Source organism: Nicotiana sylvestris, chromosome 1 (genome assembly GCF_000393655.2).
Source record: "Nicotiana sylvestris chromosome 1, ASM39365v2, whole genome shotgun sequence".
In the NCBI taxonomy this organism is placed as follows: domain Eukaryota; kingdom Viridiplantae; phylum Streptophyta; class Magnoliopsida; order Solanales; family Solanaceae; genus Nicotiana; species Nicotiana sylvestris.
Window position 1 is genome coordinate 62,782,653 of NC_091057.1, and position 72,089 is coordinate 62,854,741.

General features: G+C 40.0%; 2 protein-coding genes and 1 pseudogene across 2 annotated transcripts; 1 reads left to right on the top strand and 2 right to left on the bottom strand.

Annotated features, from left to right (window-relative positions):
- Positions 1 to 1,290: 1,290 nt before the first annotated feature.
- LOC104250030 (uncharacterized) lies at positions 1,291 to 2,424 on the bottom strand. Its single transcript, XM_009806562.1, has one exon. It carries the CDS (start codon positions 2,422 to 2,424, stop codon positions 1,291 to 1,293), a length of 1,134 nt encoding a protein of 377 aa, XP_009804864.1.
- A 26,280-nt stretch (positions 2,425 to 28,704) lies between these two features.
- Positions 28,705 to 29,219, bottom strand: LOC104250031 (uncharacterized). The gene is made up of 2 exons (XM_009806563.1): positions 29,084 to 29,219; positions 28,705 to 28,928 (listed from the first exon to the last, which is right to left on the bottom strand). Exons 1-2 carry the CDS (start codon positions 29,217 to 29,219, stop codon positions 28,705 to 28,707), a joined length of 360 nt encoding a protein of 119 aa, XP_009804865.1.
- A 4,361-nt stretch (positions 29,220 to 33,580) lies between these two features.
- Positions 33,581 to 34,769, top strand: LOC138881361 (uncharacterized; annotated as a pseudogene).
- Positions 34,770 to 72,089: the final 37,320 nt, after the last annotated feature.

Below are 72,089 nucleotides of genomic sequence, written 5' to 3' on the forward strand. Positions count from 1 at the left end.
CTCTTTCAACCTTTTTGCAGAAAACTTCAAAATTTCTTAATGCTTCATCCTTATGAAATAAGAAAATTACCCAAGTGAAACATGAATAATCATCAACAATAATAAAAGCATACATTTTTCCTCCTATACTAGCAGTTCTAGTAGGCCCAAATAAATCCATATGAAGTAATTGCAAAGGTTTTGAAGTAGATACTATATCTTTGTTTTTGAAAGAGTTTCTGGTTTGCTTACCCATTTGACATGCATCACAAATATGAGTTCTAGAAAAATTCAGTTTGGGTAGACCAACGTCTAACTCATGTTTGGACAATTTTTCTATCTAATGCATGCTAGCATGACCAAGTTTCCTATGCCACAACCATGGATCATCAGACATAGAGGATAAGCAAATATGACCATCTATCTTTTCAAAACTGTCAATGATATAAACATTTTCATACCATTTTCCAGGAAGAACTATTTTACCTGATTCATCTTCAATATATACCACATCATGTTTTCTTAAAATTTACCTCATATCCTGAGTCGCAGAGTTGACTTATGCTCAAAAGATTGTAGTTGAGGCCATCGACAAGATAAACTTCAGTGATGTCACAATTGTTATTGAAGGGAATTGTTCCAGTACCAATTATTTTGCCTTTTGAATCATCCCCAAACTTAACACTTCCTCCATCAATTTTGGTAACTTCTTTGAACAGGTTTTTGTCACCTGTCATATGAATGAAACACGCACTGTCTAGGTACCATTTTCCTTTGCGGCTTATTCTGCGGTGTTCATACAAAACAAGATTATTACTTTCTTTTAGGTACCCAAGCTTGCCTAGGTCCTAGAGGGTTAGTGTTACCAGGTTCAGAATTTTTTGGTTTCCAAACCCATCCTGAAACGTTTATTTTACGAAAACGACAAAATAAATATTTGTGCCCATTTTTGTTACAATAATGACACATAACTTCTAACCTACTTTTAGGTCTTTCATTGGTGTTAGTACTAGTCGACTTGGTTCTGGCTGGTTCTTTTCCAGTTGACTTGTAAGTCGTCTGGTTTGACCTAACATAACTGTGACTGGTGGACTTGCGCATGCCATTGAGTTGCATTTGCAATTCCTCAAACTCTTCTTGAATTACTTCCTTTTCGATTTCCCATACTTCATGTTTGAGTTTCCGGTCTTTAACTTCCTTAGTGAGTCTCTTAAGCTCATTCATCATTTTTTGAGACTCTTTTAAAGTTAAATCAATAATATCCTGCAATTCATTGTATCTTTCACAGTTATAAGATCTCACCTTACTGGTTTAACCTCGTGCCATGAAACAATTTTCATTTTCATCATCTGAAATGTCTTCGTCTGTCCAGCATCCTGAGGATTTGTTCATTTCGTTTTCCAGAATTGTCATGAAGCAGAGATTTTCTATCTCTTCGTGGTCTGAATTATCCCCATCGCTCCAGCTTCCTAAGGATTTGTTCTTGTTGAAGCCTCTAGAGTTCTTCCTCTTCAGTTCTGGGCACTTAGCTTGAATATGCCCAAATCTTCCACATTCATAGCACTTTCCATCATTCTTATCATGTTCGTTGTATTGCCTGGACCGTCTTGGTGGAATTCTTCCTTTCTTTGTGTTTCTGTATCTTCTCATCAATCCATCCATATTTATTGATAGCATAGCAATCTCTTCTTGCAAAGCTTCAGGACCATCATCAATTTCAATTTTAACTATTTCAGTAGAGGTTTTGAATGAAACTATTTTCTTTTTCTCTTCTTGATTGGTCTTCTTGAGATGCGTCTTTTCAAAAGCAATGAGTTCTCCTAAGAGTTCATCATAGGATAATTTGTTTAGATCTTGAGATTCCAGTGTGACTACTTTGGTCTGCCAAGTGGTTTGCAAACTCCTAAGAATTTTTCTAACATGATCACCACTGGTGTAAGGCTTGCCAAATGCCTTTAGATCGCTAATTATTTTGCTAAACCTGGAAAACATATCTTCAATAGATTCTCCTTCTTTCATTGAGAAGAGTTCATAATCATGGACCAGCATGTTGATATATGTTTCCTTTACTTTGCTGGTTCCTTCATAAGTGACCTCAAGCTTGTCCCACATTTCTTTGGCTATATCACAGCTTGAGATTTTCTCATATTTTTCACCACTTATAGCGTTATGAAGCAGATTTCTCGTTTTGTTGTTAACTTGTACCACTTCCATTTGCTCTTTTGTATATGAATCTATATCTTTAGGATCAACTAGTGGTGGAGTGGCAGCTGGTAAGGGATAGTTTCCCTTTTTGATGACTCTCCAGACTTTGACGTCATAAGCTTTGGCAAAGATTTTCATTCGCACTTTCCAATGGGGGAAATGTTGTCCATTGAAGTATGGTGGTCTAACTTGTGAAGTTCCTTCCTGAAAGAGAGCTCCTATAATAACTTGATTTGCCATGATCTTTTCTCACAAGCTGTTAAGCAAAAGTAAAATGTGAGCCTTGCTCTGATACCAATTGAAAGTACAAGAGGGGGGTGAATTGTAAATATTTAAACTTAATCGCTTATTAGTTGACTAGTTAATCGAGTAGTCGACTAGATATAATAACTTAACAGTTATAATGACAGAAAGTAAGATGCAGAAAGTAAAAGCAGGAATTAAAGACACCAGGATTTTATACTGGTTCAGATTCAATGTGAATCCTAGTCCATTCCCCTTGGGTTGCAAGGGAGTTCTCTTTAGTAAATGTGTTTCTCCGAGTACAGTTGAAGTGAATTGACAACACAGTTTCTCTAGCACTCGTTTCTTTTTGATACAATGCCTCACCAATGTTATACTCTCTTTTTTTCTCTAACTTGTTACACAACAGATCTTAGTGAACTACAATGTTCGTTTGTAGTAGAACAAAGAGAGGGATTTTTGGTTCGATCAAAGTATGTCTAACTAAGGTTTAAGGCTGGGTATAAATACTTTGATGAAGGTCGAGGCTGAACCCAAGAGATTTGATCCTTGGAAAGATATTGATTATTTCCAAGAATAAGATAGCTAGCCGTTGATTTTCCTTGATTTCCTTCTTTTAGCAAAGTATGAAATGAAGACTTGCTCCTTGATTGATGGTTCTTCCGAAATTAGTCACGTATCAAACTTTACAGGATCTTCGATCTTCCAGAATGCTGGCCTTGATTCATGCCTAAAGTTTAGGCTTGTTTGATTCTCTCCATTGCAACTGGTCGTTACTCTTTACTGATTGATTTGCTGATTGAGTTCTTTCCTTAGTTATCCAGATTTGCGAGTTCTTTCGTTAGGCATCCAGATTTGCTGATTGGATTGTAATCTTTGTTGATTGATTTCTCTCCTTAGGCATCAAGTTTGACTCCAACAATCTTGTAGTATCTTCTTGAATCCTTGTGATTGATTTCCTGCATATGTATATTATTTACATCATTAAAACTGGATCTAACACCCTCATCATTGTCAGACCCACCTTAGCTTCCCTCATTATCATCATCGTCGGAGGAGGAGATGAGAAATCTGGCATCAACTTCGAGCACCTTTGCATGAGATATCTCTTTAAAAAGGTCGAAACCTCGAGCGTGGATTTCCTCGAGGGTCTCCCTCCCGGATTGGCACTTGGCCAAATCATTTCTCCGTCGCTCTTGGCCAGAGGCTTCCATTAGCTACGTTTGAATAGCCTAAGCATACCTTAAGTATACAGAAACGGTTTTGTCATCCTTGACCTTCGTATTCTCGACCTCAGCCCTAGCCTTAGCAAGCTTGACCTCGAGCCCGTCGATCCTTTTTGCATGGACCAAAATTTTCTCTTTAGCACCCCGGAGTTGGGCCTCAACCAATGCCATTTTAGCTAAAGCAGCCTCCTTCTCCGTAGCAAGGCAGAACATATTCTTCTTCCACCAATTGCAGTCGGCCTTAATTTGATTGACCTCGCTCGAAGCAGCTCAATCCTCTCCAACTTTTGCTGCAGCTGAGACACTAAAGTATTAGCCTCCACAATTGGGTCGAGTAGACCGTACTCTTTCAAAATGACAGTTACCTGCTTGTCTAGCTTGGCCTCATCCTTATGAGCCTTGGACAAGTCTGCTCGAAGGTCCCTAAGCTCCTCCTCCTTTTGACTGCAAAGGAGCTTCAAAGCGTTTTTTTTCATCCGAGATCTTGTAGAGCTCGTCCTCGCATTGGCTCAGGTTGTCCCTAAACTTGGTGAAAGCCTACATAGAAAGAAGGATACAAGTTAAGGTAAAGGGAGAAGAAGAAAAAGAAAAAATTCCAACGACAGGAATTAATGCTTACTCGAGAGAAAAGGTGTTGAGCCTCTTCAAAGAGGGTAGATGTGTTGTTCAGATCGGTGGTATCATCGATCCCGGTAAAGCAATCCAAGAAGGGATCCTCTTCGCTTGGGACTCCTCCCAAGTCAGGTGTCTATAGAGTCCGAGCCTCCCTTATGGCTTCTTTAGAATAAGCCGGTAAAGAGGGAGAGTGACCCATTGTCATGGCCCCGAGTGCATTACTCGGGGCGTTTTGTTCAGTACTGGGGATTTCGAAACCCGCCCACTCCGATGTGCTTGATTATGGTCGAGGAAAATCTTGACCTCGGTGAATCAGGGGCCTTACCTGCATCTTTCTTTGAAGCCTCTTCATCACGAGGCAAAGTTTTCGGTTCGAAGGTCTTGGAAACTTCAACCAGCTTCCTAGTTCAAACCACCAGTGCCGAGTCTTCACCCTCATCTTCTTCTTTATCATCCAGCTAGTTGACTAAGTCTATATCCACAGGAATGTGATTCCTCCTGCGTCTTTAAGCTAGAGCCCTTTTGTCTTGGGGTTCTTTGGGCTTCGAGACCCTTTTACTTTTATTATCTTTCCCCGATATTGGAATAGAGGACTCGGTTTCTTCCCCAGGCAGGGTCAGCCTCAATTTAATGACGTCTCTGATGCCTGCACGATAGAGAATTAGATATGATTTAAGAAACGTCTCTAATAATGAGGAAAGTATCAGAAGCTTAAAAGATGAACTTACCATGATGTTTGGATTCCCATTTGCCCCTTGCCAAGTCACGCCAACGACGTTCGTTATACGAGGAGACCGCGGTTACTTTTTGGACCTAATGTTCAAAGTCGGTGACCGCATAGGGAATGCAAGCAACAACTGCAAAAAAGATGAAGGCATCACACAATGTAAAAATGGAATACGAAAGTGCTATCGGAAAAAAACTTCACTTACGCTTGGGGTTCCACTTCTCCGAGAATGAAATTTTCTCCTATGGGATTATGTTGCAGGTCCTTACTCGAATGAACCAGATTATCCAACCCCGATCTTTGTCCTCATAGTTGCTATCAAAGAAGGCCTTGGTCGACCGGCATTGGAGCTTAATCAACCCTCGGAAAATCTGAGGCCGATACAATCATATAAAATGGTTAAGGGTGAACTCTAGCCCCTCGGCCTTGGTGGAGAAATAACAGATCATGCTCACTATGCGCTAGAAAAAAGGGTGGATCTGGCCAAGGGTGACTTGGTACCTCTTGCAGAAGTCGATGACGACTGGGTCGATGGGCCCAGTGTGAAGAGGTAAGTATAGACACTCAGGAATCCCTCCACATGAGTAGTGATATTCTTCTCGGGGGCGGGGATCTGTACCACGATGTTGTCCTCTCAGCTTCGAGCGCCTTTGCTTGAGCTATCTCTTCAGAAAGGTCAAAACCTCGAGCGTGGATTTCCTTGAGGGTCTCCCTCCGGGATTGACACTTGGACAAATCATTGCTTCGTCGCTCTTGGTCGAAGGCTTCCATTAGCTACGTTTGAGCAATCTCAGCATCCCTTAAGTATACAACAACGGTTTTTTCATCCTTGACCTTCGTCTTCTCGACCTCAGCCCTAGCCTCATCAAGCTTGACCTCGAGCTCATCGATCCTTTTGGCCTAGGCCGAACTTTTCTCTTTAGCACCCCGGAGTTGGGCCTCAGCCGATGCTAGTTTGGCTAGAGCAGCCTCCTTCTTCGCAGTAAGGTAGTCCATATTCTCCTTCCGTCAATTGCAGTAGGCCTTAATTTGATCGATGTCGCCTCGAAGTAGCTTAATATTCTCTAGCTTTTGCTCTAGTTGAGACACTGAAGTATTAGCCTCCACAGTTGGGTCAAGTAGATCGTACTCTTTCAAAATGACAGTTAACTACTTTTCTAGCTCGGCCTCATCCTTACGAGCTTTGGCAAAGTCTGCCCGAAAGTCCCTTAGCTCCTCCTTCTTTTGACTACAAAGGAACTTCAAAGGGTTACTTTCATCCGAGGTCTTTTGGAGCTCGGCCTCGCATTGGCTCAGGTTAGCCCTAAACTTGGTGAAAGCCTACACAAAAAGAAGGATACAAGCTAGGGTAAAGGGAGAAGAAGAAAAAGAAAAAGAAAAAATTAATGCTTACTAGAGAGAAAAGGCATTGAGCCGCTTCGAAGAGGGTAGATGCGTTGATGAGATCGGCGGCATCATCGATCCCGGTAAAGCAATCCTAGAAGGGATACTTTTCGTTGGGGACTTTACCCAAGTCAGGTGTCTACAAAGCCCGAGCCTCCCTTATGGCTTCTTCAAAATAAGCCGGTAGAGTGGGAGAGTGACCTATTGTCATGTCCCCAAGCATATCACTCGGGGAGTTCTGTTCAGTACTGGGGATTTCGGAACTCGCCCCCTCCGGTGTGCTTGTTGATGGCCGAGGAACAATCTCGACCTCGGCGAATTAGGTGTCTTTCCTGCATCTTTCTTCGAAGCCCCTTCATCACGAGGCAAAATATTTGGCTCGGAGGGCTTGGCAACTTCAACCGGCTTCCTGGTTCGAACCACCAGCTCCGAGTCTTCGCCCTCATCTTCTTCTTCATTATCCAGCTGGTGGACTGTGTCTATATCCATAGGAATGAGATTCCTCCTGCGTCTTCAAGCTGGAGCCCTTTTGTCTTGGGGTTATTTGGGATTTGAGACCCTTTTCCTTTTATTATCTTTCTTCGACTTAGTTTCTTCCCCAGGCAGAGCCGGCCTCATTTTAGAGATGTCTCCGATGCCTGCACGAAGGAGAATTATATATGAGTAAAGAAACGTATCTGATAAAGAGGAAAGTATCAGAAACTTACAAGATGAACTTACCATGATATTTGGCTTCCCATCTGCCCCTCGCCAAGTTACACCAATGGCGTTCGTTACAAGAGGAGGTCGCAGCTACTTTTCAGACCCAGTCGTCAAGGTCGGTGACCGCATGGGGCATCCAAGCGACAACTACAAAAAAGACGACGGCATCACGCAATGTAAAAATGGAATACGAAATGGCTACTGGAAAAGAACTTCACTTACATTTGGGGTTCCACTTCTCCGGGAACGACATTTTCTCCTTTGGGACTATGTCGCAGGTCCTCACTCGAATGAACCGGCTCATCTAATCCCGATCATTGTCCTCGTAGTTGCTAGCAAAGAAGGCCTTGGTCGACCGGCGTTGGAGCTTGATCAACCCTCAAAAAAGCTGAGGCCGATACAATCGTATGAGATAGTTAAGGGTGAACTCTAGCTCCTCGGCCTTAGTGGAGAAGTAACGGAGCATGATCACTATGCGTCAGAAAGAAGGGTGGATCTGGCCGAGGGTGACTTGGTACCTCTTGCAGAAGTTGATGACGACTGGGTCGATAGGACCCAATGTGAAGGGGTAAGTATAGACACTCAGGAATCCCTCCACATGAGTAGTGATAATCTCCTCGGGGGAAGGGATCTGTACCACTACCTCGTCCCCTCAGCTTCGAGCACCTTTGCTTGAGCTATCTCTTCAGAAAGGTCAAAACCTCGAGCGTGGATTTCCTCGAGGGTCTCCCTCTGGGATTGGCACTTGGCCGAATCATTTCTTCATCGCTCTTGGTCGGAGGCTTCCATTATCTGCGTTTGAGCAATCTTAGCATCCCTTAAGTATACAACAACAGTTTTGTCATCCTTGACCTTCGTCTTTTTGACCTCAGCCCTGGCCTCATCAAGCTTGACCTCGAGCTTGTCGATCCTTTTGTCCTAGGCCGAACTTTTCTCTTTAGCACCCCAGAGTTGGGCCTTAGCCGATTCCAATTTGGCTAGAGCAGCCTCCTTCTCCGCAATAAGGCAGTCCATATTCTCCTTCCACCAATTGCAGTCGGCCTTGATTTGATCGACCTCGCCTCGAAGCCGCTCAATCCTCTCTAGCTTTTGCTCCAGCTGAGACAGTGAAGTATTATCCTCCACAGTTGGGTCGAGTAGACCGTACTCTTTCAAAATAACAGTTACTTGCTTGTCTGGCTCGGCCTCATCCTTACGAGCCCTGGCCATGTCTGCCCGAAGATCTTTGAGCTCCTAATCCTTTTGACTGTAAAGGAGCTTCAAAGCGTTCCTTTCATCCGAGGTCTTTTGGAGCTCGGCCTTGCATTGGCTCAGGTTGGCCTTAAACTTGGTGAAATCCTAGACAGAAAGAAGGATACTAGTTAGGGTAAAGGGAGAAGAAGAAAAAGAAAAAATTACAACGATAAGAATTAATGCTTACTCGAGAGAAAAGGCGTTGAGCCGCTTCGAAGAGGGTAGATGCGTTGTTGAGATCGACGACATCATTGATCCCAGTAAAGCAATCCTAGAAGGGATCCTTTTCGTTGGGGACTCCACCTAAGTCAGGTATCTATAGAGCCCGAGCCTCCCTTATGGCTTCTTCAGAATAAGCCAGTAGAGAGGGAGAGTGACCCATTGTCATGGCCCCGAGCGCATCACTCGGGGAGTTCTGTTCAGTACTGGGGATTTAGGAACCCACCCCCTTTGGTGTGCTTGTTGATAGCTGAGGAACAATCTCGACCTCGACGAATCAGGGGTCTTACCCACATCTTTCTTCGAAGCCTCTTCATCACGAGGCAAAATTTTCGTCTCTGATGGCTTGGCAACTTTAACCGGCTTCCTTGTTCAAACCACCAGCGCCGAGTCTTTGCCCTCGTCTTCTTCTTCATCATCCAGCTGGTGGACTCAGTCTATATCCACAGGAATGAGATTCCTCCTGCGTCTTCGAGCTATGCCCTTTTGTCTTGGGGTTATTTGGGCTTCGAGACCCTTTTCCTTTTATTATCTTTCCCCGATATCGAAATCGGTGACTCGGTTTCTTCCCCAGGCAGGTCCGGCCTCACTTAAGAGATGTCTCTAATGCCTGCACGAAGGAGAATTGGATATGAGTAAAGAAACGTCTCCGATAAAGAGGAAAGTATCATAAGCTTACAAGATGAACTTACCATGATGTTTGGATTCCCATCTGCCCCTCGCCAAGTCACGCCAATGACGTTCGTTATAGAGGAGGTCGCGGCTAGTTTTCGGATCCATTCTTCAAGGTTGGTGACCGCATGAGGCATCCAGACGACAACTGGAAAAAAGACGAAAACATCACGATGTAAAAATGGAATACGAAAGGGATACCGGAAAAACAAATTCACTTACGCTTGGGAATTCACCTCTCCGGGAACGACATTTTCTCCTCTGGGATGATGTTACGGGTCCTCACTCGAATGAACTGTCTCATCTAACCCCGATCTTTGTCCTCGTCATTGCTAGCAAAAAATGCCTTGGTCGACCGACGTTGGAGCTTAATCAACCCACGAAAAAGCTGAGACTGATACAATCGGATAAGATGGTTAAGGGTGAACTCTAGCCCCTCGACCTTGGTGGAGAAGTAACGGAGCATGATCATTATGCGCCTGAAAGAAGGGTGGATCTGGCCGAGGGTGACCTGGTACCTCTTCCAGAAGTCGATGACAACTAGGTCGATGAGACCCAGTGTGAAGGGTAAGTATAAACACTCAGTAATCTATCCACATGAGTAGTGATACTCTTCTCAAGGGCGGGGATTTGTACCACGATCTCGTCCCCCCCAGCCACAATCTGTCTTCATGAACTCGAGGTGTTTCTCCATTTTCAAGCAAATATATATCGACACATGCTCACACCGGCTAGGAATTGCTGGGGGATTCTTGACTTTGAAGTCGTTCTTTGTGACACATGGGCCGGGGACAATCTCGTAAAGGGCTAGCGCTTTATCGCCGGCCAGCCGGGAAGAAGAAGAGGAATCTTTCTCCTTTTAAGGAATGGATTTGGAGGTTTTCACCATCGTTTCAGGTTAGAGGAAGCGAAAAGAGGTGGAGTTTGATCTCTTTTGGTGCTAAAAGGGTGGGAGCAGCAAGTAGTGAAAGAGAGAGGTGAAGAGAGGGAGAGATCAGGGAAGTTTGAGGTTGGGAGCAAAGTTCTTGATTTAAATAGAAGCCCTATATTTATAGGAACACGGTGACGGTTCGGCAGTGCTGGTGGCCGACTGCCATTGGCAAGCATTAAATGTTTTCGAAAAGCGAACCGACGGGACGTTTCGCTTACCTCGAGCGCTTACATCACGGGATGACATCATCATCAAGGACTCCGGAAAATCGAGGCTCAAGTTATTTCTTATCATTTTATTCTAAGAAAAGAGAGGACTATCTGTATATTGTGGAAATCGAGGCTACCCGATTTCGTTCTCCAATGGAAAAATGATACCATATGGAGAGGTCAGGACGTCGAGTTGGGGGTCAAGCCTCCTTTCCATTATCGAAGTTGAGGTCGATAACTTAAATTCGAGATCGGAAGAAGGCCCATTTCGAGATAACACCGTTATGGTTCAATAACAGAAAGAGCAAAATTCCCGCAACGATCCGAAGATCACAGCGTAAATTCTGGAATTGATTCGTCCTTGGCGGTTAGACAACTGTCCAATTAGATTCCATACTATAATTAGAAGTATATCTTATTTAGGATTCTCCTATTATATAAAGGGGAACTCATTCATTTGTAACGGACGATTCATTAACAAAAGAATATACATTCATCACTTTCTTACTTACTGTTCATTAGAGTTGCCTTATAATTTATTGTTCTTACTAGCCCACCCCGAGACTGTCATAGCTCGAGGTCGAGACTTGGCTCGCATACTGGTTTGACTTGCTTTATTCTTCAATTTATAAATTTAACTCCTTGTTTATCAATTGGTTTTGGATTAAATCACATATCTTTAAAACCGCAATATAAGTTTAATTGTTACTCGGATTTTAGAGTAAACAAGTATATTTCAAAAGACATGATATATCTATTTATATTAAATACATTTTTTTCCATAACTTTCATACCTTGTCAGACAACTCTATATAAAATGAGAGGCGGGTCTAGCATTTTGACACTGAGTTCAATTGAATTCATAATTTTTGATACGAGACATAAATTTATGTATAAAAATTCATTGAAATTGCAACAAATAGTGGATATAAACCCATAATTTTAGAAATACAATAAATTCAATAGTGAAAACCTTCAAAGCTAAATTCTAAATTTATAGAGTTTAAATCCTGTATCCGCCTCTGTATAAAATGATAGGAAGTACGGTAGCAATATTTTATCTAGGAACGAACAATGCAACGGGAAAAAAAAGGGTTGAGCGAGGTCATTATCCTTTAGTTTACAAATACAAAGTGCACCGTGGGTCTCGAGATTTTACGTTTTATACAGTTGATTTGACTTAAAGATTACTTTACGCTACCTTTTATTTAAATCATTTTTCAAAAGAAGTAAAATCCTGATTTTGTTAGTTGAATACGTAGCATTTTCTCGAATAGTTTAACGTTTCGAGTTTTGACGGACAGCATTCTAGTATATATAACAATACCAAGGTATTTAATACTGTTTGGAGAATATAAAAAATATTTTACAGTTAAAATATTTTCATGGGCAGTAATTTAATCAGCTTAATTAATACTATTGTAATTAGGACGCAATTCAAAAGATATTGCTGATCACTGAATAATCATAAACAAGTTAAATTGAAGCGGAAAAAAAAAAGAAACTCGAGGATATTAGGAACCAATTAAGAATCAAAAGCTACATGTATACAATGCTTCAAAATTACTATCTAGTTGGGACGTTTATATTTTTTTAATTTTTTGTTGATGTCAATGTTGTAAAACCATGGCTTTAGGAAATGATGAAGGTGACAATAAAGATTGGAGGAGGATGTTCCCATGAAACGACATTTTTTTCCCTTCCTTTTTTAAGTTAAATCTAGCTCATGGTGTAAGTTCCAATTATTGTCAAACCAATCTGTTGATCTTTAAGTAGAATTTGGACTAACTTTTAAATTAAAAGAACTGTTTATCGTGAAAATGATAATAACAATTAAATTTGATTTAAAGGTTCTAAAAATACGTGATCTATTTTTATGCTAGTTGTTAATCAAAGCGAATCGCTGTCTATCGGGGCCTCGAGCTTGCCTATCCGAGGGCCTCGAGGTGATTCTGAAGCTCGATTGGGAGCTATCGAAGGCAGTCGATCGCGAATAACAATTATAAATAGATCAAGGGCGGCTCTTTATGGCCAATAATAAGCAATAAATGACGAACAATGTGTAGAATCACAATAAATGTGAGCAATAAATGAAGTAAATGAAGTGATAAGATCAAGAGAATATGTTAGAGAGCAGAGAGAATTTTCTTGTATATTTAGTATGGAGCAACAAATGTTTACAAAATGATAAGGATCCCCTTTATATAAGAGGGAGAATCCCAACATAGTATAAGTGCATTTATTACAAAGATATAGAGATGGAACATCTAACTGATGCCAAGATACGAGCTCAGACTAGCCTGACAGATCTTGTCGGTTCCAGCCTCACGCCTTGGGAACTCCCCATTTTCTTCCCGTAACCGTCGGCCTCATACGGTCCCGAGGTCGAGCGTCGATGGCCCTCAAGGGACGAAACTCGACCGTGATTTCGAGCCTTCGGGGTGTCCTCACGATGGAAAATTGGACTCTCCGATTTTACTGTAAACAGATAGTCCCCGCGTTTCTTATAGTAGAACGACAAGAAACAACCTTGATAACCATCTTTCCGAATTTCCCATGATAATGTTATACTGATGACATTACACTCATGACATAGGCTTTTGTGGCAACCGAGGCGTTCCGCTGACTTGTCTTTTCAACGCCTTTCAATGTGCAGTCGATCCTCGTTCTTCTAGGCGATAATACCGCTTTCGATTCAGTTCCTAAAAATGCATTAATTGTGCCTGCCGATACGCCTTTCAAGGATGTTGATGGCGCCGTCAGTTGCGTTTTTCAAAAGAGTATTGATTGTGCCCGCCGGTTACTCTGCCCCTTTTCTATAAATGGGGACTTTCCCGAACCAATTCCTTACTCAAGTGTTCTTAAATCAGCCTTTCTCCCATTTCTTCCTTCCATCCCTATACACTATTGTTTCCCATGTCTGAGGCCCGCGACCTTAAAGTTGGCTGGTGGCGCTCTTAACAGTTGTACCGTGGCCTTTCCCCGGAGTCCCTCCTTGTGGAGCAAGATTACACCAACTTCTTGTTGTTGTTGATGTTGTTGTTGTTATTGCTGTCGCTGTTGGCTCAAGATGTGGAGATAGGGAGGCCGATCTCTTCCGTCTTGGGAAGGTATTTGGACTATACACCGCTGCTCACGAGGATGTTCGGACTATACACTACTACTCACCTTCCCTCCCCGGCCTGGTGTGGCAGTTCATCCCTTTTGCTCTCCGTGGGGTGAAGTGGTACCTTTGGCCGGTAGCTTGCACAACGCAATGTCCTAAGCAGTGGACTCAAAGTAGTCGTGCAAGTGAGGCCGACGCCCGCCAAGTCTTCTACTGGGTCGTGATCCTCCTGGCCTGGTGAAAGTCGTTGCTTTTTGGCGGGCTATGGTGTTTTTTCATCCCTTTCTGCCCCTTCACTTTCCTCTTCTTCATCTTTTCCTTTTCCTCTTCTTCGTCTTCTCCCTTGGAGATTCCCTTTTGGGGGATCGAGATGAGCCCCTCGAGGAGGTGGCGGTCGAAGATGTTGCCCCTGAGGATGCATACCCGAGGAAATGGCGCTCGAAGATACTATCGCAGAGGATGAACCTCCGAGCAGAGATTAGACTCTAGGATTTTCTTGCATATGTACCTTTTTTGCTTCTTTATTTCTGTGTAAGGACCCCTAGTGGGCTTTTGTAATCGAATGTTTGTGAATGAAAAATGTTCCTTTAGTTTGTCTCTGATACACACTATTTTCTCTTTATCTATGCTTGTGTATAATCCAAGTGCATGACCCCATCGGTCGATGCAAATATCGAGCCCGAGTTGGACTGATAAAATCGGGTCGTCGGAACCCTGACTTCAAGTTGAATGAGAGTAGGGCTTCGAACCCCTAAATCGAGATTTAGCCTTTAGACCCTGCAATAACCTTCAAGGGGGAATTTGCTCGGAAGCTCGAGGATGGAGACTACCTTCAGGCTTTCGAGAGCGGTCCCCGAGTGAGGATTAACTCGGACCATCTGGAAACTTATCTTGAACTTAGTGTTCATAACTTAAGGAATTGTAGATAGATCCCGGATGAGGGACTGCCCGGGTTTAGATGGTATCCTGAGGCCAAGCCCATACGAACAGAGTTTTAAGTTCTTGTTTTTCTCCTTGAGAGGAGCCTTCGAAACCGGGTACCATCTCGAGTCTTATAATGACATCGACTGCCCCTTAGAGAGATCCTTGAGATCGGGTACCACCTTGGGTTTGGCGGCGATGCTAAGAGGCTTCATGGAGTCTAGCCTCTTTTTGATGGATGTCCTCGAGATTGGGTACCATCTCGAGACTGGTGATGATATCAAAGGCTTCCTAGAGCCTAGCTTCTTTTTTATGGAGGTCCTCGAGGTCGGGTACGACCTTGGGATCGGCGATGATGCCAAAGGCTTTATGGAGCCTAACTTCTTTTTGATGGAGGTCCTCGAGGTCGGGTACCACCTCGGGACTAGCGATGATGCCAAAGGCTTCATGGAGCCTAACTTCTTTTTAATGGAGGTCCTTGAGGTCGGGTACCACCTCGGGAGCAATGATGATACCAAAGGCTTTATAGAGCCTAACTTCTTTTTGATGGAGGTCCTCGAGGTCGGGTACCACCTCGGGACTAGCGATGATGCCAAAGGCTTCATGGAGCCTAACTTCTTTTTGATGGAGGTCCTCGAGGTCGGGTACCACCTCGGGGCCGGCGATGATGCCAAAGGCTTCATGGAGCCTAACCTCTTTTTTATGGAGGTCCTCGAGGTCAGGTACCACCTCGGAACTTGTTTGGTGCGGGGGGTCTCCGACCATGAAACATCGTACGACGCTTGTCAAATTGGCGACATGGCTGTAAGGTGACCAAGGTGGTCCCGCCGGTGCATCTTCCCAAAGCGATTCCAGCCAGCATTTAAATATGCCTTTGGGGCAGGTGGATCGCTGTCATTTTTTCCATATATAGGGATACTTCCACCCTTTTGGAGATTCCCTCATTCTGACAAGTTACCCTTTTTTCCTACATTAGGATTTTCATTATTTCAGTATTGATGCTCTGGTCTAAATTCCTGCTCCAGCTCTCCAATTTAGTTGTAGTTATGACTGCTACAACAGGATCCATTTGGCAGGGAGGAGAGAGTTCCGCCCCCAGTCCTCTCGTTTTGGCTCGGAGCATTCTGGTTCGAGGAGGGACTTTTCACCAGAAAAGTACCCCGATTCTCGGGACCAACAGGAGCATATCTTGGAGTTTACTTCTTCGATAGGAGAGGAACACCTTGAGTCGATGAGGAAAGAATGTGGATGGGGGGAAGAGGTGGTACTGCAGGTACCTTCCCCGGATAAGAGTATTACGGACCGTGCCGAGGGATTTCTGAATGTGTTCACGTACCCCTTCACGTTGGGCCCCCTTGACAGGGTTGTGCTTGACTTCTGTCTAAAATATCGGGTTACCTTGGCCCAGATTCACCCGTCATTTTGGTAGATAGTGTTGATGGTGAAGTTCTTTGTGGAGAAGGCAAGGCTTGAATTTACGCTTAGCCATCTTATCAGACTATACCGACACTTTCATCATCGAGGTCTAATAACCTTACGATGCCGGTCGGCCAGGCCTTTCGTTGTCAATGATGAAGAAGACGGGGGTCGGGAGAGGATGAGTTGATTCATTCGAGTACGAACTGCAGATATTATCCCCGTGGAGTTTATGCCATTCCCTGAGGAATGGAATTATACACGTAAGTGGTACACTCATGCCTCCACAATTCTTCAATTATGGCGAAGGGGTGTGCCGTAAGTGTGCCTTCTTTTCTTTTTCTGCAATGATTTCTGGATGTCGGGCGAGGTTCCCGATATGCCGAATTGGGTTCGGAAGTTGGCGACCCACTTGTCTCACAACGAGCGTATGTGGTGAGCTTTATATATAGATAGGTGGGAGGCAACATACCCCAGTATGTGCCATGCGATCTGTTCCCTTCTTTTAGTTGAAAAAACACTTTCTCTTTCTGCGTGCTAACCCTGTTATTATAGGCATCAGGGAGCCTTCCGAGGCGAGGCCATGTCCCCTTGGGGGAGGAGGGAAGAAGGATCGCTAGCTTTTGGACTAGAGAATGATAACAATTAGGAAGGGATACCTTTGCACGACGATGTTGCTCGGGGAAAGGCGAACCTGGGTCAGGTGCCCGGAGTGGAAGTATTGATTGAGCCCACCGCGCCCGTGATTTCTGGTTTTTGAGAGGGGGTTTATCCTCTGTTGTCACCTTCTTTTTTCGTTAGGAGTACTTCGAGGGATACTCGAAACCCAGGATCATATGCACCGAGTGATATTGTCTCGGCCGGGGTTGACTTTTTTGGAGCTGAGGGAACTAGGTTAGGAGATGTGTACTCGACCTTCGAGGAAGCACAACGGCTTTACTATGTGGTGAGCTTTTGGCACATGCCTTTCGAGTTTTGCGCCTTCCATTCCTTACTGAATTTTCTTTTGCAGGCCTTCGACAAGCTTAAGTCCGAGCTGCTTCATCGTGAGGCCAGGCTGCGGAAAGCTCTGGATACGAAGAAATACCTGAGGCTCCTTTAGGATGAAAGGGAAGTCGAATTGTCATACTTACGGTATGAGGCGAGTTGGAGCTCGAATTATGAGAGCTACTTGAAGGAGCAGGTAGCTTTTGTCCCGAGCAAGCGGGCGTTCCTCCTTCTAGCTCCCGGAGCTAATGCTTTGTTTATTTCAGTTGCAGAAAAAGGTGGAGGGCTTGGAGCGCCTTCGAGACGAGGTTGGTCGAGCCAAGCGCAAGTATGATGAGTTAAAGGCTTTGGTGGATGCTTAGGCTTCGACGGAGGAGGGTGCTCTGGCTAAGGCTTCCGCCCTTGAGGTTCAACTTTGCTTAGCTCATGAGAATAGCATGGTTTGAAAAGATAGGATTGCAAATCTCGAGACCGAGCTCTCGAAGATAAGGGCCGAGATTGTGGATGCCTAAGCTAAAGCTGTAATGAGACGAACTAAGGCTGACTAGAAAGTGGTGGCCTATTTAAAGTACGCTGCCGATGCTCAAGCTAAGCTGATAAAGATCCTTGACTGCGAAGATAGGAGCAAAGAATATGCTCGGTGTAAGTTTCAGAGGAAAACCCTCAAGGAGATCCGTGTTAGGGGTTTTGATCTCTCGGAAGAGATGTCACAAGAGAGTTCGGACGAGCGTCATGCTTGGTTGCTTCTGTCTGACGCTGAGGATAGCAAAAATAGGCCGACGAGCCATAGCCCCTAGGGGGATGCAGATTTTGCTTTCTGATTCTGTACATAGTACTTTTGAAGTATGTTGTAAATGGAGCTTATATTTTTTCGCATGTATGTATAAAGAGGAAAACCTCGCGGTTTTGTTTCCCCTACATTTCTTTTTGTTTTGATTTTAGATAGATGAACTGGTCTTTGAATTGAAGGGAATCCTTAAATTCACAGTAGGGCTTTGAGGCTCATTGCGCTGGCCAGTAGGCTCTTACGCGCTTTTGCCTTAAGCATATTTAGTTAACTGTTTTGGGTTCAGTCTCCGAATCGGGTTACGACCCGAGCTCATTTGACCCTCAAGTTTTTAAATTGCAAGCCGGCCCTTAGGCTCTTACACGTTAGGTCGGTACGACCTTTTATATATGTGGGCTAGCGACAATGGCTCTTATGCTTTTGCCCTTAGGCATTTTTAGTTAACTGTTTTGGGTTCAGACTCCGAATGGGTTACGACTCGAGCTCATTCGACCCTCAAGTTTTTGCAAGTTGGCCCTTAGGCTTTTACGCGTTGGGTCGATACAACCTTTTATATATGTGGGTTATCGATAGTGTCTCTTACGTCTTGGGTCGATGCAACCTTTTATGTAGCCTTTATTTTTCACTTGATAAGGATTTTTGAAATAGTGTTTGCCTAACTCTTCAATGGTTTAATAAAAAACCCTTGATTGTGAGACGTTATATGGCGATGATCGAGCACCTTGGGAGGTTTGGCTCAGAGGCTGAGTATCTCACAGCTGGTGTTTAGGAGCAGACATGGTCAAAACGCTTTTGCCTGTATCGAGGGTAACTTGTTTAACTAGTTCTTTCCGAAGTATATTCGGAGTAGTTTAAGGCCTGTGATTTATATCGACAGTCGGGCGTCCCTGAATCGTGTTAGTTTGGCTGGTATAGCCTTATGACTGGAGTCATTTGTGTTTGGCCAGAGCCTTTTAAGTCCCAAGTGAAGTAGTTTCGGCATCTATATCGAGGGTATGCCTTTTTAGGTGTATTACAAGTTCGATATATAACCGAAACTTTGAGATCGGGTTTATGCCTTTAGTAAGGTCTTACAAGTTTTTCATGCCTTTGAGGTCTTACAGTTTTGGATACTTGGTACAAGTATGCTTCATGCATTGCTTGAGGTCTTACAGATATTGTTGTTGCCTTATATAGGTCTTACGAGACTGAGGCTGCCCGCATGTAGCCTTACGGCCTCGGGTTTAGATAAGTCGATCGAGATGGCTCTTGATTGTAGTCCTCGAGTAGTCGAAAGTTTCTTGACTCGGGAGCCATTACTTGTAAACATGGTATTGCCTTATTGAGGGCTTACAATTTCAGAATTTCTGACCCGGAGGTCATTTGAGTTTTTTACGCCAGTCCCCGAGTGTTTGGGTCGTCTTTCGGCTTTGGAGCCATTTTGTGATCTGTTGTTGCCTTATTGATGGCTTACGGGCTCGAAGCTCCGACTCGGGGGTCGTGTTGTTATGAGTTGTTGACGCCAATCCCCGAGTATTCGGGTTGTCTTTTGGCTTTGGAGCCGTTTTTTGCAAACAATGTCGAGCTTTCTTGACATGCAAAATGCTTTTGTGAATTATTTTTTGATTACTTGGTGTAAGTATACATATCTTTGCTATTTGAGGGCTCGGTTGTTCTATACGAACACGGTTCGTTTCACCGTTTGGCCCAGTACATTATATTCCCATCGAGACCCCACTTGATACGTCTTGGCTTTCTCCGTGGAGGTGACCTCCCGGGGAGATGCCACCCAGTATTCGAGGTTGATTGCAAAGGAAGACTTGAATACTTGTTGAGTCTTCCTTAGGTAGCATATAGATGTTTGTTAAAAATTGTGCCGGTAAAACCCTTTTTGGGATAAAAACCTGGTTGAAGGAAAAGAGTGCAACGCATGCTTTTGAAACCTAAGGCCTTCGAGTTAGAGAGTTCTTTGGCCGTTTTGATCGGGTACCTGCACTCGAGTCAATGTAGAATATAATTGAAAGAGGAAGGAAACGGTCATACCTTAGTGTACGATGCGCCGGCGATGTTTCGAGCCCTGATATGTTTTAGTTGCTTGTGACGAGGACGCGGTACAGTCCCCTACTTTGTTTAGTCAGGATAGCTGGTAGTGTAGTTCGTTATTGTTATTTTGTTGTTTGCTTATCCTTCGATTCCCTCGAAGGTGGAGGTGCCAGTGTCCGGGCCACATTGTGTACCGCAAATAGTTCTTTTGCCGCATACTGTTCCCCGTAGACGGTCTTAATCTCATCCTTTGTGAGGAATTTCATCATTTGATGGAGGGTGGAATGTACTGCTCTTATGTAGTGTATCTATGGACTTTCGAGCAAGGCGTTGTACCTCGTGTCTCCCTCGATGACATGGAATTTGGCATTTTGGATTGTGCCGGCCACGTTGACTGGAAGGGTGATTTCCTTTTTTGTTGTTTCACTTGCCATATTGAATCCTTTGAGGACTCGAAAGGCGGATACAATTTGGTCAAGCAGTCTGAGCTGCTTTACCACCCTCGACCTAATAATGTTGGCCGAGGTACATGGATTCACAAGTACACGTTTAATCTGAAATGTATTTACAAGAAAAGAGATTTCCAGTGCGTTATTGTGGGGCTGAGACAAGGTCTCGATGTCCTTGTCGCTGAATGTGAGGGCATCCTCAGGTATGTAATTCCGAGTTCGCTTTTCTCTGGTGATGGATATTTTTGTTCTTCTTATCATGGTCTCTTGTGGAGCATCGATGCCTCCCAAGATCATGTAGATGATGTGTTGTGTCTCATTCGCTTCATTCTTCTTGGCCGCTTCTCTTTCCCGGAACTAGTTTTTGGCCCAGTCGTTGAGGAATTCTCAGAGGTGACCTTTATTGAGTAGTCTGGCCACTTCCTCTCGAAGCCGGTGGCAGTCCTCGCTCATGTGGTCATGCGTGTTGTGAAACTTACAAACTATGTTATGATTTCTTTGCGAAGGATCTAATTGCCTAGGCTTGGGCCACCTGGCGTCTCTAATTTTACTGATGGCGAACACGATGTCTGATACATCTACATTGAAGTTGTATTCTGACAAGCGAGGTGCCTCCGTTGGCCCCGTGTTCCTGTCGAATCTGTCTTTATTGATGAATCCCCAAGGGTTTTGACCTTGGTCTATCATTCGGTCATTGCGAGGTATGTTATGCCTCTGGGCATTTCTCTTGTCTTCGGGGTATGGTTGGTACCTTTCTTTGTTTAGTTTTGGCTCCTTAGCCAAAAGCCTGTTTGGGTATACCGAGCCCGAGGGGGCTCCTAGTTGGTCGTCTTCGGCCCTAATTTTTGATTGGTATCGATTATGAACGTTCGACCAGGTCACGACGGGATATTCGACCAGGTTATGTTTTCGTTGCTTCGATGCCACCGAGCTTTGCTTATTCAGACCTTGAGTGAAAGCCTATACTGCCCAATCGTCGGAGACTGGCGGTAGTTCCATCCGTTCCATTTGAAAGCGATATACGAACTCTCGTAGCATTTCATTCTCCCTCTGCTTGATCTTGAAGATGTCAGATTTCCTTGTTGATACTTTGATGGCACCGGCATGTGCCTTTATGAAAGAATCTACCAGCATGGCAAATGAGTCTATGGATTTAGGAGCTAGGTTGTGATACCACATCATGGCCCCCTTTGAGAGTGTTTCCCCGAACTTCTTTTATAAGACAGACTCGATCTCGTCGTCCTTTATGTCGTTGCCCTTCACTACGCAAGTGTAAGCAGTAACATACTCATTGGGGTCTGAGGTCCCATTATATTTTGGAAGGTCTAGCATTCTGAACTTCTTTGTAATGGGTTTTGGAGCCGCTTCCTCTGGGAACGGCCTTTGTATGAACTTCTTCGAATCCACACCTTTCTGGATCGGGGGTGCGCGCGGGATTTGGTCGACCCTGGAGTTGTAGGTCTCGACCTTTTTGTCGTTGGCTTCTATCTTCTTCTCGCCTGATTTAATCCTCTTTGTGAGATCCTTGAGCATCTTTATGATTGGGGGGGGGCGGCTGCCGACCCTTTGATGCTTGACCTCCTCGGTACCTGTTCGGCCGAGGGAGCCGTCCCCGGAGGTACCATGCTGGGAGTTTTCTGGTGAATTTGCAGCTAAGAAATCGCTAGTTGTTCTGCCTGCAACATTTCAAAAATAACATGAAGGCTCACATCCCGTTCTTCCCTAGCCGGGGTATTCCGGGCTTCTTGTTGGTCTCCTTAGTGCACGCTTCTATCCGTGTAGGAGCTTACATCAACATGTTGAGCATCACATGAGACCGCGTCCACGGGGATCAGTTCTGGCGCGTTCTCAGGGTTTTGCAGCGGTACACCAGCACCTGGAACGTCTACGTCATTTCTCTGTGGTTCTCAAGATTATTGTTCATTGAGTCGAACGTTTTTTCCTGGAATCAAAGATCTTGGACAAGAAAAAGCATGAAAGATAACTTTCGTTATGTAGTTAAACCAGCAAGAAAATAATCCTATTATTTTTAGCCCCACGGTGGGCGCCAAACTATTTACCGTGAAAATGGTAATAACAATTAAATTTGATTTAGTGGTTCTAAAAATATGTGATCTATTTTTATGCTAGTTGTTAGGCAGTTGATGCTATGTAAAAGACTTATAAACGAAATAAGAACTTCAGAACGAGGTGTTAATTAAACTGAATCGCTATCTATCGGGGCCTCGAGCTTGCCTATCCGAGGACCTCGAGGTCGATTCTAAAGCTTGATTGGGAGTTATCGAAGGCGAGCGATGGCGAATAATAGTTATAAATAGATCAAGGGCGACTCTTTATGGCAAATAATAAGCAATGTATAACGAACAATGAGTAGAATCACAATAAATGCGAGCAATAAATGAAGTAAATGAAGTGATAAGATCAAGAGAATATGTTAGAGAGCAGAGAGAATGTTCTTGTATATTTAGTATGGAGCAACAAATGTTTACAAAATTATAAGGATCCCCTTTATATAAGAGGGGGAATCCCAACATAGTACAAATGCATTTATTACAAAGATATGGAGATGGGACATCTAACTGATGCCAAAATACGGGCTCAGACTAGCCTGATAGATCTTGTCGGTTCCAGCTTCACTCCTTGGGAACTCCCCATTTTCTTCCCGTAATCGTCGGCCTCATACGATCCCGAGGTCGAGCGTCCATGGCCCTCGAGGGACAAAACTCGACCGTGATTTAGATCCTTTGGGATGTTGTCACGATGGAAAATTGGACCCTCTAATTTTACCGTATATAAGAAACATAAGCCATAATCGATAGGAACCAAAAGACCAAAAAAAGAGAGTGAGAGAGATGTTGTGTGTGATAATGTTGTTCCTCAGAATTTGCAATAAAAGTTAAATTCAACCATAAAGTGAAAGAAAAAAACCTAGTGATACTTTTTTTAACTTCTAGTACCAACATTAAGATTATTATACGGGTATAGAACCCATTCTACTAACTGTGAAGCTGACAACTTTGCTTCCACGAAGGCCTGTCATTAAATTGAAACTCCCAAACTTTAGCGTGATTTGTACTATATCTAAGGTTATCCTAATTTCTAAGGCATATGCATGAAACAGTATTGTTTAACCCAAAAGTAGTTTTTGTGGTCACAGTAAATAAAAGAATAATTCGGACTTCCAATAACTAATTTTAATTTACTTTTCCTAATATAAAAGTAAAAAAATAATGAAAAGTAAGACTGAGAGAAAAAAAAAGTAATCTTATTGATAATCGAAGCTTCCTTCCAAAAGGGAAGAACAAGATCTTCCAATGACAAAGAATAATAAGAATATTGACAATTGATAGTGTTACTTTGTGATTTTCTTGATGGGGATACAAGATATTGTAAGGGGATTTATATAATAATATAATTTGTAACTGCTTCGCTCTATTTAATTCTTGCTCGTTACTAACATTTATTACATTGATTATCCATTACATGGGTGATTCGTAATGGTTAAGGTAATACCAATCAATCACGCATAATCAGAGATTATGCTTATTTCTTTTCACAATTATGGTTGTTAATGAACCTTCCATCTTCGTGTCTTTTAGTATTCTTAGTTATCCACTCCGTACATGTTTCCTCTTTCCCAAATAATAGGTATGGTATCCTTGTATATGATCCCGTGGGTGTTACTTATGCCTTCTCTGTTCTTCATTCTTCTTTATTGCTTTTATACTTATGCCACTTGTCAGCATATCATTGGTCCATGTGGTGAATTTATTTTCCACCAATACAAATAGCCCCCCTCCCCTTTCTGAATTTTCTCAATTGAGTATTAAAGAAGTGAAAAGTTTATTTATAACAGAAATGTCTTGCCGCCTCTTCCTGAAAATTTCCACAAAGGTTCATTCCTTGCTTTCCATATGGTAGACCAAAGTTGCTAGTATTCTAAGCACAAATGCGTTGCAAAGTCTCCCTTCAGTTGTTCTTGCCGTAGCGTGCCACATCCCCGGAAGTCAACACATTGCCTTTCCATCTTTAACCATTGTGGAGTATTTTCTAAACAAATTTTGTAAAAGAACACTGGAAGTAGAGATGTTCCATTGATTCATTGTAATACCCATACATGAGGCATGTACTAGCTGTTAAGAATCTGTATTTTTGCAAAGTAATTCTGAAAACAAAATAACGTAAAAACAAAAGTGTTGAAGAAGCAGATATTAACCCGAGCCCACTGAATTCACACTGTTTGCTTAAGGAATTTAATCCCCTCCTAGTACCCGAGGTTATGGATTATTTCCTCCCAAAATAGAACAGATTATACACTGGTGTAGCGGTACTTCAAACTCCAATATTTCAGTGAACACAAATGATTGGTAGCAAATCACAATTATTGTTGCTTTCTATCAATTAAAACAATGCAAAAGAAAGAAGGAGAATTCAGAATTTTCATAAGGAAAATCTGAAGGAATGACCTGCTATTTATAGCCTACAGGTTGGTTTTTGGATTAAAATAATATTATGTTAATTTTAATATTAAAAAATAAATTTTTTCTAAAAAATTAATCAATCAATCAAATCATTTGACCAAATCCGAATCCGAATCCGAAGCCGAAGCCAAGCAACGACGACGATGACGACGACTATGCGAGACTTGCTTTTTTCTCAAATCTTTAAGAGCTAGAAGAAGCGTAATTGTATATATACCCATCAAAACTCTTTTCCTCCTCCAATATGGTACAATGTCCCTTTGCAATGAGGGAAATTCAAAAAAATTATTTTGCCTCCATTGTCCATTCACTCTATTTTATGATCTAACAAGCTTAAACCCAAACAATCCCCCACATGAATGGGGAATGACTATATCACGAAAATAAGCATGAAAATCTGTATTTTTTACAATGAAGGATTAATCGCATTTAGATAAGGTTCCTTTGAACTTTCCTTAGTCAACTTATGTCGGATATACTACGGTAGATTTGATATATTTGAACCGTCGAACTTTGGTGTATACCTAAACAACCATAAGTCACACAATCAATCCTTACCGTCTTTGGTTAAGGGTATGATAATATTGGGTATGTTGTTATTGTTGTTGTGTTCGTTTCAGCCATGAACACTGCATGGTTTCATAAGTGTGTAAAGAACTAGCATTAAAAAATTCTCCTTGAAGCGGCTAACACTTCACACTTACATAGGTGATTCCTAAATGTGTCATCCCATAGATACACTATTTGATATACCCCGTATCAAATTTAGAAACCATTAAAAAACCTTAATGCTTTATACTTGGTACTGAACATTGTCTCATCACGAGAATGGACCAAACTTTTAGTTGACAATGTTGAACTGTCATTAATGACTTTATTTGATCTTCTTTAACCTAGATCTTGGGATCTCTAGTCTTCCAGGTAGAGTTACCACCACAATGACTTGTCCTTGGCCATAGTCCCATTCCCGTCAATGATTTCTCAACTACTTCTCTAGCTAGGCCTTTCATAAGTGGATCTGACACATTATCGCTTGACTTTACGTAGTCAATCATGATAATTCATCTAGAGAGTAATTGCCTAACGATTTTATGTCTTCTTCATATAGAACGAGATTTACCATTATACATAATGCTCCCAATCCTTCCAATTGCCACTTAACTATCGCAATGTATGCATATTGGGGCCAATGATTTGGGCCAAAATGGAATATCTTCCAACAAATTTCAGAGCAATTTAGCTTATTCACCGGCTTTATCTAAGGCTATGAACTCAGTATCTATTGTAGAGCGGGCAATACAAGTTTATTAAGACGACTTCCAAGATACCGCTACTCCACTTATAGTGAATACGTATTCACTTGTGGACTTAGAATAATTTGAACCGATGATCCAATATGCATCACAGTATCCCTCAATTATCGCATGATATTTAGTGTAATGCAAAGCAAAGTCCTGGGTATGTATTAAATATCCCAAAACTCGTTTCATTGCCATCTAATGAGATTGACCTGGATTACACATGTATCGACTCAATTTACTTATAGTACAAGCTATATCTAGTCGTGTTGTCACACCCCAAGCTCGGGGAGCGCGATCGGTGCTCAACTGAGTGAACCCGGTCGAGCAAGCCTATTAGACACATTCTACTCGACTCACTTAAGATCAAGAGAAGACATGATTTCATCAATTAGACAATAGAAGATCATACAAGTACAATACTAAGCTGATTCATTAGGTACCTCATTTTTAAGTTTAAGGTATATACACCTTACGATTTAGTAAAACAGAAATCCAAAGTACAACATAATTCATTGACCTTCCGAACACCCATATACAACTGAAATCAATGTCTACGGAGCCTCTAAGTAGATACAAAAGAAAGTTCTACAAAAGTGCCTACGACAAGGCCCAGCTATACCTCAAAATATGATAAGAAGGTGAATATGAGATACAAGAGATATAGGATGCCGAAATGATGTGGGGCTCACCAAGTCAGCTGGAAAGAGGGCACACCACTAGCTGCGATCAACATTGTCTGCTATAGAACCACTTACATCGATTTAAAGATGTAGCGCCTCGGGCAAAAATGACGTTAGTACTGTCGAATAGTACTAGTATGTAAAGCTAAACACCAATCTTAATAAAACGAACAATCAAACAAAAGAGGAAGCAGTCATAATGTATAATAAGAGCTTCAAACAAATGCAAAAACATCAAGTAAGGATCATATAGTTTTCGGTTCAATTTCCATCTTATTAGATTGATGATCTTAGTGTCGCGTGCCATAATCCACAATACCACCGTGTTCCTACAGGGAGTCTGATCTCGACCCGATCGACTAGGTTATATCATTTGAGACATCAACCATATCCACAATTTCAATCAATCAATCCAACACAATTACCCCCATGTATGCGGCATGGTGTCCGATCACGGCCCGATCGGCTAGGCGATCTCACTTGAGACATCATCCTTTCAATTTTTCAACTCAATTCACATTTGCTTCCCATCTTTCATTACATGGCATGAGTAGCCTCATTTATTAAGTTGTTCTTGGCACTTGGCCATATCTTATAATTCAAATCTTTCCCCTTTTATACATTCAAATAACAGTATCATCCACATCAATAAGTCCTATCATATAAAGCATTGCACACATATGGGAAAAATCTTAATCACACGGAGGCTTTTCAGACAAATTAGGTTAGCAAGCTTTATTTAACTCTTGACACGAATTCTTAACCTTTCTCAACGCATATTCCTCATTTCAAACATATTCTCAAATAGCATGATGACACAATAATCATTTAGAATAATTATTTAACGTAAATATTTTAAAACAGCACATTAAAGAAGCCAATTCTAGTATGATCAACTGAGGAACTTACACCAATACTCGAACACCAGGGGTTCGATTCTAAGTAGAAGAGAGTTTAGCCATATCTACCTCAATTGAGCTTCCGTAAACTCTACTATGTTCCGGACTTCTTAGCAACCTCAATCTTTTTTAAAAATATAACAATTTGAAACAAAATTAGGATGATAATCGTGATTTTAGCTCATTTAGGCATTCTATCAAACACTAGGTGTGTGTTAAGTCTCTAAGGTCCTTTTATAGAAGATTTTATCAACCCATAACCCATCCTTCACCATTTTTGGCTCAACAATGTTCCTACACCCGTTGATAACACATGCAAGCAAGGTAACAACTCCAATACCCATGAACTTTCTTAATAATTGCCCATCTTTTATCTAGAATTCTAAATTAAGGATTAGGGTGTAGAATATTACATCAAGGATGAAGATCTAGTGTGTTTTCCTTGTTAATCGTTAAAGATTTTTGTAAGAATTGAAGGATGATTTTATGAAGATCACTTTATCACTCTAGAGCTCCTTCTCTCACTCTAAAGTATCAGGTTTCTGCTCAAAAAATGACCCAATGCGTGTATTTAACGAAGTTATATCGGGTTATAGTGATAGAAGAATGGATACTCTGAAGTTCCTGTCCGGGCTACAAACCTGGCCTCTCCAAGCTAAAGCCTAGTCTAGCATGCTACAAACCTGGCCTCGCCAGGCTAAAGCCTAGTCTAGCGTGCTACAGACCTGGCCTTGTCAGGCTAAAGCCTGGTCTAGCGTGCTAAAGACCTGGCCTCGCCAGGCTAAAGCCTTATCTAGCGTGCTACAGACCAGGCCTCGCCAAGATGTAAAATTTCAACTTCCCAACAAACTGTTCAACATAAAAACTCCGAAAATACAATATATTAGCCTACCTTGGTACCACAAAACCTTAATTGACTTAGCAAAATTTTTTCGGGGCCTTACATTCTTCCCCGCTTAGGATCTTCCACCCTCTAATGAGAAGTAGAGTCCTCCCCAAACTCTTACCATAACTTATCTCTTTTCTTACACACCTCAAACTCCCAAAATTTGACTAACTCCTACACTTTTCAGAAATTTCGGTAGAGTTTCCTTTGTAATTCAGCCTATCCACCTGTCAGAGAATCATCAAAACCACCCTAATGTCACACCCTAATCACATATATATGATCAAATGACGTAACATAACACAAAACAACACCAAACGTGGCCTCATAAGCAACATATAAGTAACTTCATAGAACATCTTTACATTAACTGAACAAGTGATACAAAATCTATAGGAAGTAACTTCATAGAAACTTCAACATGGCTATTCGAACAAATGAGGGTACTTCTTTTTTATTTCTTCCTCGGCTTCCCAAGTAGCTTCTTCAACCTGCTGGCTCCGCCATAGCACCTTTATAGAGGTAATTTCTTCATTTCTCAACTTCCGGACATGCCTATCAAGAATGTCAACTGGAACTTCTTGGTATGACAGCTCTTTGTTAACCTCAATGGTCACAAATGGCACAATGGCTGATGGATCTCCACTACCTTCTTCAACATAGATACATGGAATACTGGGTGTACCAATGACATCTCGAGTGGTAGCTCGAGCTTGTATGCCACTTGACCGATCCTTTGAATAATTCGATACGGCCCGACATACCTTGGACTCAATTTTCCTTTCTTTCCAAACCCCATAATACCTTTCATGGGGGAGACGTTCAAAAACACCCAATCATCTTCTTTGAACTCTAAGTCTCTATGAAGAACATCCGAATAGGATTTTTGATGACTCTGAGCAGTTTTCAACCGTTCCTTTATGATCTTAACCTTTTCCATAGCTTGACACACGACGTCTGGTCCTATCAATTCAGCTTCTCCAACTTCGAACTACCCAATAAGAGATCTATACCTCTTCCCATATAATGCCTCGAATGGTTCCATCTGTATGAACGCTGTTGTTATAAGAAAACTCTATGAGTGGTACATGATCATCCCAGCTTCCTTTGAAATCAAGAATACAAGCACGCAACATGTCCTCAAGTGTCTGAATAGTCCGCTTTGCTTGCTCGTCGGTCTGTGGATGAAAGGCTATGCTAAGATTTACCTGTATACCAAAACCTTGTTGAAATTTCTTCTAAATATTTTCTGTGAAATGAGCCCCTCGATCGGAAATGGTGGAAACTGGAGTGCCATGAAGCCTGACTATTTCTTTGATATATAATTGAGCATATTGTTCCTCTATGTTGGTAGATTTGACCGGCAAGAAATGTGCTGATTTTGTGAGTCGGTCCACAATAACCCAAATTGAGTCAAACTTACGCGGAGTGTGCGGTAACCCTACCACAAAATCCATGTTAATCATCTCCCATTTCCATATTGGAATTTATATGCTTTGCGCTAACCACCAGGACGTTGATTTTCGGCCTTCACTTGCTGACAATTCAGACACCTTGCCACAAAGGTCGCCATATTCATTTTCATGTCATTCCACCAATAGATTTCCTTGAGTTCATGATACATTTTTGTAGAACCTGGGTGCATGGAATACCTGGATGTGTTAGCTTCCGCCGTGATTCTTTCCCGAAGACCAGCAATATCTGGAACACACAGCCGCCCTTGGTACCTTAGCGTACCATCATTTATGCCAAGAGAAAAAGCTATAGTCTTATGTTTGTGAATCCCCTCCTTTAGCTATGCCAACAATGGATCATTATATTGTTTCTCCTTGACCTCTACCACAAGCTATGATTCAGACATATTCTACGCAATCATCCCTCCATCCTTAGAGTCCACAAGGCGAACTCCCAAACTAGCCACTTGGTGAACTTCCCTAGCCAACGGTCTTTGATACGCCTCCAAGTGAGCCAAACTTCCCATAGATTTCCGGCTAAGATCATCCGCCACAACATTGGCTTTCTCTGGGTGATATAAAATATTTATGTCGTAGTCCTTGAGTAACTCCAGCCATCTTCTCTGCCTCAAATTCAGTTCCTTCTGTTTGAAAATATATTGAAAGGTCTTGTGGTCCGAAATTACATCCACATGGACCCCATACAAATAATGACACCAAATCATCATTGCGAAAACCACCGCCGCAAGTTCTAAGTCATGTGTTGGGTAGTTCTTTTCATGATTCTTGAGTTGTCTAGAAGCATAAGCTATGGACTTGCCATCTTGTATCAACACACACCCAAGCCCGATCCTTAAAGCATCACAATATACCACGAACCCCTCTATACCCTCTGGTAGGGTCAACATTGGCACAGTAGTCGATCTTGACTTCAATTCTTGGAAGCTCCTTTCACAAGCATCGGACCTTTGGAACTAGATTGCTTTCTACGTCAATTTAGTTAACGGAGAGGCAAGAGTAGAGAACTGTTGATACCCAATTTTTTCCTATATATTTTTTATATGAATGAATACCTTTGAAATAGCATATATATGCATATATAAGCATGCACAAGGATCTTATAATTTTTTCATAATTTTAAGGATTTAAATTGATTTACTTCCTCCCCTTTTTTATTCATAAAATCCTAATAATTATTCCCTAAATTATTATTATTATGATTTATTCATTTAATTTCTATCCCTAAATAATTATTCCCTAAATTAATAATAAAAATATGTTTAATATATTTTTTATGCATTTTTATAATTGCATTTGGTATTTTTTAAACTACATTGCATATAATTGCAATGTTAGCCCATTTAGTGTATAATTACATTTTATATGCGTAAAATTGGTCACTATATTTTTAAAATGATAACTACATATTTTAAATTATTTTGGAAAATAAAATTATTTTTAGAAAACTATTTATTATTTATTATAAATTAAATAGGAAAAGGGCTATTTAAATTATAGCCGGATTTGGCATTTCAATTGCAACACAAATTGGACCTAACCCCAACCCAATTTCTTATTAAAATACCCGACCCAGACCCTATATATACTTACTCGACCCAGATCCTGTTAGATCATGGTCGTTGATCTGAAAGATCAACAACCCACATTGTTTCTTTCCTTTTTTAATCCTAATACCCCCTAACCCTAGTCATTCTTTACAACCCGCCGCCTCTCAATCATATCGTCTCCTATCTTCCATCAACCTAACCCTAAATCCTTTTCAACCACCTCCCTTCTCCGGTCTTCTCCGGCGACCACTCTTCAACCCCAAGCCTCCAATGGCTCCTCAATTGCCTTGCTCATCCTCTCTGAGGCCTTCAAGAGCCCTGATCCATGCCGACTTGCATCTAGGGTTGCAGTTTTTGCTGTTCATGGCTTCTTCGGTGTGATTATGGGCAAAGTCACACTATATTTGTTACGATCTTTGAAGTTTTAAACAGGTTCTTCCATCTCTATTTGGGTTTCTTTTGAAACCCTAATTTTCTTCTGTATCACTTAGATCTAGGCCATTTTTAAATGATTCGAGTCTGTTCCTTCTAAGTTTTACACTATTCTCGAACCTCTTTTGAAAAATCATTGACTTCAAGCTATTTTTACTTTCTTTAAAGTTAGGGTTTCTCGGAGTTTCTTCTGCACTTATTTAAACCAATTTTTTTTTTATGTTTAAGCCTCTATCCTTTTCATATCTCGACTGATTCTGTGTTTTTACTCCCTTTTCAACTCGTCTATGTTGAAAACTCTAGTTCTTAGTCTTAGCCCTGGGTTCTGAGTCTGTATTTGATGATCTGTTTATTTAATCTATATGATTAATTGTTTCTCATGAATCCCTGAGTTTTCTATGATTTTACCCTACTATGCCCATTAAGGTTTCTAATTTTTTTTTCTTCTTCCGCCTATAGTGTGTTTATTCTGTTAAACTCCTCTAATCAGTACTATGTTCTATGTGAATCCCTGATCTTGTGTGATTTTTACCCTGCTATCTATTAGGGTTTCTGATTTTTGCCTCTTCTTGCTTATTGTGTGTTTATTTCATTTGTTCACAAAAATTTATGGTAATTCCCCCCTAAATCAGTACTATTGTCCATCAGAATCCTTCATTCCCTGTGATTGATATCCTTCTAATCTCTTGTAATATTCTATACTGATTTTCAACCTCTAAATTATTTTCCTTGCCTTATTTTACGGTCGACTATGTTGTCAACCGACTCTTATGTTATTTCGTTTATTGGGATATTATGTACTTAGCCTTAATTATATGTTCTATACTTGCACTATGATGAAACTATTTCCTTGTATGATTATATTCCAGTCTTATGCGATCTCTTTCCTTATTTGTCTTTACCGTTTGAAATTAACTCCCTTAATTAAGGAAGTACTTCTACTAATTTTATACTAATTGATACTTAGTTCCATAATTACTGCTTGACTTTGATTCTTACCTTATTATTCTACCTAGTTTCAAACTATATATATGCTCTCTCATTAACACACACAGACACGAACTCTTGATTCAAAACTATCTCTCATACTAAAAAACTTCTGCTCTTTCTCTTGTGCTACTTGCTACTACTCTAAGTTAGCCGGCTGCAAGCCAAGGCTAACCATTTGTGTTCTCTTGTTCTTTCATTTTTCTCACTATCCTCTTTACTGGTATGTCCTAGTTTCAATTCAAAGTTCCAACAACAATATGATTCTCTTATTGTTTCAGTTTATCTTGTTTCTGGTTTACTTCTATTTGGGGTTTTGTTGTGAAACTTGTAGTTGAGGGTTACATTATTAGCATGTTTTCATGCCTTCCCCTCCTTTGAGATTAGTATATTTCCCCTTCTGTTTGTTTCTGAGCATGTCTACACCAATCATCTCTTGTTATATGTTTACCACCATGAATTCCCCAAATCTCTATACCTCTGCATGTGAGTCTGTTCTTTATGTCTGATTTTGTGACAATGTCTAGTTTGCTGCTTCTGGGCATGACTATACTAATTCCCAGGTCTTTGCTTAATGATGTGTCCTATGTATTCCCAAACCCCTTTACCCCCGTTTGTGACTACCAAACCTGCCTTGATGCTGTGACTCCTGGCTGTGTATGAACCTATCCTAAGGTGCTTTGACTATTAAATTTTCCAGATGATAAGAAATCGAAGAAAATTAGAAAGGAACTAAAGAAACTATACATAGAATATAAATACTTAAGTATCACAAAAATAAACAAAGCTAGGCTATCTAAATTAATCGATATAATATCTAAAACAGAATATAAATATATTTGCTATCTTAAAAATAAAAGATGAATAAAGAAGAGTTCGCACTAGAAGCGAAAACATATGAAAATCCAGAAGGATTAAAAATAACAATAATATTTTCCAACTTAGGAAGAAGATACAAGAAAATAGGAAATAACCTGAACTTAATGTTAGAAAAAGAAACTGTAAAACTAGAAGATAGTTTAACCGCAATGGTTAGAATAACAAAAGAAAACGAAGAAATAGACAGAAAAAGAGAAATAAAAGAAATACAACAACAAGCTAAAGAAAAAATACAACAGATAGAAGAAGTAAAAAACACTAAGATAACAGAATTAGAAAAAGAATTAGAAATGCTAAAACAGCTATACGCTAATAAACTAAAAGAAAAAGAAAAACGTAAAGAAGAAGAACAAGAGCTAAAACTGACAAATGAGATAGAAAAGTTCAAATTACAGTTAGAAGAAGTACAAGATAATCCACCAAAAATAAGCATAAACGAAATAAATGACCAAAGTGATAACGACACAAATTTAGGAGAAGACTATTCAGAAACAAGTGAAACATACACAGAACTAATAGAAAAAACGGAAAAGATGAAAACAAATCCAGAAATAAATACAGGAGATATGATCGAAGATAAACCAAGCACATCAGGAGTAAAAAATCCAAGACAACTAAACCCAACCTATTACAGAGTAAGTTATGATTCCTATGATAGAAATAAAACATTATGGGATAGAAGGCTAAATAGGAAATGGACACCAAGACAGATAACTGAACAATGTAATTTTTTAGATCTAGATTGTGTAGCAAATATAAATAAAACAATCCAATTATGGATAGGGTACATCTCCAAACAACTAATAGATAATAAAATTGCAATAGCTGAAACACCAGGATATATAGAAAGAACACTTATAGGAACAGTAAAACTATGGTTACAAAATTTATCAAGTGAAAGCCTAGATACATTAAGAAGTAATAAAAAACTTGATGGAACAACAGCAACAACAGTGACAGATATATTGAATAAATATGAAATAGCAATAAGAAATGAGTTTAGTAGTATGACAACAGAAGTAGAAGAACAAAATAAAGAAAAAACTACAAATAGAAATTTGATGACAAAATTAGCAATATGTAATATGTGTTATATAGACGAATATACTTGTGCATTTAGAGACTATTATTATAAAGGAACATATAGTCCAGATGAAAGTAAGGAAATAAGAAAATTATATTTTACAAAATTACCAGAACCCTTTAGCTCGAAAATAATAAAAAATTGGAATGAAGCAGACCTAGCAGATACTCTAGGAGCTCGAATAACCTCTAGGACCATTAAAAAGGGACGGGTAGCAGCACGCAATAGAAATAGTTGACCAAACATTCGCTTGCATGACCGCTAAGGGGATGGGAAGGGTAGATATGGGATATGATGACTACGCGTTAATGTCACGTGTAGCCCCTCATTGAGGAGTGTTTACCGGACATTGTGTGGGGTGATCCTATAGGATAACCAACCTAGGATTCCTCTTTACCAAATTCCTTTTTTATTTAAACCTTTGTTTTACAACTTGTCCAAATCTATACTACTTGAGTTATCCTAACGTGCTTTGCTTGCGACCTATTTGATTCAATTGTTTACGTGTAATGGACTAATTTGTGAATACAAGTTCGGTCGGGAGTCACAGTTGTGGACCAAGAGGGGTGTCTAACACCTTACCCTCGAGGTTACTTCGATACCTTACCCTAATCCCTAGTAATGCAAACCAACCCAAGAGTTAGTCGCTCTAGGTGCCCTAACGCACCATAATTCGTTAGGTGGCAACTCTTTAAATACCCAATTCCCAAAAGGAAAGGAGTCATTGCACCCCATGAATGTCAAAACCCGGACTTCCCCGTCGAAAACAGAAAAAAGGGGCGCGACAAGAACCCCTCCACAAATTTTCCGTAATACCCAGCCAAGCCTAAGAAACTATGAATTTCTTTTAGAGTTATAGGTCTAGGCCAATTCTTCACCGCCGCAATCTTTTGATGATCAACCTTTATTCCTTCTCAGGAGACGACATGACCCAAGAATGTAACAGATTCAAGCCAAAATTTACATTTTGAGAACTTTGCATACAATTGGTGTTGATGATGAGTCTGCAGAACTGCCCTAAGATAATCGGCATGGTCCTCTCGACTTCATGAATATACAAGAATGTCGTCAATGAAAACTATCTCAAAAGAGTCAAGAAAAAGGCCTGGAGACTCTATTTATAAGATCCATGAAAGCTGTCAGGGCATTTGTTAGCCCAAAAGACATTACCAGAAACTCAAAGTGCCCATACGGGGTCTTGAAAGCTATTTTCGGAATATCCTGCTCTCTTATCTTCAATTGGTGATACCCGTACCGTAAGTCAATCTTAGAGAAGTACGTAGCACCTTGTAATTGTCAAACAAATCATCTATCCTTGGTAGCGGGTACTTATTTTTGATTGTGACTTTGTTGAGTTGTTGGTAGTCAATACACATCCGTAGCGACCCATATTTCTTTCTTACAAACAAAACATGTGCACCCCACGGCAATACACTCGGTCGGATGAAGCCCTTCTCTAATAAATCCTTCAATTGTTCCTTCAATTCTATCGGTGCCATTCTATAAGGCGGAATTGATATAGGCTGCGTGCCTGGTATCATATGGATACCAAAATCAAACACCCTATCTGGTGGGATCCCAGGGAGCTCATTTGGAAAGACCTCCGGGAAATCATTCACAATTGGCATAGACTCAAGTGTAGGTGCCTCAGCATCAGTGTGTGTAACCCGGAGCAAATGGTAGATACACCCCTTGTTAATCATTTTCGCGACCTTAAGGTAAGACATAAACCTACCTTTTGGCACCACATTATCCCCCCTCCATTCAATAGCTGGCTCATTAGGAAATTCAATCCTCATAGTTCTAGTTTGGCAGTCGAGCTTGGCGAAACATGAGTAAAGCCAATCCATCCCCATAAGTACATCAAAGTCGACCATCCCCAATTTAATGAGATCGGCCATGGTATCTCCACCACGTACCGTGACAATAAAATCGCTATAAACTCGCGCGGTCGTAATAGACTCACCAACCGAAGTAGATACATAGAATGGCTCATGAAGCTATTCCGCTTCTATCCCGAGCTCCATTGCAACATAAGGAGTAACATAGGACAGAGTGGAACCGGGATCAATAAGGGCATACACATCATAAGATTGGACAGTCAGAATACCTGTGACAACATCTGGAGAAGCCTCTGCACTCTGGCGACCACTCATAGCATAGAGACAGTTGGGTCCTCCTAAACTTTGAGCACCACCCCTGACTGCACCACGCCCTGCTGGTGCTGGAGAGCCTCGAGATGGAGGGGGTGCTAAAGATGTAGAACCTACAAAACCAGATGGTTGTGCTATGCCCCTGCTCACACCCTGGAGGGATACATGACACTCCCTCCGAGTATGGCCTCTCATCCCGTACCCATAACACACTTCAAGTCCATGTACCATATCCCTAAATGTACCCTCCCACACTTGAGGCATGGGGGACTCCGCTGCTGCTGGAATATCCCTCTAGATCGGCCTTGCTAGTAGGATACCCTGCTGCCCTGATTGGGCCTGAGAAAACTCCTATGCTACTGACTATGCCCTACTGGCAGTGCACTGGGTGAAGACTAAGCATAGTTTTGAGATGGCCCTGACGATCCTCCCCTAAAGATTGACCTTCCCCCACCAAATGAATCACAAGGATGGCCTGCGGATCGGGCCTTGCTGCTACCTTCTTTCTCCATCCTGTTCTTCAACTTGCGGGTCTTCGTAGCTTTAGAAAAAGCCACCATCTTTCCATAGTTCATATAAGAATTTAAAGCAGTTGTGGAAGCCTCATTAATAACCAAAGGGCTAAGGCCCTACACAAATCAATGCACTCTGGCCTCCATGGAGGGCATCATGTAAATGGCATATTTTGACAGGCGCACGAACTCCATGTGATACTCCTACACACTACTACTACCCTGTTTAAGGTTCTCAAACTCCGCAGCACGGGCTGCCTTAGTCTCGGTAGGCAAGGAATGGTCTATGAAGCATCTGCAAACTCACTCCACCTCGTCGGAGGGCTCCCCTCATCACGAAAATCCTCATACATCTCAAAACCATGAATATGTCACCCCTTTCAGGCGATAACCGATCAACTCTACTCCCTCTGTCTTGGTAGCGCGCATAACCCAGAGAGTCTTATGCATCTCATCAATGAAATCCTAAGGAGGCACCTCTGGATCAGTACCTGTGAACACCGGCGGATCTAACTGGAGAAATTTGTTCACCCTAGAACTCGTAGAATCCCCTTGTTGGCTAGAAGATGTGGGTGCAACATTCGACCTTTGGGCCTGATAAGCCACTAACTGGGTCAACATCTGGATAGCTCCCTTAAGACCCCTATTGGAAATACCAGAACCGAAAGCTGGGGCTGGAGGTGGAACAGGAATATCAGTGGGAGGGATAGTTGCACCCTCAGTAGATGTAAGGGCTGGGGCAGTCTGTTCTAGTGTAGAAGAATCAGGTAGTGAAATAGTCGGGGGACTATCCTCTCTCGCATAATCAAGTAGAGAATCAACAACCACTTTTGGGGTGGCATTAGCTTTTTGGCCAATTCTTGCTTTCTTCTTAGGTGCCATTTACTAAAAGTTATAACAATGCACGAGTTATAGGAGAACAGCCTCGCATTGAGTTCTATCGCACGATATAGATCAACAAAGAAGGGTATTATTCCTAAGTGTCCAAGTAGCTCCCTAATTATAGATGTGGTCGACAACACACTGATAAGAAGGGTTCTACTAGACATGGCTCCGAGACATCCTAGAACACTTTAAAACCTTAGGCTCTGATACCAAGGTTGTTATGCCCCAAGCTCGGGGAGAGCGACCGATGCTCAACCGAGTGAACCCGAGCGAGCAAGCCTATTAGACACATTCTACCGGACTCACTTACAATCAAGAGAAGACTTGATTTTATCAATTAGATTATAGGAGATAATACAAGTACAATACTAAGCCGATTCACTAGGTACCTCATTGTTAAGTTTAAAGGTAAATACACCTTATGATTTAGTGAAATAAAAATCCAAAGAACAATATAATCCATTAACTTTCTAAATACCCATATACAATCCGCATTAATGTCTATGGAGCCTCTAAGTAGATACAAAAGAAATTGCTACAAAACTGCCGGCGACAAGGCCCCGGCTATAACTCAAAATATGATAAGAAGGTGAACATTAGATACAAAAGATATAGGACCCCGAAATAATGTGGGGCTCACCAAGTCAGCTGGAAAGAGGGCGCGCCACTAGCTACGATCAACGCTGTCTGCTATGGAACCACCTACATCCATTTAAAGATGTAGTTCCCCCGGTAACAGGGACGTTAGTATTGTTGAATAGTACTAGTATGTAAAGCTAAACACCAATCTTAATATAACGAACAATGAAATAAAAGTGGAAGCAATCATAATGTACAATAAGAGCTTACAAATGCAAAAACATCAAGTAAGGATCACATAGTTTCCGGTTCAATGTCCATCTTATTAAATTGATGATCTTAGTGTTATGTGCCACAATCCACAATACCACCGTGTTCCTACACAGAGTCCGATCTCGACCCGATCGTCTAGGTCATCTTATTTGAGACATCAGCCATATCCACAATTTCAATTAATCAATACAGCAAAATTACAACCATGTGTGCAGCATGGTGTCCGATCAAGTCCCGATCGGCTAGGCCATCTCACTTGAGACATTATACTTTCAATTGTTCAACTCAATTTACATTTCCTTCCCATCTTTCATCACATGGCACGAGTAGACTCATCTATTAAGTCGTTCTTGGCACTTGGCTGTATCTTACAATTCAAATATTTCCCTTTTTATACATTCTAATAACAGTACCATCCACGTCAATAAGTCCAATCATATAAGGCATTGCACACATGAGGGAGAAAGCTTGGAAAATCTTAATCACACGGAGGATTTTCATACAAATTACGTTAGCAAGCTTTATTCGGCTCTTGACACAAATTCTTAACCTTTCTCAACACATATTCCTCATTTCAAACACATTCTCAAATAGCATGATGGCACGATAAATATTTAGAACAATTATTTAACGTAAATCTTTCAACACAATATGTTAAAGCAGCCAATTCTAGTTTGATCAAGTTAGGAACTTGCACCAAATACTCGAACACTAGGGGTTAGATTTTAAGAAAAGAAAGTTTAGCCATACATACCCCAATTTAGCTTCCTTAAACTCTACTATGATCCGAATTCTTAGCAACCCCAATCTATTTTGGAAATATAAAAATTTGAAATAAAATTAGGAAGATGATCTTGATTCTAGCTCATTTGAGCATTCTATCAAACACTAGGTGTGCATTAAGTCTCTAAGGTGCTTTTATAGAGGATTTCATCAACCCACAATCCATCCTTCACCATTTTTGGCTCAACAATATTCCTACACCCGTTGATAACATATACAAGCAAGATAACAACTCCAATACCCATGAACTTTCTTAATAATTGCCCATCTTTTTGCTAGAATTCGAAATTAAGTGTTAGGGTGTAGAATCTCACCTCAAGGATGAAGATCTAGTGTATTTTCCTTGTTAATCTTCAAAGATTTGTGTAAGAATTGAAGAATGATTTGGTGAAGATTACTTTCTCACTCTAAGGCTCCTTCTCTCACTCTAAAGCATCAGGTTTCTGCTAAAAATGACTCATTGCGTGTATTTAACGAAGTTGGGTCGGGTTATAGTGATAGAGGAATGGATACTCCGAAGTTCTAGACCAGGCTACAAACCTGGCCTCGCCAGGCTAAAGCCTGGTCAAGCATGCTACAGACCTGGCCTCGCCACGCTAAAGCTTGGTCAAGCGTGCTACAGACTAGACCTAGCCAGGCCGAAAATTTTTAACTTCCCAACGCACTGTTCGACCCAAAAACTTTGAAAATACAATATATTAGTCTACCTTGGTACCACAAAACCTTAATTTACTTAGCGATATTTGTTTGGGGCCTTACATGTGTACAATTCATGATATGCATTAAACATCCAAATCCACGAGCAGAATCTAATTGTGATATGCTTTGGCCTTTGTTCTTTGCTAGTGCAAGATTCACGTCAATTGGTGTCTTTGCAACTTTAAAATCTAAGTGCTTGAATTTTTCAAGTACTGTTTTAATGTAATGAGACTGTGAAAATGCATACCTTGAGGAGTCTTATAGATCTTAATAGCCAGAATTAAATCGCAAACTCCCAAGTCTTTCATATCAAACTTTCTAGTTAGCATATGCTTAGTCGCATTTATGTTCACAATGTCATTACTAATTGTTGGCATATCATCCACATATAAGCAAATAATGACTATGTTATTTGGAATTTTTTTAGTGTACATACGTTTGTCACATTCATTTATCTTAAAACCATTTGACAACATTGTTTGATCAAATTTTGCATGCCATTGTTTGACTGCTTGTTTTAGTCCGTAAAGTGACTTAACAGGTCTACATACCTTCTTTTCGTTACCTGGGACCACAAACCTTTCAGGTTATTCCATGTAAGTTTCTTCCTTCAAATCTTCATTTAAGAATGCCATTTTAACGTCCATTTGATGAATTTCAAGACCATATACCGCAGCTAATGCTACTAACTTTCATACCGATGTAATTCTTATAACTGGAGAGTATGTATAAAATTAGTCAAGACCTTCTTGTTGTCTATACCCTTTGACTACAAGTCTTGCCTTATATTTATCAATAGTGCTATCATCTTTCATTTTTCTCTTAAAAATCCATTTAGAACCCAACAACTTATTTCCAAGAGGAAGATCAACCAACTCTCACGTAATGTTATTCAATATGAATTCTATTTTACTATTGATTACCTCATTCCAAAATAATAATTCCGAATAAGACAGCTTCTTTAAATGTATGAGGCTCATTTTCCAATAAAAATTTCACAAAATTTGGTCCAAATGAAGTAGACGTTCTTTGATGTTTTCTATGTCTTGGATCCTCCTGATTAGATGCACTTTCTTTTGTTTCTTCCCGAGGTCCTTTAGATTTTTCACCAATCGACTCACATTCCTTTTTATATGAATATATATTTTTAAAGAATTCAACATTATCTGATTCTATAACTGTATTATTATGAATGTCGGGATTTTTTTGATTTATGAATTAAAAATCGATATGCTTTACTATTGGTTGCATATCCTATAAAACACAGTCAACGGTTTTCGGTCATATCTTTACCCTTTTGGGTTTAGGAACTTGAGCTTTTGCCAAATATCTTCACAATTTAAAATAATTCAAGTTGAATTTCCTTCCTTCCTATTTTTCATATGGAATGGATTGCGTTTTGCTATGGTGTACTCGGTATAGTATCGGGTTAGCCGTAAGAATGACTTCCCCCACAAGTTTTGTAGCAAACAAGAACTTATCAACAAAGCGTTCATCATCTCCTTTAATGATCGATTCTTTCTTTTTGCAATCCCATTGGATTGGGGCGTGTAATTGTAAAGCCCCAGAAAATTTTGCTTAGTAATTTAAGATTTCATGGTGCCAAGTTAGGCTAATTATTTTATCTTGCATGCAAATGAGGATTAATGATATTGTGGATATCATTTGGATATGGTAATAAGTGTATAAGTCATATTATAATTGATTTAGGGTCTAAGGAGAAGCCTAAGTCTAAGGCAAGTTGGAAAATTACCCAATAGACTAAAGTTGTAAATGAGTACGCACAAGACCTCACTTTGGACAGGTATATCTCTATTTATACGAGGTTTGTGAGATGCACAACATATAAAATGAAAGGTCTTTGAGTCTAGTTTCCAAGACATCAAACCATTCGTCATTCCAACACACATACCAGAAGTTATGACCAAATTACCAAAAGCAGCGCAGAATTTTACACTACCGCGATGCCCCATGAGGTGCCCTATGTGGCGCGCCTGCGGGGAGGTAAAGAGAGCATCCAAAAACATTTTCTGAGCACTGTTTTCACAAGAGCAGTGCCCCACGCGGTGCGGCTATACAAAATCGGGTTTTTTGTTATAAAACAACCTCATTTCGTCAAATAGATGGAAGGGACCATTTCTTGAGCAAAAATCAAATACTTTTAGAGAGAGTGAATGCCCTAGAGTGGGAAAGTGTTCCTCATCAATTCTTCTACAACTCTTGCTCAAATCTTGAAGGATGAACAAGGAAAATCACACTAGGTCTTCATCCTTGAGGTAAGATTCTATACCTTAACCCTTAATTTCGAATTTTAGCTAAAGGCGGGTATTTATCAAGAAAGTTTGTGGGTATTGGAGTTGTTATCTTGTTTGCATATGTTGTCAAAAGGTGTAGGAACATGTTTGAGCTAGAAATGGAAAAGTATGGGTTGTGGGTTGATGAAATCCTCTATAAAAGGACCATAAAGATTTAACGCTCATATGGTGTTTGATAAAGTGCTCAAATGAGCTAGAATTATGAATATCTTCCTAATTTGTGTTCAATTTTATTACGTCTCAAAGTAGATGGGCATTGCTAGAATTTCCAGAATGTTGTAGTAACTTAAGGAAAAGCTCTTTGAGGTTTGTATGGCTAAAACCTCCATTTATTAGAAATTGAGCTCCGTTGGCGTTTATGAAAGTGTGGTAAGATTTGAATTGGTTAATGTATTGATTGTTATTGTGCATTAATTGATTTGCAATTAACTACACATATACGTGAAGGATGTGCCTCAATGTGAGTAATGTATCATTCTTGATAATTAGAGGAGTATGAAGAATACAATTATGTGTTGAAATGCTTAGGCTATAAGCCAAGATAGAAACTGAGAATTATTCATGCTAGCTATGTGCCCACTTACCTGTACTGCAATTGAATTACTTTTGTATATGCCTATGATCACAACCTGCAAGATGAATACTGAAAATGGAAAACGATGTGATAATGGTGACCCTGAGTGCCAAGGAATTGATATGATATATATATATATATATGAAATAAAGATTCAGATGTGACGACTAACAAGAAAGGAACAACGCCTAGATAAGGTGGCCTAGCCGATCAGGTCGTGATCGGACACCATGCCTCACATATGGTGGTAATGTGCTGATATTGAATTCCGGAAAAGGGAAATGAAATAGTGATTGAGATATATGCCTCCAATGAGGCAACCTAGCTGGTCGGGTCGTGATCGGACTCCGCTCAAGATAGCGGTCGTATTGAGAACAGTGATGAAGATATGAAAGAAATGCCCCAAACTAAGTTTTGGAAATTATATGAAGGATTGAATGAATTGCATATTTAATTTACTCATGTGATTTACTTGTACTTGCTTGATAGTTCTTTCTAGTAAAATTGTGTTTAGTTATACCTACTAGTGCTAACGTTCCTTTTGTTGGGGGCGCTACATTTTTTTTATGAATGTAGGTGGCTCCATTGCGGATAGTGCCGATCGCGCATAGCAGAGTAGCTTCTTCTCAAAGTCTTGGTGAGCCCCTTTCTCCTTCAAGGGGTTACATTATACATCTTCTTATTTTGGACTTTCACTTTTGAGGTATAGCCGGGGCCTTGTTGCCGGCATTGTTATCGCGTCTTTTGTATCCTTAGAGGGTCTGTAGACGTTTGTGTGGGTTATGTATGGGTATTGTATAGGTCAATGGACCATGTTTTAACCTTGTACTCTTGCTTTCTTCTACACTATAACTTGTATGGAACCTTGGAAGTTTAACCACGTTTTAAATGTTGTGATATAAAGTGAACTAAGATGTTGAATGTACTATCTTTCCTAGTTTAAATAAAGGTAAGCATGACTTCTTTATTCCTATCGAATAAGGTAGATAGCGGTTGATAATGCTTGCTTAGTTGGGTTCACTCGATTGAGCGCCAGTCGCGCCTCCCGAAGTTGGGGCGTGACAAACTTGGTATTAGAGCCTAAGGTTTTAAAGTGTCCTAGGATGTCTCGGAGCCATGTCTAGTAGAGTCCTTCTTATCGGTGTGTTGTCGACCACATCTATAATTTGGAGGCTACATGGACATTTAGGAATGTTACCCTTCTTCAACACTCCAGATCGTGCGATAAAGCTTGACTATAAGATTGTCTTCTAACTCATGCGTTGAGATTCGAGATAAGTTTAAACACTCTTTCGTCTATTTCAAGTAATATTGTCTTATGGAATGACCAATGGGAAAAGCCTGAATATTAATGAGATGGCATGTGTATCATGTTGAACAAATTGTACGGATATATGAGATACGTACATAGTACCAGAAGCATACTTTATATGAGAAAAATGTTTAAATTGATCACCCACCTCCAAAGAGACATTGACTTGATAAATGAGATTCGAGCTTATATGTCACATGTTGATAGTGTGGGAAGCATGTATGTGATCTTAAGGTGTAAAAGAAAAATTTGTTATATAAGCATGTGATATATGTAAGGCATGACCAAGAGAGTAATGACAAACATGTAGGTCTCTCACGGGAGAAAAGAAGTCATGAAATGAGAGTCAATTGAACCTATAATGAGAAGACCCTTATGCTATGAATGTTATAAGAATACCATAAGTGTATGAAGTTGTGTTACACTCCTAAAGGATATTGACATGAGGAATTGGAATCCCAAGTCCGTATGGCTGAGTAAGAGTAGAGAACTTATGAGGTTAATACAATGCTAACTTCAATCTCCCTAACATATATGTGAGGGATAGAGATGTGAAACATATGTCCATGAAGTTGCTAAATTCAAGACTTGTGTCAAAATCCGGGGCATTCGCCCTAAGTGGGGAAGGAAGGGCCATAGTAAGGCCACTTAAATACAATGAAACAAGAGTAAGACCATGTAGCTATGATGTTTGAATATTTTGTTGAAGACATGCGTAGTCTAGAAAGGTGATAATGGATAACGTGATTATCTAAGGATATGCTAATGATAGACCACTAGTACCCCCAAAAAAATGGAAGGTTAAGGAAGGTAAATTTTTCATATATGGCAATGTGAATGATAGGGTCAACGATCCTAGAAACTAAGAGTATGTTTATAACGGGATTTTATACTTATTAGAGGGTTAGGAACAATGGAACCTAAGGAAGTACTATAGGCCAAATATGGAAGATTGTGAGTTTTTGGAATGGGTTAATCATAGATCTGTGATTTAACAAAAGTACCAAGGTATTAAGAAAGGCGAAACGAGTGGGAGAAATAAATGTGATGCTATAATAACCCAAGAGGGTATTTGGGCTTGATGGAGAGCCTCTAAAGAATCTTACAATAAAAGAAGTGTTAAGTGATATGATGATGAACACACTTTCCCATGAATATCCTAACAAGAGTTAAGAGGTGAGCGAGTTAAAAAAAATTAAGGAAAAAGACCACGTAACATATGGAAGAGTGTGTGGCTATTCACTAGCTAGGAATAATTAGGCGAGAAAAAATAAGAAGAAAATTTATAAATTGAGATGTCCATGGTTATCGCAAAATAGTTCGTATCACAATGGTGGACTCTCCTGGAGCACAAGTGTTAATAGAAGGTATAAAGGACTAACCGTAATGTTACCGACTTGGGTAACACTAAATATCAACTAAAATATTTAGAGGGAGTTCATGTCTACATATTACAATGGAAAGTGAGACTACTGGTGGTGAAATAGTGGCATGATAAACTCAACAAACCAGACACAATGATACCATGAGTCCATGGGGTGCAGACAAGTGTGTGGCACAATAAGGCTATATACTATGTATTATAGCAAAATGGAATGGGAATGAATGTCCCAATCACAAAGAAAATATAGTAGTAATGTATTGGCTAGATCGAAAGGGAGAATAAAAAAGGCAAAACAACACAATCTACCCAAAGAACAAAGGGAAATGTTTGAAATGTAGTGAGAGAGGATGAACACTTGTTACGAATCAAACATGTTTAACATGATAGCTCTTAAGCCACAATACCAACAAACACTATTGGTAGCAACAATATTCGGAATAAGGTGAATTACTTATTGAGGATGGAGTAATTCTTACACTTAGAAGGAAAACAAGAAGTTTTTGTTGAAGAATTTAGGAAGATTTCAAGTTATTGTTCGGGCCAATGCTCTTTCTGAGTTGAATGTGTACTAAGGTTGTTGATACATGTTTTGGGAAGTGTTTAAAACTATGGAAGGATCATGAGAATGTTCACAAAGGAAGTGGAGTGGTTTCTTAAATCCTATAAGGCACACAAGGAGGAAAGAGGTTGACTAGGAAAGGTCTGAGCACAATGTTACATTACATTTGATGTAATGTCGTGCATGTTGATGATATTAAAGTGTGTGCACAGGCTAGAAGATGTATTCCTTTTAAATAGAGGGTTCTATAAGAAAACTCATCCAGTAATGTCTTTGTTGAAAATTTGGAAGAGCAAGTTGCAAGTACTCACATAAGATTGTAACCATATTAAGAAAATTATTGAAGAACTCAAATCCTAGGAGGTCATATGTAAGAGAAATGTGACATAGATGGTCCACTATTGATGCAACATGGCCAGGTGATCGCTTATGCTTCAAGGCAACCCAACAATCATGAAAGGAACTATTTGACACATGACTTAGAACTTGCGGCGGTAGTTTTGAATAAAGATTCAGCGACATTATGTGTATGGGGTCCACGTTGATGTATTTATGAACTACAAGAGCCTTTAATATATTCTTTTTAAACAAAAGGAGTTGAATCTAAGACATAGAGGATGGCTCGGGTTACACAAGGACTATGACATCGACATTCTCTATCACCCGAGAAAGGCTAATGTCGCGGCAGATGCACTTAGTCAAAAATCTATGGAGAGTTTGGCTCATTTGGGGGCATATCAGAGGCCATTAGCCAGGGAGGTTGTTGGCCAGTTTGGGAGTTCGCCTTGCGGACTCTAGTGAAGGAGAGGTAATTATACAGAATAGGGCCGAATCATATCTTGTAGCGGAGGTGAAGGAAAAGCAATTCAACGATCCATTGTTAGCACAATTGAAAGAGGGGATTCACAAACACAATACCACAACTTTTTCCTTTGGCATGAATGATGGTACTCTACGGTACCAAGACCGCCTATATGTTCCTGATATCGACGGTCTTTGAGAAAGGATCATGGCAGAAGCTCACACATCCAGGTATTCTGTGCACTCCGGTTCTACAAAAATGTATCATGATCTCAAGGAAATTTATTGGTGGAACAACATGAAGAGGGATGTGGCGGATTTTGTAGCAAAATGTCCAAATTGTCAACAAGTGAAGGCCGAACATCAAAGGCCCAGTGGATTGACTCAAAGCATAGAAATTCCAATGTGGAAATGGGATATGATCAATATGGATTTTGTAGTAGGGGTGTCGCGCACTCCGCGTAGGTTCGACTCAATTTGGGTGATCGTTGACCGACTCACAAAATCAGCGCACTTCTTGCTAGTTAAATCTACCGACATAGTGGAACAATATGCTTAGTTGTATATCAAAGAAATAGTAAGGTTGCATGGCACTCTAGTCTCAATCATTTCAGATCGAGGGGTTCAGTTCACAGCCAACTTTTGGAAGAAATTTCAGCAAGGTTTGGGTACGCAGGTAAACCTTAGCACAACTTTTCATCCACAAACCGATGGGCAAGCAGAGCGGACTATTCAGACGCTTGAAGACATGTTGTGTGCTTGTACTATTGATTTCAAGGTTAGTTGGGATGACCATTTTCCACTCATAGAATTTGCTTACAACAACAGCTTCCATGCTAGTATCCAGATGGCACCATTCGAGGCACTGTATGGTAGGAGATGCAGGTCTCCCATTGGGTGGGTCGAGGTTGGAGAAGCAGAATTGATAGGGCCGGATCTTATGTATAAGGCCATGGAGAAAGTCAAGATTATTAAGGAGAGGTTGAAAACTGCTCAGAGTGCCAAAAGTCTTATTCGGACATTCGTCGCAGAGATTTGGAGTTCAAAGAAGATGATTGGGTATTTTTGAAGGTTTCCCCATGAAGGGCATCATGCGATTCGAGAAGAAAGGGAAATTAAGTTCGAGGTATGTCGGACCGTACAAAATCATTCAGAGGATTGGTCAGGTGGCATACAAGCTCGAGCTGCCACCCGAGATGTCGTTGGTACATCTGGTCTTCCATGTGTCTATGTTGAAGAAGGTAGTGGGAGATCCGTCCGCTATTGTACCAATTGAAGCTATTGAGGTTAATGAAGAACTATCTTATGAAAAAATTCCAGTTACCATTCTTGATAGGCAAGTCCAAAAATTGAGAAATAAGGAAATTGCCTCTGTAAAAGTGTTATGGCGGAACCAGCAGGTTGAGTAAGCCACTAGGGAAGCCGAGGAAGAAATGAGAAAGAAGTACCCACATTTGTTTGAATAGTTATGTAATAGCTTTCATGCATTTGGTTCCTATGAACTCTTATCTTTTGATTTGATCTATGTTAAACTATTCCATTTTGGTTATATATGTTGCCTATGCGGCCATGGTTGGTATTGTACAAGTTATGTTATGTCTATGGAACATTTATATGTTGTTAAGATATGTATCCAGGGCCCTCTGACAGGTAGATAGTCCTAGTTACAAAGGAAACTCTGGCGAAATTTTCGGGAATTTAAAGAGTTAGCCCAATTCGAGGCTGTTGTTATATTTCATGATGTGAAAAAGCAGAAGTTACATAAGGATGGCTAATAAATGAACCTTGATCCTCATTTGAGGACAAATGGTCTTAAGCGGGGGAGAATTTAAAGCCCCAGAAAATTTTGCTTAGTAATTTGAGATTTCGTGGTGCCAAGGTAGGCTAATTATTTTATCTTGCATGCAAATGAGGATTAATGATATTGTGGATATCATTTGGATATGGTAATAAGTGTATAAGTGTACAAGTCTTATTATAATTGATCTAGAGTCTAAGGAGAAGCCTAAGTCTAAGACAAGTTGGAAAATTACCAAATAGACTAAAGTTTTAAATGAGTACGCACAAGACCTCACTTTGGACAAGTATATCTCTATTTATATAAGGTTTTGTGCGATGCACAACCTATAAAATGAAAGGTCTTTAAGTCTAGTTTCCAACACTTCAAACCATTCGTCATTCGGACACTCATACCAGAAGTTATGACCAAATTACCAAAAGCAACGCAGAATTTTACACTACCGCGGCGCTCAAGGCGGTGCCCCATGTGACGCGCCTGTGGGGAGGTACAGATAGCATCCAAAAATGTTTTCTGAGCACTTTTTTCACAACTGCGGCTCCCCACGCGGCGCGGCTATACAAAATCGGGTTTTTTGTTATAAAACAACCTCATTTCGTCAAATAAATGGAAGGGACCATTTCTTGAGCAAAAAACAGATACTTTTAGAGAGAGAGAATGCCCTAGAGTGGGAAAGTGTTCCTCATCAATTCTTCTAGAACTCTTGCTCAAATCTTGAAGGATTAACAAGGAAAACCACACCAGGTCTTCATCCTTGAGGTAAGATTCTATACCCTAACCCTTAATTTCGAATTTTAGCTAAAGGCGAGTATTTATCAAGAAAGTTTGTGGGTATTGGAGTTGTTATCTTGTTTGCATGTGTTGTCAAAAGGTGTAGGAACATGGTTGAGCTACAAATGGAAAAGTATGGGTTGTGGGTTGATGAAATCCTCTATAAAAGGACCATAAAGATTTAACGCTCATATGGTGTTTGATAAAGTGCTCAAATGAGATAGAATTATGAATATCTTCCTAATTTGTGTTCAATTTTATTACGTCTCGAAGTATATGGCCATTGCTAGAATTTCCATAATGTTATAGTAACTTAAGGAAAAGCTTTTTGAGGTATGTATGGCTAAAACCTCCTTTTATTAGAAATTGAGCTCCGTTGGCGTTTACGAAAGTGTGGTAAGATTTGAATTGGTTAATGTATTGATTGTTATTGCGCATTAATTGATTTGCAATTAACTACACATATACGTGAAGGATGTGCCTCAATGTGAGTAATGTACCATTCTTGATAATTAGAGGAGTATGAAGAATACAATTATGTGTTGAAATGCTTAGGCTATAAGCCAAGATAGAAACTGAGAATTATTCATGCTAGCTATGTGCCCACTTACCTATACTGCAACTTGAATTACTTTTTTATATGCCTATGATCACAACCTGCAAGATGAATACTGAAAATGGAAAACGATGTGATAATGGTGGCCCTGAGTGCCAAGGAATTGATATGATATATATATATGAAATAAAGATTCAGATGTGACGACTAACAAGAAAGGAACAACGCCTAGATAAGGTGGCCAAGCCGATCGGGTCGTGATCGGATACCATGCCGCACACATAGTGGTAATGTGATGATATTGAATTCCGGATAAGGGAAATGAAATAGTGATTGAGATATATGCCTCCAATGAGGCAACCTAGCTAGTCGGGTCGTGATTGGACTCCGCTCAAGATAGCGGTGGTATTGAGAACAGTGATGAAGATATGAAAGAAATGCCCCAAACTAAGTTTTGGAAATTATATGAAGGGTTGAATGAATTGCATATTTGATTTACTCATGTGATTTACTTGTACTTGCTTGATAGTTCTTTCTAGTAAAATTGTGTTTAGTTATACATACTAGTGCTATTCGATGGCACTAACGTCCCTTTTGCTGGGGGCGCTACATTTTTTTTATGAATGTAGGTGGCTCCATTGCGGATAGCGCCGATCGCGCATAGCGGAGTACCTTATTCTCAAAGTCTTGGTGAGCCCCTTTCTCCTTCAAGGGGTTATATTGTACATCTTCTTATTTTGGACTTTCACTTTTGAGGTATAGCCGGGGCCTTATTGCTGGCATTGTTATCACGTTTTTTGTATCCTTAGAGGCTCCGTAGACGTTTGTGTGGGTTATGTATGGGTATTGGATAGGTCAATGGACCATGTTGTAACCTTGTACTCTTGCTTTCTTCTACACTATAGCTTGTATAGAACCTTGGAAGTTTAACCACGTTTTAAATGTTGTGATATAAAATGAACTAAGATGTTGAGTATACTATATTTCCTAGTTTAAATAAAGGTAATCATGGCTTCCTTATTCCTATCGAGTTGGGTAGATAGCGGTTGATAAGGCTTGCTCAGTTGGGTTCACTCGATTGAGCGTCGGTCGCGCCTCCCGAAGTTGGGGCGTGACAGTAAAGGGCCATTGTTTGATGAATAATACCATATTTTAAACATATTCCTTCAAAAGGAGATTCATATTCACCACCCCTATCACTTCTTATCATTTTGATTTTCTTGTTAAGTTGTATTTCAACTTCATTTTCTTATTACTTGAACGCATCTATTGCTTCATCTTTACTACTAAGTAAGTAAACATAGAAATAGCATGTAGAGCCGTCAATAAAAGTTATGAAATACTTCTTTCCACCGCGAGATAGTATTAACTTCATGTCACAAATATCTGTGTGAGTTAAGTCTAAAGGATTTGAATTCCTTTCAACAGACTTATAAGGATGTCTAACATACTTAGATTCCACACATATTTGATATTTTTATTTGTCATTCAAAATTTGGCAATACTTTCAAATTAATTATTTTTCGTAAAGTTTTATAATTGACATGTCCAAAACGTATATGCCATAAATCATTTAACTCAAGTAAGTAAGAAGAAGCTGAAATTTTATTATTCTCAGCGTCCATTACATTCAGTTTGAAAAGGCGCTCAGTGAGTCAGTGAGGTAACCTTTTCCTACAAACATTTCGTTCTTACTTATTACAACCTTATCAGATACAAAAATGCACTTAAACTCGTTCTTGACGAGAAGTGCAGTAGAGATTAAATTCTTCCTAATTTCAGGAACATAAAAGACATTGTTCAGAGTCGCCACCATGCCAGAAATCATTTTCAGAAATATCTTTCCACATCCTTCAATCTTGGCCATTGCAGAATTTCCCATAGAAAGTGTCTCTTCGAGTCCAATGGGAGCATATATAGCAAAAGTTTCTCTAACAGCACAAACATGGCGAGTGTCTCCAGAATCAATCTACCATTCCTTGGGATTTCCCACCAGGTTGCATTCGGATAGCATAGCACACAAATCATCAATATCCTCATGCTTTTCAACCATGTTTCTTGATTCTTCTTCCTATATTTCTTTAGAGCTCGACAATCTGTAAATTTGTGTCCAGCTTTCCCGCAGTTGTAACAATTTTGTTTGAACTACTTCTTGCTTGGGTTACTTTTTGGTCCAGAAGGCTTCTTTCTCTTTTTATTATTTTGTGGAGCATCCTCAACAATGTTTGTTTCCATTATCATTGAGTTTCTATGGTCCTTCTTTTCAGCAACTTTGTTGTCCTCTTCGATCCTCAACCGAACAATAAGATCTTCGAGCGACATCTCCTTGCATTTGAGTTTCAAGTAATTTTTGAAGTTCATCCACAAAGGAGGCATTTTTGAAGTCCATCTACAAAGTAGGCAACTTCTTAATGATCGCTGCAACTTGGAATGCTTCATTGATGAAAAGACCTTCAATGAAAATTATATTAGTAATAATAATATAACTAATACTTTCAACAAAAGTATTAATTCAACTTATAGCTTCAACAAGGAGATCATAAATAATCATTTGCAATTCTTGGGCTTGGGTAATAACAGACTTGCTATCTACTATTTTGTAGTCCAAAAAATTTGCGGCAACAAATTTCTTCCACTCGGCATCCTCAATTTTTATTTCTTTTCAAGCGCAATCCACAGTTTTTTTTACGTCTCCATATTACTATAGACATTATAGAGGTCGTCATCTAGTCCGCTAAGAATATAATTCTTTCACAAAAATTAGAATGTTTCCGCGCCTCAATCACGAGGAAGCATCTATTCTCTGTAGTTTCGTCAGGCAAAACATGAACATCCTCCATAATGAACTTCTGTAGACTTAAAGTCGTCAAGTAGAAGAACATCTTCTACTGCCACCACTTGAAATCAATCACGAAATTTTTTTCGGGCTTTTTTACTGGTGTCAATGCCAATGTTGTTCGACTTATTGATGCATTGGCAGTCACCATAGGAACATATTGTTTCCGTTCTCATTCGTCATTTCTTTAAAAAGGATGACACAAAGAAATGTTTAATATATGGTACAACTTTATATCTTCAAACCGAATAAACTGAAGTAAAAAATTAAGTAGATTTTAATATCCAACAGAGTATAAAATCGCTAGAATTTTAATCTCCAAACGAAAAAAATATACGCTAAAATGTAGAAATCATAGTAGAAAACCACGAAGACTTTAATCTCCAGACTGGGAGTAGAAAACCAGATAGGTTTTAGTCTCCAGAACAGTGTATACGACACAAATAAAGAATATATATTAAGCTCCTTAAGCTTGTTAAGAATCTGTATTTCTAAAGTAAATCTGGAAATAAATTAACGTTAAAGAAGAAATGTAGAAGAAGTAGATATTAATATGAGCCCACTAAATTCACAATGTTTTCTTAAGGAACTTAATCCCATCCTAGTACCCGAGGTTATGGATTATTTTCTTCCGGGATAGAACGGATTACACACTAGTGTAGAGGTACTTCGAACTCCAATTATTCAGCGAACACAAATGATCGGTAGCAAATCACATTTACTGTTGCTTTCTTTCAGTTAAAACAATGCAGAAGAAAGAAGGAGAAGTCAGAATTTTCTTAAGGAAAATCTAAGGGAATGATCTGCTATTTATAGCCAACAGGTTGGGTTTAGATGAAGAGGTGCAACTCTTCAAGATGACCTTTCATATAAAAGGGCTATTACGTAAATAGCTATTTATGCAAAATAAAGTGGGAAATCAACACTAGCCTCACTAACTCTCATTCTTATTAGCCTTTCTCTGGTCAGCAACCTCCTCTGCACAGCTAGCAAGTTAGGTACTCCTTCTGTTTCAAAAATATTGGCACTATTTTCTTATTAGTTTGTTCTAAAAAGATTGACACCTTTCAATATTTTCGTAATAGGAAGCATTTATAGCCACACAAATACTACATTTATTTAAGACGATAAGTTTCAAAAGTTTTACAACCACACAAATATTATTGGTTATTTAAGACCACATATCTTAAAATTCTTGCCTCTTTATTAAAGTTTGTACCTAATTAAATTAAAACAATCTTTTTGAGACGGAGAAAAATATTTTATTTGTTCCATACCCATCCTCTCCATGGCAAAAGCCCCAGAATCCCCTTTCTATTCATATCCACTCTTTATTGAGTACTTTTCAGTCCTCGTGAGCCATCCATCATATATATATATATATATATATATATATATATATATATATATATATATATATACAGCTGCAGATTTAGTTTCGATCGAACAAATTCTCTTCCAATACCAACAACAGTTTTGAGGGGATCCATGAACTCCCTTTTGAGTACATATGGTTCACCCATTTCACCCATAGATTATCGGTTTTCTCTGTAATATTTCATACATATTTTGCTATAGCTGTCTAATTCCACACAACACAACCAGTTATACTCAGTCCTCTTCCCCCTCCTTCTTTGGTCTACAGGTTAAGACCCATGCCACCAATTGTGGCTTGTTTGTCACTATTTTACTATCCCAAAGGATTAAGAAAGTTCCTAGGAGCAGCTCTAATGATCTTCAGATGTTCTCTAGTTAAGATAAAAATAGAAGACCGGCATATATGAAAATGCATCAAAATAGAGTTCACCAATTGCACTTTACTTGTATAAGATAAATGTCTAGAGCCCCAACTTCTTATTCTTGCACTTATCTTCTCCACTAACATTTGACAATCAACCGATAGAGAGGTTTTGTAGAGATTTGAACTCTAAGGTATTTGAAATGCAGAATTCCTTTATTGTATCCTATGATTTCACATAAGTTATTTAAGCGTTGGGATCCAATGTTAGCAGAAAATATATTTGCTTTTGCAACATTTAATTAGATGATAGTGCTGATGTGTTTGAGAATGTTTATAGCCCCCTTAATATCCACATAATAGACTGAAATTCTCTTTTGCAAAACATTTGAATATCATTTGCAAAATAAAAGTGGTTTAGTTTGATGCTTCTATAGTTAGTGTAATACTCAAAATCTTCCTGAACAGCTACCTAATTTATGATTCTGGAGAAATACTCCATGCAAAATGACTAATATTAAAGGTGAAATGGTGTTACCCTAACTAAATCCCCTTTTTCGCTACTTACTCAAATGGTTAGCCCCTCTAAAGCATAGCACGTTGTCACGTTCTTAGTTGTGGCGGGTCATCACAATATAGTCTGTTTAATTTTTTACTTACATCGGTTAGCTTGGTCATATGCAAGAACTTCACATTTCTCTTATGGGACACACCAAAACAATTAAATTCAAATTCAAATTAAATAATTGTTACCGGACTCAAATTCCAAGGTCAAGCAACAACAAAATAGAGTTGACTTTTATATACCGACAATGTAAAAGATTCTTTATACTATCAAGTCATCTAAATAGAACGATAATAATAAATAATTTTTTTACAAACAGTAGATCAATAACCTAAAAAATAAGATAAGTTACTTGTTATTTTACATTAAAATACACCGATAACAAGGTCTTGCTAACCTGCTACATGGATTAGCAACCTACCCACTGTTGATTTCACTTAAATGTCCCTACCAATTAATCATAATGTCTTTTTTGTCCGTTGGCAGATCAATCTCCTAATCTCCTGTTTGGATATAGATTTTAGCTGCTTTTTTCTAAAAATCTTTTTTAAAATAATTATTTGTTCATGAAATTTGATCAGTTTTAGAAAAATTTTGAAGAAAATTTTTTCAAGTTTAAAAAACTAGTTTGAGACAGTTTTTGCGTGAAATTTTTTCTTCCATTCACAAAACTTACTTTTTTTTAAAAGTAAAATGCATGTACGAACACAATTTTAAACTTCCAAAAATTTATTTTTCAACACAACTTCAAAAACTATTTTTTAAAAAATTTCAGCCAAATCTATGTCCAAACAGTAGCTAAATTTCTAGACCAGATCTTCCTCTTTCTCTCTCGTCACCATCTCTATAGCTCCATTGGATTTCACCAAACAGAATCATTTTCAAATTCTTCCTTTGAATTTGAAGAGAACCTCTATTTATGGAGACCCATTTCGAATTTTCTTTACCAAAAGCAACTGCAAAATATTTATTATAACTCTTTTTGTCCCTCCAATAATAGCTATGTCACATAAAGGATATTATATTTTAACTCTTTCAAATATTTTAATTCATTGAGATTACAAAAATAAGTATCTTGATTTGATCTCAAAGGACTTGTTTAATTTTTGAAACAATCAGATGTGACAAAAAGAATAGTTGCTCAAGAAAAATTGAGTTGAATTAAAAGGTGTACTCGTTATAAACAAGAAAAACACACAGATGTATATAGAGGAGGAAAAATCAAAACCAAAAGGGGAGATAAACATACTACTATTTAACAAAAGATAAAAGCTTATGCGTAGCAATTTGCTTTCAACCAAGTTGCTATGCATAATTAATTTCAACCAAATTAATTCAGGAAATAAATAACATTTAAACCTTTTATCAATAAAACATATTTTACTACATATATCGGTACTTGATAAATTTTGGGGCCTCCAAATGAGGCCTAAAGCCGTGGTTTTAGTTGCCTTGCCATCTAGCCTGCCCTGGAGATTATACTAGTTCAGTAACAGCTTTAATGCTTTGCAATACGGATCATTTTGTGATTTTGAATAGCATATATGTATATTCTATCTTTCAAGTAAACATACCCGATAAACCGATCGATAACCCTTCCGAACCAACTGATGTCTATATGTTTGGATAGCGATTTAGTATATGTGAAAATCGATTAGCCGAATTATTAAACACAAATAGTGCCCGATAAGTACCCTAATAATGCCTTACGGTTTTTATGACTAATTAAGAGAACCAACATACAACTTGATGAATGCGCCTTTTGGTCAACAATTACTGTTCTCATATTTTAGAGATAATTCTCATAGGGAAAATAATATTCCAAATGCAAAAAGATGCAAGCCTCACGTGGATGATAAACCACGGACAGATGGATGCAAGCTGCCAAGAGATAATCCTAGAGATTAAACTTAGTTATGTGATTACGTGTAGTCTTTGAAGTAGAAGAGTAGGACTCTATGTTTGACTAGGAATATAAAATTAACTCTAGCTATTCTATAGCGGCTGCTGTTGTATTGCATAAATAGACGAAGTCCCGTTGATTAATACCATCAAGTTTTGCTGCATTAAAGGGGTCTCCCTCACGACCCAAAATCTCAAGTGCCATGATCCCGTTGATTATCATGATACTAGGCAAGCCGACAACTCACACATACCAACATCTCAAAATTTAAAATATACGGAAATAAGCTTAAGTAAGTAAAAGTCTCATAAAACTGAATAAAAACGTCACAACTCAATACAGAATTTTCCAAAAACCCGGGTGTCACCGAGTACATGAGCATCTATGCGAATACATAGTCTGATGTACTGTCTAAGAAAGTAGAACTGAATAAGTAAAACAGAGGGATTGGGAGGAGAGTCAAGGTCTACGGACGCCAAGGCAGCTGCCTCGATAATCTCCGAACGACTGAAAACTTTCAAAACCAGCAACCACCATTTTCCGAAACACCTCGATCTGCACAGGAAGTGCAGGGTGTAGCGTGAGTAAAACCAACTCAATAAATAACAAGTGTAACCTTTGGACTGAAAGTAGTGACGAGTCTCACAAGTACAATCCCATTACAGAAATAAAGTACAGAAAATGTAGACATCTTTTCAAGTTTAACAGTTAAACTTAGAACAAATAAAATATGTCAAGTCTGGATGATACGAGGAATACGACAACGCTATATCTACATGCCAATATGTATATCGTACGTGATGCAATATAATAAAATCCCCACGTACTCACACTCTCGGAGTACTCAACCTGACAATCTCAGTTCTCACTCTTCACATGCAATCACTCAGCACTGTACAGGGCAGATCTAGCCCGAATCAAATATCGTGTAGCAACTGCGCTCACTGTGGGTATACAGACTCCGGAGGGGCAGATCCAACTCAAGCGCTATAATAAGCTAAATCCTGGCATGAATCAATAAAGCCTATTGCTGCGTGCATCCTGATCCCATAATTATCACTCACAAATAGACCCTCGGCCTCACTCAGTCATCATTCTCTCCAGTCTCTCGGGCTCATAACACTCATGTTAGGCAACCCAAATCAATTATACAAGATGAGACAATATACGATAACAGAGACTGAGATATGATATGCAATGATGAATGCGACTGAGTACATAAATGCAATGAAGCAAATAACTCAACAACAAAGAAAGACCACTGTGGGTCCCAATAGTATCAGCACAAAGCCTAAACATGATTTCTAGCATAAATCACATCTAAATTGCTCTAACACATAGAGTACAATAATAATGTTCACATAAGATAGCTACACAGTTTCATAAAATCTAGTAAATCACAATTACTTTAGTGCACGCCCACACGCCCGTCACCTAGCATGCGCGTCACCTCCACACCAATCACATAACACGTAATTTCAGTGATTATACCCTTAGAACCAAGTTTAGAAGTGTTACTTACCTCAAACCATGCAAAACTCTACCCCAACAAGCCCTTGCCTTATGAATCGACCTCCGAATGCCTCCAATCTAGCCACAAACAATCACTACTAGAAATTGGAGCTATGGCAACGTTTTTATTGCCACGGATCTGTAACCGTTGCTATAGATGGTCTGTTGCAATGGTTTCGACCGTTGCGTAAGGTAATTGGTACTATCGGCACAGTTTAGCACCTAACCGTTGCATTAGTCCAAAAACCATTACAGTAGATTTTCTATGGCAACGTTTTTGGACGACCGTAGCAATAAGTCTGTCTATGGTAACGGTTATTTGCAATTTTAATGTAAGGCAACGGTTATGAATTCCCTCTATATAGAAGAGATCCCGCACTCTTCAGTTATATTATATATATATATTTAATAAAATAATAAAACCTAATAATAATACGCACACTACATCTCTGATATACTCAAACGCCACTCATCACAAAAAGCTTCCATACTCTCTCTCCCAAAAAGCCTTCATCGATCAGTTCGCCGGAGATAACGAGGAAGACAAACCACCATCGGCGGCACCGGTAAGCTACATTTTCCATTACGATTCCAACTGTATTCTACCATTTTTGTTTATTTTCTTTCAGATCTTAGTCATGCCTTCTGTTTTCCACACTACCTGCGCGCCGCTGGGCCTTCTGTTTTCCATTTTTAGGGTTTCATAGAAAATGAAGTTGAGCTCTATATTTGTCGAAAGATCACTTCTTTTGTCTCAATTTATTTAATTTGAGGTCTTGCTTTGCTTCCTGTTCTGTAAAAGATTGTTACTTTTTTTACCTGTGATTTGCTTCTTCTATCAACACTCATTACGTAAAGTGAGACTAAAAAAATAAGCTAATGAGTTTTGGATAAATTATTTATGAATTTATTACCTGCATAAATTAATTGCAGCAAAATGAGAAAGCATGCAACTCAAATGTGGAATTTTGGAGTTATGTTAATTACTAGTAAAGAGTGGTTGTGTTATCAATATGGAGTTTAGCTTTCTTGAAAGTTGACAAAATGTGGGTTATAAATGTGAGCACGTGATTTTTGTTTACGCGACAATCACTCCAAAAGAAATAAAATAATAGCAAATGGTCTTGTTGTACAATTTTGGATTTTTACGTGGCACTTTGTTAATTATTTGTGATTTTCGCCCATTTTTATTTTTTATTGAAAACAAAATACAAAAAATGTGTCGTGTATAGTTGAACCGTAATCCGGTTATTAAAAGGAAAAATCGCAAAAAATGCATCTTTCATTTTTGTCATTAAGTGATGTTATTTTAATTAAATGTTAATTATGTGTTAATTTTTGTTTTTATAGTATTATTTTTGACAAATTAATTAAGAGATTTAAGAAGAAGAGGGTTTTCGGATTGGGCCAATCCAATTTAAATAGGAACAAGCCCAAACCAAAATGACCCAGTCCAACCAGGCCCTCTGCAAGACGCCCCAAACGACGCCGTATAGGCATCATCTCTTTGAGTCGTTGATTGATTCAAAGGAACGGCCCAGATCAGGCCAATCCTTTACCCAAACGACGCCGTATAAGGCCGTCTAATCTCAACCGTTCAAACCAGGCCGATCTAACAGCCCTTGTCCCATCTCCTTTACCCGTTACCGGACCCGACCCAATGAAACCCGGTCTGATCCATCCCAGCATGAGAACAAACCACATCGTTTCTTTTAATGGAAAGATCACAGCCGTTGATCAGTGGCAATCCAACAGCCAATATCAGATCACTTACCCCGTATATAAACCTTCCCCCTTCACCCCGCGCCTAAGCCAAACCCCCCCTGCCTCAGTCATCCCCTTCACAAACCCAAAAACCCCGGAACCCTAGAGCCGCCCCCTTTCCCTTCACCATTAAACCCGGCGGCAAGGACGCCGGTGACCCCCACCTTAACACCCTAGGACCGCCTCACCGCCCTGAACATAGATCTGTTGTCCTTTTGTCTCGAATCAAACCCTAGGTTCTCGAATCTTCATTTGAAGATTCGAGCAAAATTCGATCTACACCGATCTACCCCAGGTTCATACCAGACACTCCCCTGACCTCCCCCGTGACTAAACCATGCTTGGTTTGGTCTGAATCTAACCAGGGAAACCCAAATCCCAAATCTGCCCTCTAGGAACCCTAGAAGTCCTCATGTTCGATCTGTGTCCGTTGAACCAGATGATTAGGGTCTAATGGACCTTAATTGAAGTGTTTTCGTTAGAGAACACTTCGATTAAAGTCCATTCAACCCCAAGAAAGGTCGATTTCAAATCCGAGCTGGGGTTTTCTGATTTTTCAAGGCTTTAAGGTAATTTTTGTTTTCTTTATCAGTTTATTTTGTCTGTTGTAATTGAATGTCTGTTCATATGTCCAAATGTTTTGTTTAATTTATGTTATTGAATTTTTGTCGACTGTTGTTGTCCACCTTGCCCGGACCTCTGTATTTGGCCAAGTTCTTTCCATTTACTGATCATGTGTATGTGTGTAAGCTGTACAATCAATTGAACTTAAATTTGATTGATTAATTAATTCCCCAGTACAACTTTTGCTTAGTCAGTACATTTGAATCGCATGTTGATACTGTTAGATTTCTGATCATTGGCTATTGGTTGTATATGTTATAACTAGTATAGTCGATTCGATACGTGTCGTCGATTGGTTTCAGCTGTTTGAACGATAACAATTTGATCTGTTTCTTGCTGAACTTTGTTTGAATCAAATTGAGAATCGAGTATAGCTACTTATAGTTGTTAATTTGAATCAAAAATTTAAGGATTTGGTTTGTTTAGCTGCAGTCTGAATTGGTGACATGTGCACTTGTGCACATCATGTGCATTAAGGCCCTTTTAGAGATTAAAAATAATTTGACAGCATGTGCTGTCAGGGCATATTCAGGCTGCCCACACCCTGAGTTGTTTAAGAAATATTAAACCATATCTAAGTAAAAGGCTGTCAGGGAATCTCATGGGAGAGTTTCTAATTTTAAATGTTTGAGTGGAAAAACAGCTGAAAAGGAATGGGTTCTGAGTTGTTTAACAGACTATAAAAGGGCTGATGCTGGGCTATAAAAGAGGCAGAACCTCCATTAGTTAGGACCAGATAGAGATTCAGAAAAAAAGAGAGAGATTGACTGAATTTTAAAAGAAGAGAGATACCACAAAAACAGGAATATACAGATACACAAGAGAGAAAAAAACATACAGACAACAATCAGAAACTGTTTCTTCCTATTGTTGTTTGGATTTCACTTATTTTTCAACCTGTTCAATCAATTCTTATTCTTCCAAGTCTTAACTAAGTTTACTGGTTGTGGGTTGCATTGGTTTATTTCCTAGATTTAGTCTGTCTGGAGTTCTGTTTCTACTACACTATTTGTTGCTGTTATTTTGGCTACTTTTTCCGTCGGCCATAACTGCATCTTACATTGGAACTTGTTCTGCTGCTATTTATCTGTTACTGCTGCTGTTCGTTTACACTACTGCTCTACTGACTCTGCTGTTTCTTCATTGTAAGCATTTTCCAGGTACAAATTTCGAACCCCCACATTGGTGTAACTGATTGTAACAATGAAAAGCATGAATTGAAAGATCTGAAGGAATTATAATCATCTGTTTGTTTTACTTATAGCCCTTTATAAATGTTGTTAAGTTATGTAAACTTTAGTCTGTAGTTCAATAGAGAATGTATTAGTAAGTTTGTACTTAATCGAAGCTTATATTGATCTAAAACCTCGATATGTGATTCATTTAGCGGTATACAGGAGGTGACTATATAATTCATGTAATGTGTAACCATTTAATGTTATCATTAATTCGAACTTTCCTTTAGTTGTATTGAGCATTTTAGGGCGAATTGGTTTTTTTTCAAATATTGTCGAAGACAACATAGTTTTAAATCTGGGAGTTTCGATTTCGGTAGGCAGTTCCTTTTAGGATGAGTTCCGAATATTATTGGTAGCACCATCTAATGAGTAACTTTATTAATCCTGTTTAAATAAGTTTAAAGTGTAGTATTTAAATCCTGTTTAACTCGAGGAGTATTTGGGGCTAAGTGTAGCGTTTCATCAATCTCGTATATAATTCTTCTATCAAATTAAAAGCATGTTCCATGAGGTATAACGCTTCTTCACTTTGTAAATAATTAATCAGATAATTAATAAGAATCCGGATTTGGCCAAAGCATATAATTGAATTAGCATGTATCTTTTTCTTCTATTTTTAGAGACAAACACATTAGAAATGTAATCGCTTTAGGATATCCTTTCTAAAATAATGAGACGAGCCTCGCCAAATTAAAAATGCAAATTGCGGGGCCCTCAATAATTAACCATAATAAATACTTAGAATTTGGGATGGACTGTTTAGTGAATTTCACAGCCTTCCCCAAAGATAATAACGCGTTAGACTCTTTAGGCGCGACTCAATTGAAATTACATTCTTAAATCCGGGTGCACATTGATGTGACCCAAATCCAAATCTCAACGGAGTCGAAATGTGTTAACAACTACGGGTGCATTGATTGTGACGTGGTTCGAGATGCATTTTCACGACGTTGCAATTCTCTAAAAAAATAAATGATAATAATAAAAGCGGTTTAAACTTAATAAAAGCACATAAGTCATGACATGTATTTAAATCAGATATTTAGCCATTATAACAATTTAAGCGACCGTGCTAGAACCACGGGATTCGAGGGTGCCTAACACCTTCCCTCGGGTCAACAAAATTCCTTACTTAGGAATTTCTGGTTCGCAGACTTCATTTGGAAAAGTCGAAAATTTCCTCGATCTGGGATTCAAGATAAACCGGTGACTTGGGACACCAAAAGCCAAACCTTTCCCAAGTGGCGACTCTGAATTAAATAAATAATCCCATTTCGAATATTGTCAATTAGATTGGAAAAACTCCCCTCGCGCATTTATCCTTTCGGGGCCAGGCGCGCAAAAAGGAGGTGTGACAGCTCTGGCGACTCTGCTGGGGAAAAAGTTCAACCCAGAACCACTGGTTCAGGGTTCAAGAATTCGAGCTTAGAATAATTGTTATATTTGGCTTTATTATCTGATATTTATTACATGTTTTAACATGCTAAATGTTGTCTTTTACCGCTTTGATATTATCTGAACTGTATATAAACTGTGTCGAAACCCTTCTCTCTTCACCTCCGGGGATGTTCTTACTGGTTGAGACTCCCTATTCTGTTAGTGTCAATACCTGAAATAAGAAAGATGACGGACAAGTTACGAAGCCGGATGGCCTTTTGGTTCCCGGTAAGTTGCCCCCTCCTCGACTCGAGTCGTCCGCTCGGGTACACAGTCTAGAACATATACCTAGGTTATAAACCTAGTATAACGAAACCTCATGCCGGATCCCTAGTAGGAACGATTATTTGCATCATGTTGCATTCGACATAGGGGACTCAACACAGGGGTTGGGTCCGTCTAGGACATGCAACCTGAAATGAAAAGACCATCCTGTTGCATCCCGTTTGTTTTTTGCGCATCTATTTGCTTCGGATCTTTTAGTTTTGATTTATTCCTTTTAATCACTTTCAAAATCCAAAATATATATATAAATAAAAAAAAGAGAAAAAAAAAATCAAAAAATGGTTTCATTTGTAGTATCTCTTTAAAAGATTTTCGAAATTTCAAAAAAGAAATGAAAAAAAAAAGAAGTTTAAATGTATAAATATTTCATTAGTCTCTTTTCAAAAAAAATATAAAATAAAATAAAAATATATATAAAATTCCAGAAAAATAGTTATTCCTCTTTTCTTTTAAAAGATTTTATTTGTTTCCCCTATTTCTGATCCGACCGAACTACGCCGGTTTGATTCTCACCTGATGTGAGATACGTATGCAACCCCCATCGGGTTTAACCCCACCTTTTGCTAAGATAGCCGAAACCAATAAAACAAAAAAAATGACAAAATGTCGCCACTTGTATAAAGAGTCGGGTGAGGTCGTTTTTTGTAAAAAACAGCCGAATGTTCCCAAGCGGGACGCCGGAAGGCTGACATTGCATAAACGGCCATCTTCGGTCATCATTTTTGATCGGTTGGTCCTCGCAGCCTTAAAGTCTTTATTCTCGAAGTACTAAAAGGCCGCATTTTGGAAATTGAGTTCGTCATTTTGAAAAAAAAAATAGTAGTAATAATAAAAAAACATCTTGAAAAAAATCTAGATAGTTTTATTTTGAGTCTAATAAAAGTCTTTTCATTGGCATAATCACCCTAATAAATGTGCATGATGAGCACGATACAAAACGAACCCTTTTCAATAATGACCAAGATCCCTTTTGAGTTGCGACTATGGTGGAACGACTTAGGCAAAGAGGGGCAAAACAAAGTAAGGAAATATCTGAAAGATCTCCCGGATTTACTAGACATTCAGCCTCGGGGTGATATTATCAGATCATTGGTCACTTGCTGGGATTCGGCGCACAATGTATTTCATTTCTCAGACTTTGAGCTCACCCCGATGTTGGAAGAAATAGCGGTATACATTGGAGGTGATGAAGCTCCGTTAAGGTTCAAATACTTGATTGCACCTAGAGCCGTCACGGTACACCGGTTTCTGGATTTCTTAAAAATACCCCGAACATTTCACCATCCAGATCTTGCCAAAGGTTTCTGCAGTCTCCACCTCATGTATGCTAGATACGGCCACGAGAGCGGGTTCAATAAGCCGGATTTCAAACTATGTAGTGGAGGCAACCGACGAAAGTGGGACGAACATAGGCTGTTAGCATTTATGACAGCCTTTTTGGGTCTTATAGTGTTTCCAAGGAAAAACGGAAACAATCTAAAAGTAACTGGGGTCGTCAGTACTTTGCTCACCCAAGATAAAAGTACTCTGGCACCTATGATTATGGCTGACATTTTCCGGGCTCTCACTGCTTGCCGAGCCAGGGCCGACTTTTTCGAAGGATGTAACCTACTGTTGCAAATGTGGATGACCGATCATTTATGCCACCGCTCCCCACTTTTGGGTTACGGTTCGCCCGAAAAAACTTGTATTGGAGAATTCTACACAAGAATCGAAAGGTTCAGTCTACCCGAGGGAGTCACAGCATGGACCTCATTTCTCCGAACTCTCACTGCCAACCAAATCTAGTGGACGCTCGGATGGTTACCCGTTGAGGAAATCTTATACATACCGGCAACCAGGCCCCACTTTCTGTTAATGGGACTTAAAAACATCCAACCCTATGCACCGTATCGGGTTTTGAGGCAACTTGGGAGGTATCAAGTAGTACCAAAAGATGAAGATCTGAGTACTCAAGTGATTGAAATCAGCCCAGACGGTCATTTCCCCAAAGAGGAAGTTCGCCAAATCTGGAGTGAGTGCCAACATCTGACAGCAAACACTTGTGTGATGGATACAGCAAAAGGGGAAGTTGCCCCAGGGTATCACGCTTGGTTCAGAGGTGACTTGTCTTGCGAGAGACCAGCTAAGAGACCTCATCTCAAAGATTTCGTTGAGTCGTCCCAAGGGCAATGGAACTGGTTAGCAAAAGAAAAGGGGTATCGGGCAGAGATCGGTGATTTGAAGCTACAAATTGACAGTCTGAAATTCAATAACAGCATACACATCGCTGCGGATCGAGGCAAAAGTAATAGATTGATCCAAGAGAATGAAGAATTTAAGGCCCAAATCCAAGAATTGAGATTGGCTCTTGATGAACAGCCCAGAAGTCGATCAGACAAGCAGTTGATAAAAGGTTTGAAAAGAGAAGTCAGGGAATGGCAAGATGGTTTAGAAGAATCTGAAAATGTCATGGCAGAACTCAAAGCACAGTGGGGTACAAGAACAGATAAGCATCATCGATACTTGAACCAACTGAAACGTAACCACGAGAAAACTGTCGCTAAAATGCAGAAAGAGATGGCTACGCTTGAGGTTAAAGCAGCTAAACAGGCCGAGGATTTCCAATTTGAGAGCAGATACTGTTACGACCTGTTGGCCCAAATGAAGACAGAAGTGCGGCAACTGAAGAATCAGCATATACAAGATTCTTAGGTTTTAAAAACGTGCAGTGATCAGATGAAACGCCTGCTTATAGAAAAGAAACAAACCAGAGATAGGATCAGGACCATTGCCCACGCCATCATCAGACGATGTCTACGTTGTGAGAACATGCCCAGCGTTACCATTCTCTCGGTAGTGATGAGTTATGTCAAGCAGACCATGCATGAGTTGGAGCGACTTGAAAGGGATCTCACACCTAGGACCGCGGCGAGGTCGAGAGATGCCCCGCGGGCACCAATTTTCAAAACCATAATGTAATCATAGGTCGAGTCTGTATCTTAACATCTTCTGTCTATCTTTTCGCATCAGGGTGTTTTAATCTGTTTGAGTCTATTTATTTTCAAGTTTTGTTTTTCCTTTTTCGAAATATTGCTTGTAAAAGATCATTTCGGTAATAAATTGTGTGTTTCTTTTACATTCATCTGTTTTTGAACTACGTAATGATCTGATTCGCGTGGCATCGTGATACGTAGGCAATCCTCATCGGATCTGGTCATATTTTAACCACAAAAAATTGAAAACAGTAACAAAGGAGAAAGAAAGAAAGAGAGACATAATAAAAAAAGGGAGAAAAAGGGGAATCCTAAAAGGAACCTGGAATGACGCATGCTTTCGTCGCAAACATGTAGGAATCCACTTAACTGTATAGGTGCATCATGCCCCAACGTGAGATTGCCTATCTGTTATTTGTTTCGAATTAACCGTTCGTTTGTCGTTGAGTTCTTCCAGGTTTTGGAAAAGGCGGTTGGTTTGGTGAAAGTCTGGCCTTACACTCATACTTCACGAGGTCGAAAAGGAGTGTTCAATTACCTGTTATTAAGTCAGGAGGCGGTGCTCATACTTATTTAAAAAGGTCCAAAGGAAGCATAGAAATGTCTTCAGAAATTCCTTTACCAACAGTTCCTGTTTCCGAGGAGAGTTCGATCTCGGCTGTCCTCATGCCCGAGTCCGCAACTGCGGAGGAAAATAGAATCCTGCGGCTCCGCATGTTGGAAATGTTGGACGACTGGAATAATGGAAAAGAGCCACCAAGCGTCGTCCCTGGATTCCCTGAGTTATTCTCCAGGACAAGCGGGACTTCTAATGTCCCCATAAGCTATCCTGCCACCCCATTCGGGTACCCAGCCATCTCGGCCTTCTCTGCTGGATCGCCCTCTGATTCTTATCCCCGAGTGTCAATAATGGATGTAAACACAAACATCTTTACTGCACCACCCTGCTCGATCACGGCACAACCTGCTGCATACAAGCCGAATTTTGACTCGTCCTCGTTTACATTCCAAGCACCATCTTTCTCAATGGAACCAACTAGGTTCGCCACCAGCACTCATCCTTCACAGCCTCAGTGCGAGCTTGCACCTGGGCAGGATCAGAACCCTAGAATTGCTGAACAAAATGAGATGGCCAAAAGAATGAGAAGCCTTGAACAGAGTTTGAAGAACATGCAAGGTTTGAGCGGACAGAAAAGCGTCTCTTACACCGACCTATGCATGTTCCCTCATGTGCACCTACCAGTGGGTTTCAAGACCCCAAAGTTTGAGAAGTACGACGGGCACGGTGACCCCATTGCTCATCTCAAGAAATATTACAACCAATTGCGGGGAGCCGGCGGAAAAGAAGAATTGATAATGGCATATTTCGGGGAAAGTCTGGTAGGAATAGCCTCGGAATGGTACATGGACCAGGACATGTCCCGATGGCATATATGGGATGATCTCACTAGAGATTTTGTGAGACAATTCCAGTACAACATCGACATCGCACCAGACCGAAATTCTCTGTCGAACTTGAAGAAGAAACCTTCAGAAAGCTTCAGAGAATATGCTATTAAGTGGCGCGAGCAAGTGTCGAGGGTGAAGCCTCCCATGGATGAGGTAGAAATGGTCACTACTTTTCTCCAGGCTCAAGAGTCTGACTATTTCCAAAACATGATGTCAGCCATGGGAAAGTCGTTTGCAGAAGCGATTAAGATTGGAGAGATGGTGAAGAATGGGCTGAAAACTGGCAGGATTTTGAGTCAAGCAGCCATAAGGGCAACCTCCCAAGCCGTCCAAAGCGGGTCCGGAGGAATGGCAAGAGGGAAGAAAAAGGAAGAAACGGCCATGGTAGCATCAGAAGCAAGGGAATATCGTAATCCCAGGCACCGTTTTCCAAAAAGGACCCCACAATACTACTATCCCCACCAAAACATGGCATATGCTCCTCAACCCTACATGGTTATGAACACCCAGCCTTATGTCCATCCGCCACAGCAAGCCAACCGAGGCCAAGCTCCACCTCCCAGAAATCAACATCCATACCGCAACCACTATAACCCACAGCCTCCTCAAAATAATTTCCGCCCTCAGGAACCACCTAGAAGGCGGACTTTCACGCCTATCGGTGAGTCATACTCTACTTTGTTCCCGAAGCTAGTCCAGTTGGGTTTCCTGCAGCCGGTCCCTCAGACAAGGCACAATCCGGCATCACCTTCTTACAAAGCCGGTGTTAGATGCGCCTATCATTCAGGAGCAGAAGGACACGATACAAATGACTGTTGGTCATTGAGAAGAGTGGTCGAGAATTTAATAGAGCAAGGGAAAATAGTGCTAAGGGACGAGGAGGTCCCAAATGTGACTAACAATCCATTACCTGCTCACAATAATGGGCCGCTGATCGGAATGATTTGCGAAGACAAAGAATTTGACCCTGCTTTGAAAGCTATAATCGCCATTGTCGACGCAGGGAAAAAGCCTGAAACAGCCCAGAAACCAGAAAAAGGGGAAAAGGCCAGTACTGTAAAGTGCGAGCCCGAAAAGAAGGTGGAGAAGAAGGTGGTTCCTGTGAAGAATGGAGTTCTTTACATCCCGCGAGGACGAGCAGAGAAGCCGAAGAGCTTCGAGGTCAAAAGGGAAAAACCTATGTACGTGCCAAAGGGGGCCTATGTGGTCCGGGGGACGATTCAACCACCTCGGATGAATGAGCCAGTGGTTATCGGACGCGTGCCACAAAAGCCGATGACAAACCTGTCCACAGTACCGTGGAACTATCAGAGGACGTTGGTAATGTAAAAAGGTAAAGAAGTCACGGGAGAACTTCCGGAAAATACTTTCATTGGAAGGTATTCGAACACCCAAGAGCTAAACAACGCCACACGGAGACGCTTCCCACCAAAGAAGCCTGTAAGCGTTGAAGAAGCGGAAGTTTTCTTCCAACAGATGAAAATGCCGGACTACGAAGTGGTAGATCAACTGCGCAAGTGCCCCGAGCAAGTGTCCATGCTATCATTGCTGATGAGGTCGGCCGAGCATCAAAAGATCCTACTCAAGGCCCTGAACGAAGCATACGTGCCAGTTGAAACCTCACTCGAACAACTGGAACGAATGACAGAAAGGTTCTTCGCTGTTAACCAGGTCTCTTTCAGCAAGAACGATTTACCCCCAGAGGGAGCGGCGCACAACAAAGCCTTGCATCTAACAGTTAAATGCGAAGACTACTACGTCAAGCGGGTAATGTTGGATGGGGGTTCAGGTGTTGACATTTGTCCGCTCTCCACGCTACAGAGAATGGAAATTGGGACCGGAAGAATCCGCCCCAATAATGTCTGCGTAAGGGCTTTTGACGGCATCAAGAGAGACACCTTTGGAGAAATAGACTTGACTTTGACCATAGGGCCAGTAGAGTTTGAGGTAACTTTCCAAGTGCTTGACATGGATACGTCCTACAATTTTCTCCTTGGAAGACCTTGGATTCATGCGGCAGGAGCTGTGCCTTCCACTCTTCACCAGATGGTGAAATTTGAGTACGAAGACCGAGAGATTGTGGTCCATGGAGAAGACGAGCATGCTATTTATCGGGACCCATCCATCCCATACCTTGAACCAAGAGAAGGGAGTGAACACACGGTCTATCAAGCTTTCGAGATTGTGTTAGCAGAGCAGCATGAAGAGGAAAGACCTTGCCCTCAACCTTTCTTGTCTAACGCCTCGGTTATGGTGGCTAAAGAGATGATCCGGCACGGATTCAGGCCAGGGAAAGGGCTCGGACGAACATTGCAGGGAATAACGGAACCCATCACCCTGCCTTCCGCTAAAAAACTTTTTGGGATAGGTTTTCAACCCACTCCAGAAGATGAAGAATGGGCAAAGAAAAGGAAGAATGGGGGGTGGAAACTGCCTCGGCCACTGCCGGATTTATATGAAACTTTCGTCGAACCAAAATACACTGAAGAAGAAGACGATGAGGTTTTCACGGCTGAGGAAATAGAGGAGATATGTGGGGCAATGAGAGAAATGCTCTACGAGGCTCACATGGTTCAACCAGGAGAAGGCACCAGCACCGCCGAAATACTATATATGGGGAAAAACGCCAAACTCTGAAACTGGGAGGCCACGCTATTCCCGACTAGGCGGAAGTCCGGGTAGACCTGTCCTGCCACCTTTCCTGCATCACAAGTTATCTCCAGGATATAACTTGGATGTTTTCTTTTTTTAATTGTTGTTTTGAATTCCTGAGTTTGTAAACATTGTTATCTTCCAAATTTCAAGAAGAAAAATAAAAAAAAATCATCATTGTTTTCCCATTTTTCCCTTTGTTCTGATTTTGTTATTTTCCTTTATCTTTTCTTTCAGTTATAATAATGCGGCTTTAAATATGACATGCTTGCGGACTTCATGCCCAGATCACAACGAGCTATTTAATAGTGAAATAATGAACCCAGAACCAGAATATGATGAAGAAGAGGCTTTTAGGGAAATAAACCGAGAGTTGGAACATTTTGAGAATAAACCTAAGCAAAATCTGAATGACACCGAACCGGTTAATTTAGGAACTCCTGAAGAAATCCGGGAGACCAAAATAAGCATTCA

Excerpts from the sequence above, each read along its gene's own strand:
- LOC104250030 (XM_009806562.1), bottom strand. The coding sequence starts at position 2,424 with ATGGCAAATCAAGTTATTATAGGAGCTCTCTTTCAGGAAGGAACTTCA.
- LOC104250031 (XM_009806563.1), bottom strand. The coding sequence starts at position 29,219 with ATGGAAAAGGTTAAGATCATAAAGGAACGGTTGAAAACTGCTCAGAGT. Across the intron at positions 28,929-29,083 it reads GAACGTCTCCCCCATGAAAG|GTAGTGGAGATCCATCAGCC; the intron begins GTATTATGGGGT and ends ATGTTGAAGAAG.